Source organism: Amblyomma americanum, chromosome 2 (assembly GCF_052857255.1).
Source record: "Amblyomma americanum isolate KBUSLIRL-KWMA chromosome 2, ASM5285725v1, whole genome shotgun sequence".
Taxonomy (NCBI): domain Eukaryota; kingdom Metazoa; phylum Arthropoda; class Arachnida; order Ixodida; family Ixodidae; genus Amblyomma; species Amblyomma americanum.
In genome coordinates, this window is record NC_135498.1 from 85603541 (window position 1) to 85675629 (window position 72089).

The 72089-nt window shown below is 45.1% G+C and overlaps 1 protein-coding gene and 2 long non-coding RNA genes across 4 annotated transcripts; 1 reads left to right on the forward strand and 2 right to left on the reverse strand.

The window, feature by feature from the left end:
• Positions 1–7799: 7799 nt before the first annotated feature.
• On the reverse strand, positions 7800–20820 carry LOC144118758 (uncharacterized). The gene is made up of 3 exons (XR_013312131.1): positions 20024–20820; positions 17034–17111; positions 7800–7914 (listed from the first exon to the last, which is right to left on the reverse strand). It is a non-coding gene; the product is annotated as an uncharacterized LOC144118758 (long non-coding RNA).
• Positions 20821–25240: 4420 nt separating this feature from the next.
• LOC144119854 (uncharacterized) lies at positions 25241–49409 on the forward strand. The gene is made up of 3 exons (XM_077652377.1): positions 25241–25382; positions 45205–45449; positions 49392–49409. Exons 1-3 carry the CDS (start codon positions 25241–25243, stop codon positions 49407–49409), a joined length of 405 nt encoding a protein of 134 aa, XP_077508503.1.
• On the reverse strand, positions 26637–40998 carry LOC144118759 (uncharacterized). Of its 2 annotated transcripts, none has more exons than XR_013312133.1 (4): positions 40838–40998; positions 38865–39062; positions 35973–36050; positions 26637–26903 (listed from the first exon to the last, which is right to left on the reverse strand). It is a non-coding gene; the product is annotated as an uncharacterized LOC144118759 (long non-coding RNA). The 2 variants fall into 2 exon arrangements; XR_013312132.1 differs by lacking the exon at positions 40838–40998 and adding an exon at positions 39802–40547 and having other exon boundaries at positions 26640–26903.
• Positions 49410–72089: the final 22680 nt, after the last annotated feature.

Genomic DNA, 72089 nt, shown 5'->3' on the forward strand with positions numbered 1-72089 from the left:
GTATCGCCAATAGGCTCTACCTTCAGGGCACAAAAAAGAACATGGGCTCCATGGCAGATCAGGGAGATAAGACAATTGTGTGCATTTTCCCACTGATCACTGGAACCAGATACTGGAGGTATTGAAGAAAGCTCACCCTTCCTATGTTCCGGCAAGTGTAGGAACTTTTACGCCATTTTTGAGACCACTACCTTTATCCCAACAGTCTTTTTGTGCTCTTATACAATGGAAAGGGCTTGCCCATGTTGGAAACCAGTGAGGTGGAGGAGATTTCCACTACCCTCGAAGGTGCGATAAGAAATTCTGTTAGAATGAAGTGGCACAATAATTCTGGAGCTTCGGAGCCATTCGCATATCCATCATAATGGTGCCCAGTGGCCACGGGGAAAAAATAGATGTAGACACGTTTTTTATGTATGCTGGCCAGAGTTTCGGAATTTTATTTTTGTCAGATTGGCAGAAAATGGTATTCTTTTGTTTGTAACCCCTTTTCGTGTGTCTTATGCGTAACTAATAAAAAGTATATTTCGAGAACAATACCTTTGGTAAAGAAGAACGCTCTGCCAATGCCACGGTATATTACGACGCGCTAGCCGCAGCAGACATTTTTGTCTATATATAGCTTAGATAGATGCTATTGCCTTAAGATGGCTTACTAGCTACAAGGCAGCTCATAGTTGAACTTTTTCTGTCGATACATGGCAGAACTAAGTACCACAAAAAGGGAGTAACTGATATTTCCCCTCCTGGTGAAGAAATTCCATCCGCGACACAAAAGTATTCCTTCTTCCGCGTACAAAAAGTACATCGAACTTTCAGTGGATATGAGGCAAAATCTGGGAAACCGAAGCACAATAGAATGAAACCCTCTAAAGCCATTAAGGGCACAGGGTAAGTTAAAATTAGAAAAAAATCGTTTTTTTTTCTTTTGGAATTTTAGAAGTTCAATTCTTTCTACACATGTTCCATGATCGCACTTTCCTCAGAAAGCCATATTTACGGCTGAAAAACGCTTTTTCCGAAAACAATAGTGAGCGGCCACGCCCCCTTTCAGGATTAACGTCAATTTTTTCAACCAAAAAGTCCACCACCTGATTTCAAAACTTGTCTAAAATCAGCTACATATAAAAAATTGTCTGGCAACTATTGTACAGCTCCTCTTCTTTAGCCAAGACAATCCTGAGACGCTTTGCACGTTTTTTCCACGTTTCTGCAACCTTCATGCAGCTGCGTCCGAGTGCTCTCTCTTTCGATCAGTATTGTAAATTGTGCCGGTGTTGGTTGCTGCTGATAAGTTCAGATGCCCAGGGCAAAGAAGGCCTTCGTCAGGCGTGAATTTCACGGCAACCGCTACGCTCATCGTGAAAAAGCAAAAGGATGTCCACGACCGAATGAGATCCCGAACGCCGAACGCGCCAGCTCCTCGACATCGAAGCTTTCAAGATTTTCTCTGTGCTTCCAGGAAGAGGATGTGCTACAGAGCAGCAGCCAGTATGCCTTAATGGACATGGACGGCATTTGTGCCGCAATTACACAGATTTGTGTGTGCAGAGAGTGCGGTGGAAGTGTTGAGCTCATCGAAATTGTGACTAAACGGGTAGGTGTTGCAAGCGTTTACAGTTTGAACTGTGAAGTGTGTAGTGCCGCACAACGATTTGAGACGTCGAAGAAAACTACTTCTGGCCTCTATGAAGCCAACCTCAGGTTAGTGTATGCCTTGAGGTCCATTGGTAAGGGAATGGCTGCAGGAAATATACTCTGTGCTATGCTAAACCTTCCTAAGCCGCCGACTAAGTTTGCGAAATACAATCAAGAGCTTCTAGGTCACATCGAAGCTGCTGCTCAGGAGTCGATGAAAAGGGCAGCTGACGAAGCTGTGCAGCTGAATGAGGGGGATAAAGACATCGCAGTTGCTCTTGATGGAAGCTGGCAGAAGCGAGGCCATACTTCCAATAACGGCATAGTCGCTGCGACCAGTGTAGACTCTGGGAAAGTGCTGGATGTGGAGGTTTTGTCTAAACGTTGTCCAAAGTGCAGCATCAAGGGTACAAACAGTGACCCCCTTCATAGAGAGGTGTGCCAAACCAACTACCAAGGCACCAGCGGTGGAATGGAAGTCGCAGGAGCACTGAAAATTTTCGGCAGGAGTGAGGAGCTTCACGGCGTTCGATACGTCAAATACCTTGGGGATGGTGACAGCAAGGCTTTTATGGCTGTGAAGGCACAAATGCCATATGGTGATTCCGTTGAAATATCCAAGGTTGAGTGCATAGGGCACGTGCAAAAAAGGATGGGCACAAGGTTACGTAGGCTAAAAAAGGAAACAAAGCAGGAAAACTCTCTGATGGAAAGAGCCTCTCGGGCCGAGGCCGACTGACTGATGCAGTAATAGACAAGCTCCAGACGTACTATGGTTTGGCCATCAGAAGAAATGTAGGAAACCTGGATGAAATGCGAAAGGCCATTTGGGCAACCTTCTTCCACTTATCGGCCACAGACGATGACCCATGCCATGGACATTGCCCAAAGGGACCTGATACGTGGTGTGCCTTCAACAGAAGTCAGTCAGAGGGCAAGCCATTTTTCCACAAGGAGAGTTTGCCTGCATCTGTCTTGGAGGCTATCAAACCCGTTTATAGGGAGCTATCGAAGGCTGAGTTCCTAAAGAAGTGCCTGCATGGGCGAACTCAAAATGCAAATGAGTCGTTCAACCATGTTGTTTGGGAACGCGCGCCAAAGAATGTGTTTGTTAGGTTTCGGACCCTACGGATGGCAACACTGGATGCTGTTCTTTCATTTAATGATTGTAGCATCGCACGGGCCAACGTTTTGAAGGCGTGTGGATTGAACCCAGGGAGCAACACCATCAAGTGGCTGAGGGAAGCTGACCATAAGCGCATGTACTTTGCGGACCGAGCAACACGACAGCTTACAAAAGAGGCCCGACAGTCAAAACGACAAGCCGAAAAGCGAAAAAATGACGGCGACAGTGACTACAAAGCAGGGGACTATTAAACCAATTACTATGGAGGCGTTTCTGCGAATAAAAAATGGTTTTTCACATCTTTTTTATCTTTACGCTCTATTATCTCAAAACAGTGTTTTTTCTTACAAAGGTACCATTATTTCCAATTACTTTCAAGACAGACGGCTGATTTTTTTTTGCAATCATCTACATAAGTGTTTCCAACTACTGAACTAGAATTAAGCAATTTCACTGAGCAGTTATTCTGTTATGAATGTTGAAATGCGCAAAGAAAGGCCAGATTTGTGTACTACCGGAAAAAATTTTATTAAAAATCGAATTTTCAACACATTTCAAATATTCTAGTTCAGTAAAAAGAGCAGAAACTTTGGCAAACAATCATATATGTATTATTAGGCTACTGTTATTAGTTAGTGAGAAACATGTACCTCAACATGGCCTAAAATGCATGGGAAGTATAGGGCTTACCCTGTGCCCTTAAGCAAAGAAGGAGTGGGGGTCAGACAACAAGCCGTTTTCCAGTAGGGCACCATTCTGGCTACGGCCCGCACTATAGCCTGGCAAAGTGAGTTTTCCGGTTTGGGTCCCCTAAGGTCCTTGGCATCTTTTCGGCATAAATTGATGTGCAATCCATTATAGAGTGGGTGATGCAGGCTGTAGTTAGGAGCAGTGCTAGTTCGGCCCCGCCACAGCAAATGAGTGTGAGTCATCTTTAGACACACCTTGGGCACACCTTGCGTGTTCCGCTAGCTATTCTGTATTCCATGTCTTCAGCCGTCCCCTGAAGCAGTGTTGCCAGATAGGGCTATTTGTAGCCAAATTGGGCTACTGAAAATTTTTTTTGGCTCCTTTCAAACGATTAGGCTTTGTGGCTATTTCCGGGCTTTCATGCTCCCAGAAAATCTACATCTATACATGACAACTATAAAATTGGGAAACGCTTGAGCTCCGCCTTAAGAGTGAAAAGCGATAGCTTTCCGTCGTGGTCGAGCACCCGCTGATTTAGATGGGAAATGCATGCATGCATGCATGCATCCATGCATCCATGGATGGATGGATCGATGGATCGATGGATGGATGGATGGATGGATGGACGGACGGACGGACGGACGGATGGATGGATGGATGGATGGATGGATGGACGGACGGATGGATGGATGGACGGACGGACGGATGGATGGATGGATGGACTAATGAATGGATTGAATGGATGGATGGATGGACGGACGAATGGATGGACGCATGGATGGACGAATGGATGGATGGATGGCGGTCAGAGGCCCTCCAGAAGCAGCTAGTGGCAAAGCAGGAATTAACGTTACAAGACGCTGAAACAATGGCCCTTGCAGCTGAGGCTGCGGATAGTGGCGTAAAACGCATGATTAGACCGGCGACGACACCCGTGTTAAATGTACAGGCGCATCAGAAGGAAACTGCTGGACGAGAGGAGGGCTGCCACACATCAAGAATGCTCAAGGTGCGGTAGTACGAAACATAATGACGTATGTTGCTCCTGGTCTAACGCTCGTTGTTATCGCTGTGGACAACGGGGTCACCTCGCAAGGAAATGTAGAAGCCGCGGAGCTCGAGAACGAGGCACGGCGAGGACGGCGCAATCTAACGCCCTCTTGGGGACGGAAACCTCAGCAGACCAGGAACACGAAGCCGCCAACATTTGAACTTTGGTATCACAACAAACAGGCTGTCTGGAACCGCCGATCCGCCGAACATTTGCTTGGGACGGCGTGCAGCTAAGCATGGAAGTCGATACCTGGTCGCCCGTTTCTCTCAATCCGCGTCAACTGTACGATAAGCATCGCGGGCAATGGCCGAAGCTAAAACCGTCCAGCCTGAATTTATCCTCCTACACAGGACGCCTTCCAGTATTTGGGCAGCTTGAGCTCCAGGTTTGTCATAAAGGGGCGACAGTAAAATGTGCACTGACCGTGTTGGGCTGTGCGGGACCAAGCCTCTGCGGTCGCGATTTAATCAAGCAGCCGAACAGCGCAGCTGTTCCGGTGGTCCGTTTTGTCAAGGACTCAGCGTCAAGAAGCAAGCGAATCCAGCGTGAACAGCATATTCCATGACTACCACGACGTGTCCTCTGAGGAACTGGGACAAATCAAGGGTCCTCCAGCCAGCCTGCACATGAAGGAAGGCGCCGTACCCAAGTTCTGTAAGGTCAGACCCATTCCATACGCGCTACGCGAGCGTCACTTGAACTGGACCGTTTAGTATCTCTGGGCGTACTGTCACCGGTGGCACACTCTGAATGGGCAACGCCCATAGTCACAGTGCTTAAGACGGCGCAGTAAGGATCTGCGGTGATTTCAAGGCCACAGTAAATTCAGTGTGTGCAACTGAGCAATACCCATTGTCAATCACTGAGGATATGTTTGCCCAACTACACGATGGGGACTATTTCAGCACTCTGGATTTACGGGATGCCTACAGCCAAGTGGCGCTAGATGATGACGCTAAGAAACTTTGTGTCATTATTACGCCAAAAGGGCTATTTTGCTACAACCGGCTTCCTTTCGGGATAGCCTCTGCGCCCGCGATATTCCAAAGAAAAATGGATGAGGTTTTGGCTGGCCTTCCAGGAGCGCAGGCTTATCTGGACGATGTGCTCATTTCCGAAAGAGCGAGTGACGACGGTGAGGCTGAAAAACGTCTTGGAGCGCTTCCGAAAGCGTGGGGTAAAGCTAAGGTTCGATTAGTGCAAGTTGCGCAGCCCAGAAGTAACTTATCTAGGACATCGCATCGATCGCGATGGGCTTCATCCGACAGAGAAAAACCTTGACGCTATCATGCCGGCGCCCAGCCCATGTAATGTCGGCGAGCCACGCTCGTTTTTGGGTATGGTTACTTTTTACACGAGGTTTCTGCCGAACATGTTAACGACACTTACTCCTTTGAATCAACTGCTTGAAAAGAATGCACGCTGGCAATGGAAACAGCCTCAAGAGCTCGCATTTGATCGTGTCAAGCAAAACCTTAAAACAGCCAAGGTTCCCGTACATTTCGAGCCTTCGAAGGAATTTAAACTTGAATGTGACGCGTCTCCGTACGGTGTGGGAGCTGTTTTGTTTCACAAGACTGGTAACAATCACAGGCCCACCGGGTTCCGCTTGCGAACATTAACGCAGGCGGAGCACAAATATTCACAGCTCGAGCGAGAGGCACTGGCACTGGTATTCGGCGTCACGAAATTCCGTGACTACCTTCTAGGTCGGACATTTACCCTGGTGACTGACCATCAGCCATTGCTGGGCCTGCTGAGATCAGACAAGCATACGCCCACAATGGCCGCCGCACGGATACAACGTTGGGCGCTCCACATGGGCGCCTACCGGTACCGGCTACAGTACGCACCAGGACTGATGCTGAACGCTGACGCCCTATGCCGACTTTCGCAGCGTTCTCCGGAAGCTGACGACGACGGTGAGCCGCCCGAATATGTGCTGTCGCTGAACTAGCTGAATTATGGCGTTGTGACATCGCGTGAGCTGAAGGCATTAACGTCTTCTGACGCTGTCCTGGTCGAGGGTCAAACGGTGCATACTACATGGGTGGCCCAGGAACGCAAACGGAATGACCCGGGCCATACTGCCGTTTTTTGACCGTAAGCTCGAACTATCGATAGCACATGAACTAGTGTACTGGGTAATAGGGTCATAATACCGACCGAAGCTAGAGAGCGAGCGCTGAATCTTCTACATGAAACGCACCAGGGTTCACCGGCAATGAAATCTGTCGCACGTTCTTTGTTCTGGTGGCCAGGCCTCGACAGAAATATCGAAGAGCTGTCAGCTCAGTGCCAGAACTGTGTGCAAAAGCTGCCGATGCCAGCCGCGGCCACCTCCGTTAATTGGCCTGAAACAGGCGAATCGTGGTCCCGTATTCACATTGACTACGCGGGTCCGATCTGCAGAAAAATGATACTCGTAGTAGTCGACGCACATACCAAATGGCTCGAAGCAATACCTTTTGTCGCATGCTTCAATGCAGACTACCATTAACTGTCTGCGTGACATTTTCAGCAGGTTTGGAATACCCCGCACGATCATTTCTGACAACGGAACCCATGGCCTATGGGAAAAATACACTCTACAGGGCATGTTGGAACCCGACACCCGACATGATGGTGGATTATGGTGATGGGCAATGGTGTGTACCCACCATATTGTTGGGTAGTGAGTGCCCAGCATAGTGCTGGGTACTGTTGGGTGTAGGGTAATACACTGTTGACTGCCCAGCATAGTGTCGGGTGCTCGTGTGTGGCGGGTAACATGGCGGGCACAGTTGGATGGCCAGCATAGTACCAGGTACTGGTAGGTGCAAGGCATTATGGCGGTCATTGCTGAGTGCCTAGCATAGTACAATGTAGTATGCCGTGCATTGCTCAGGTGCAGCTATTATGGCAGGCATAAACAGAATATTGAGTGATGGCCATAACGAGCAAGCTGGGTAGCAGCATGACTGGCGTACGCATGGTACTACTGCTTTATACTGTGGCTCGGCATGCTCGACATCAGAAATTTGATGAAACAGCATGTGGAATGGGACTGAATAAAATATTACAGGTACCGGATATAATTATAATGAGAGACGCTGTCTAAACTCTATATGATGCATTACACCAAGATTAAGGAGCACATTCACTGCATGATGAGCAATAAACTGATGCACTGCAACCTGCAGAGCATAAATTATGGTGATGTAAAGGGAAAAATACGGCTGTCTCCTTGGCCTGTTTGCAAAAAGAGAAAAACAACCTGCTACCATCACAGGTTTATTTGTATGCATAGCTTGTACGGCACAGCCACTGGCTTACATAGAGCTGCTCAACGATACTTGTGCACTCATGCACAGCAATGCTCCTGGGACAGCATGGTGTGGAAAGGTCATCGATGTCTTGCCCAAGTCTGTAAAAAAGGAATGAGGATGCTCACCTACAGGAATGGCAGCAATACAAAAGTATTAATTTCTTGCCACATTATGAATCCTTCGAGCTGCAATTCAGTAAACTACCACAAGAAGTCATTCCCTCATACAGCCTCTGCAGTTAAGATGGGCATGTACTAATTAAGGATGCACTGAGGACTCCATCTAATTTTTTTTCCATGCAAAAACTCAGTCACGGACTTTGTGGCGCTTTCTGTCTACATTAATCGCATTTATTGCAGACAACCGAATTTAGAAATGGGACATTTTTCCCACTACTCAGTTTCCAGTTTTCATTTGTGAGGTCAAGACCAAAAAAGACTCCGTGATGACTGTTTTGAAGTGAATGGTGGTGCAGCGTACCTTCAAGCATATGCTCACAATAACTGCCATGAGAGCACCAGTTTGCTTGTGAAAACGACCACTGGTAGTGGTACCTGCATTTTATTACACACTGGCTTCAAAACCACTTTTCAGTGAAAGTAGGTTCTTTCAAATTAGAATGCAGGAATTTATCAATACAGGCCATCATCATCATCATCAGCCTGACTATGCCCACTGCTAGGCAAAGGCCTCCCCCATGTCCCTCCAATTAACCCTGTCCTTTGCCAGCTGCACCCACAGTATGCCTGCAAACTTCTTAATTTCATCCTTCCACCTAACTTTCGGCCGCCCCCTGCTTCACTTGCCTGCTCTTCGAATCCGCTCTGTTGCCCTACCAACATTTATTTATTGATTTCTTTATGTTACCCTTAAATGCCCTCTACAGGAGCAGCTAGGATACCTTTTAATATTGCATTAAACAGGAAAGATTAATAAACAGAATAAGCATAGCCAAAGGCAAGCAGGCCGCTACTCAGCCATTTGTACCTAGCACAAAAATATGAATATATGAATACTCTTCTCATCCAACCATTCGTAGTTCATCGAAATACAAAAATATGATTTCAATTCAGTTTTCAAATGGAACACTTGTCACAAAAAAATTTCCCTGCAAAGAGGTAGATATTCAAACAATAAACAGGATAGCAAACTGAAAATATGTGGTTACCTTTAAAATCCTTCAGACCCGAGAAAAGAACCTTTTGGCTGCAGTGCATACTTAAGTCTGACTAAGCGTAACTCTAGTACTGTACACAGAATATAAAAAATCTGATCAGGAAATCATTTATTTCTGCTTTAATTACTATGTAAGTATTCTACTTACGCACTATAAAAAGCATTCAACCATTAGCTCCTTAGCTTGAGCAAAGGTATACCCCAGTTAAGACGGTGAAATGAACTAGTTGGTAAGAATTCATATTCAAGTAATACAGCGCAAAAAAGACTAACACCGAGAGAATGTAAACCCAGTCCTGACTCGCAGTTTAATACACAACAGAAAATTATTTAAAACCTCAAGATATGCAGTGTGGGAAGGTGCGCAATCCAAAAAGGCCACAACAGGACACATGTTCGGCGTCACTGCTGTGCCAAAAATGTAGATTCCTTATATTTGTGAATGTAGAGACTGTTGATGCAATCACCTCCATTTCTCCTGATATGAAAGCCTCCTGACACTTCCCACATTAACTGATCCCAGTGAAGGAATATGAAGGAATAAAAATCTTAGTCCTATGCAACAAAATTTTTCTTTCATCCTTTCAACTGCGCCGTTGACACGAGGCGCAGTGCGCTGAAAGATATGAGCCTGTCAGCGTAACTAGATAAAAAATTCTCTTCCTGCTGCCCGCTGACACCACGGCGTCTGACTGATATAATATTGAAGACAAAACATTAGCACCTATAGCACCAACAATGGCAGGTAGCCTGTCTTGTGCCTGACACCAAACTCAAGCGGTATGCAATCCTTCTTGGTGCGAGAAACCACACATACTTTTACCTCTAACTCACATTGCCAAGGCCTTGAGATAGATTAATAAGGTAGTATCCTGAGCTGGTGTTTCCACTTGGCCTTGTATCCAACCTGCCCACACATATACAACCAGATCTTGTGAATAGCTGGTTATTGCTAAGTTTTTAGACTGAATGGCAATACCATATGATGGTGGCAAAATCTACTGAACATAGACTTGAAGTACAAGACATCTCCTCACCAACTTCGAATATGTCAACAAGAAACTCAGGATAGGCACTTTTGTCCTTGATTAGTAAGCCTAGCAAACACGCCATGCTTTCCCCTCCATAAGAGAGCATCAAGGAACTGCAGTCTCTTCGTCTGGCACTTTAACACTGAACTCCAATCCCATGCTTTCCTTTTTGAAGGCCTTACAAACATGAAGTAGTTGTAACTAAACACTTGTAAGGCAAGGCCTTGCGAACTGCGCTAAATGTTTTGGTGCACACACACAAAGAAAATATTACTCAGGATAGGAGCCACACCTAAGCCTGCCCAAACTTCTTTCTTCCACACATAAAGGCCCTTCTGTTCCCTCACAAACATAGAATCAAGGTGAAATTGCAAAACCTTGGAGACTGCATCAACAAAAATACCACAGTTGTGGTCAGAAGAGCTTTTGCACAAAGAAAAAGAAAGAAATGAGCTTGCATGCGTTCAAGAGTGGTTCCTCTTGCTTGCATGCGTTCAAGAGTGGTTTCCCTTGCTTGTGTAGACCAAAACATTGAGCGCAGTTATAAAGGCTTCGCCTTGCAGGTGTTTAAGTACAGACACTTACTTCATATTTGGAAGTTCTGCCAGCCAGCCTAGAGCCATAGTTGCAATGCAGCGGGTTATCAAAGAGCAAGGCTGGGGATTAGATTTCAGTGCTGAAGCACCACATGAAGGGATTCTGTAGTTCCTTGATGTATGGCCTTTGTCAAAAATCACAGCTTAGGGAGTTTGCTTCCAAGCTGCATAACGAGGGCCCTTGTAGCAACTTGGGAAGCCCTAGATTTCAGTGGTGTGAGGATGAGAGCTCCTCTTACCTTCATGAGGTTTAGAAACCTGGTGATAGGTAACGAGACACACATCATGGCCGAGAAGCAAACTTCTTGGGCTCAAAATTTTTGACAAAGGGTGCATGTATGCAGGTGAGACCAAAACACATTTGCTGGGTGTATCACCCGAGGTCAAACAAAAAGCAAACTTGTTTTGAGCTTCACGGCAGCATATTCAAAGGAGGTAAAGAGGGGTATTGTAGTCTCATGTTTGAAGTCAGGGCCCATGAGGCCTTGCCAATATCAGACTGCCTTTAGCTTTGGCCTTCAGCATTTTTGGTCTCTTTATGATGAAGCTGGCAAGCTCACACCTGTTACCGCATTGTGCCACGTTTGGACAGCAGAGGGAAAAGGATGAAAGCAAAAAAACACAGTAAGCCTTTGTTCCATAGTGCTAAGATTATAATCTGTCATCTGGACCAGTAACGTGGGAAGTGTGGACAATGTTTCATATAAGCAGAGGTGGAGATGACTGCATCAGCTTTGCCTCTGTGTACTTGTATGATAAAGGAATCTGCATGTCTGACTTGGTAATGTCAGTGTACACATGTCCAGCTGTGGTTTTTTGGTTTGTGTGCATGTTTTTTCCACAGTCTGTTTTTTGGCACAATGATTTCTACAAAAAAGCACAATTCTGAAATGTTGTAGGGAGCAGAAAACATCAACTTGACATCATATTTTGCCACCATGTATTCTAGAATCTTGCCAATACTCTCCTAAGGGGCAGAAACATGGAGGGTAACGAAAAGTGTTCAGCGTAAGTTTAGGACATGCAGTGAGCTATGGAAAGAAAAACAATACGTGTAACATTTAAGAGACCTGAAGCAGGCAGAACGGTGAGGGAAAAAATGCGGGTTATTGACATGCTACCGAAATCAAGAGGAAGAAATGGGCTTGGGCAGGGCATGTAATGTGAAATCAAGATAACTGCTTATCCTTAATGTTAACGGAGTGGATTCCAAGGGAAGGCAAGCATAGCAGGGGGTTCCAGAAAGTTAGGTTGGCAGATGAGAATCAGAAGTTTTCTGGGATACAGTGGCCACAGCTAGCAAAGGAAATATATGGGAGAGGCCTTTACCGTGCAGTGGGCATAGTCAGGCTGATTCAAGTTATGAAAGAATTTGCATAATTATGGTTGTATATGCACTTTGATCCAGTTCTCTGTTCAGTTTTTCTCACACTGTTGGTCACACTGTAAAACTGCTTTTACACCGTTTCTACCAATGCTCGCAAAAGAGGCAAAGGGAAGAATCCTGTTTTCTGTCTCGACTTGTATTTTACTCAGCTCTGCCTTTAGAGGGTATGAGCTTACGACACGGTCGTTTAACTGGACAAGACTGCGAAAAATAAATCGCCATGACTTCTTTCAATATTCTAGAAATATGAGCTCAACATATGCTCCTGTTTAAAGGAGCACTAAAGAGGATTCTGAGCTCACCTTTTTATGATGGGAACTCGGTCTACAGGCTGCAAGCTTTCTTAGAGATTTTGAATTGCCCTGTGGAGCTGATTTTCATATTACATCGGATGAAACGTCCTGTTTCCCACCTTTTTTGTTTCTTTAATTGACCAAGAGCAGGAGTCAGCCAATTTGAGGAGTGCCTTACAGTCAGTCACATGGTGGCTTGCCACTTGCCATCGGCGGTGTGATACGTATTAATACGGGGAATGATTTGTAAAAACAGACAGTCCACAGAGATTTTTATTTCTGTGGGCCTAATTGGCAGCTATGCTGTCTGCAACTGAAACTATTCCTAGAAACCTGAAAGCAAAGCAAAAGCAAGAGCCGCCTGTGACTGGCTGAAGGCACTCCCCGCGCTAGTTGACTCCTCCTAGTCACAGAGGTCAGTTAAAAAAAATGGTGGGAGCAAGGACATCTAATCCAATTTAACAGAGAAATTGGCTGCACAAGACAATAATTTGAAGTTTCCAAGAATGCTTGGACATGTAGATAGAGTTTTCATGGTAAAAATATGAGCACATAATCCTCTTTACTACACCTTTAAAGAACTGCATTGCATCTGAACATTTCAGACACTTTCCTTGCTGCACTTCCAAAGCACAGTGAACGTGAATAAATACTGAGACTTCAGGAACAATCAAGCAAAGTTGGCATCATTTAATTTAACAAACCATAAAACCAGTAAAAGATCATTTACATATCTCACCATTGTTAAAATCTGGACATCACATAAGGCAATTGCTAGCTCTTTTGTGAATGTTGCTATAGTCTGATACATACCAAGAGAGAAGCAGCAGATACCATTCAAAGGAGGCCCTCCAGCCGATGACGTCGAACGATTTTCCTTACACCATGGTTAATTTGCTTTCGTCTGGTTCCCCGTATGACGCCACCCTAGCAGGACTGAGGGGATTAAACACATTCTGAGAATAAGTCCTCGCCATTGTCTGGATGCAATCATTTGAGGGGCATTTGCCGCTTTGTTTTTGAATTTTACCTAACTATAAAAATTTCACGAAAGTTGTTACACCCGACCAAAAATCAAAACGTCAACCTTGCACAACAACAGGCTTTGAAATCTCTCCATTTTTTCACATTCACTATGCACCACTTTGGAAATTCCACAAGACGAGTGTCTCAGGGGTTTAAATTCAAGCTAGTCACTTGAATGGGTCATGTTACACCGATATGCCTAGAATAGCGACAGAAAGAGTGCATATTTATTTTCCGCATCCTTAACCTGTTGCACAGGTAAAGAACCTTCCTCCTGTAATTCTGCTGTAGTCAGCACCTAACAACTTTAGACAGAGCCAAGTAACAAAAAAGTCGAGAGCCTTCAAAAAGCAGGCTTCCCTTACTGCCTTTGCAGGCAGTGGCAAAAACAGAGCTGAAGCAGTAGTAGAAAGTTCCCAACAATGTGAAAGATGCTGAACACATAACTAGATCAAGTATGTGGCACTACCAAAAATAGTACACAAAATTTCTCTTAGCCTCCAAAAAAGTGGTGGCAAAATATGTTGAGCTAGTGTTTTCTTCAGCACCCCCTCCACCCATATACTTATTAAAGGTCAAGTTAAATGTTTTTAATTCTATCACTCCTCTTGCATTTTAGTTGAGGTTGCGATTACTTAAGGTGGAGATGCACATTTGTCATTGCTTGCCAATTGACAGACTTAAGTGTTTAACCATCTTCGAATTCCTTAAAACCATCACAGTTTATTACATTACTAAGGCAAATCTTATCCCAGCTTGTTTTTACGAAAAATAATTTCCATGCCAAAGCTGCCGTCTCAAGTTTCGAAACACGTGTAACAATAAATAAATAATAAACTCGAAAAAAGGTACAAAACTGCGATTTTTCAATTTTTGATGTAATTTTATGTTCTCAGAGTAATCATTACAACTATTTTCTGAGTTGCCTGGCAGACAAAGAAGCCAAAAAAATGTTTCAGTGATTAGAAACCGTAAGCAGTCAGAAAAAAATTTCCTAATTTAAGTAAAGTAGCTTTTTGTGCCATATGAAGCTGTGAATTCATTGTGAGGTGATACTAGTAAAAATATGAAAGGTAGTTAGCAGCACATTACCATTGAATGCAATTTATTCTGGAGAGTGATTGAAGTAATTTTTGTATTAGGCGAGAAAACACTGTTGAAAGCTGAGCACCGATGCCAAACCCCAACGTTGCTCTGTGCCTGCTCTTTACTGCAGTGCTCACTAGAGCCGGTTGCAAACCAAATATAAGCAGTGCTGCAAGGTGCTCCAAATGGATGTTCCTATGTTTGTGGGTTGAAAGGCCTGGTGGCATGTTCATCCATGTTTTAACACTTGAAACAATTGGGTCACTGATTACAATGTAATTTCAGCATGAGCAGTTGAAGCACCACTGGCTGTTTCACACGTAGAGAGAAACGGAGTGTGATACCGCCACGCTTTGAGAACCGCTGCTGCCAAGAGCCGGCTAGAATGGACGCATATTTATTGTGCATGTACCTTTGCCATCAATTCTCCCCAGCTGTTGGCAGCTGTGCTTTGCGAAGCACAGCAGCCATCCACTCCCAGTTTTCCCTTAAGTGGGAAAGAGCCTGCACATGAAGACGATGTGACGAAACACTACTGTTCTTTCCAAGGTGCTCTTTTAAACCACTTAGTGAGTTCAATTTGTTTTGAATCAATTCAAGGAAGCAGAAGACAGCACCATCATTTCATAGTGCTTCTTGCTTCTGCGCAATGAGGAGCGTGGCTGCAGTGGTCTTTGGTCCGCATCTCCAGTTACCACGAGGGTTGATTTGATGCTTCTGCTAAGTGGCCATTTAATTTTTATTTTTTGTAACCGTGCCCTTGAGTAGACCTCTGTACTCTAGAAGCTGAAAGCATTCAGGCCCAGCACACCACCTGCAGCACTGCTTAAACCTACACTTGCAGCTGGCTCCAGCATGCACTGTACTGGGGAGCAGGCAGGGAGCAATACCACAGTAGGGCATTGATGCTTTTTAGAACAAAAATTACTCGAATTAAACTTGTGATAATAAATGCGACTGAATAGTATTGTGTAGCTTACTACCTTTCTTATGCTTACCAGGACCACATCATTTTGCAACTGACAGCTGAATATGCCGCAGAAAGCAACTTTTTTCCAATTTAGAATTTTTTCTGGCACGACTTAGGTTTTCTCATCGCTGAAACGTTTTATAGGCTGCTTTGCCATTCATACAACTTCTGTGAGACCATAAAATTTGGTAAGTAATTTAAAAAACGGATAGCTTTCCACCTTTTCCGTTTAAAAATAACGAAACATGAAACAAATTAATTTCAAATTTTTGTAAGTGATAGCATATAGTCTAGTCTAAAAAAATTGATAGTCATGCGTTCTTTATTAAGCCAAATGAAAAGTGATAGTGCATGCATGTGGTACTTCAGATATCTTTAGTGCATTCACCTTTCCACTGTGCAGAAAACATATAAGATCATGCACCTGCATAGTGCTTCACATGTTTATTATGTGCATGAGTGCATATCTGTGCAAGCATATACTAAAAATAAAAAAAACACTTTGCAATTTCATAATGCCCGCTGCCAGCCCAAAGTAGCTGATTCGATGGCTGAATTGAGAAAGAAGCTGCTTCCCCAGCTGCATAGCAAGCATACACACCATGATGTAGTTCTGAGCTTTGCGGTTCTGATTTTGCTGTGTACAATGGCTGCACACAGCCAGAGTGCACAGAATGCCCAGCGAAAGCTTCAGCGCTGATGTTTGCAGCTAACCTTTCTTTCAGTTATCGCTTTTGCGCTGTTTTAACTACGAGACCCTTCGCACTGTCGGCTATGCTCGCCATGCTGCCTTCTTCGCATTTCGATGGTAATGGCCCCATATGGCAATATAGCGTTCCTCCAGAAAGCTTACGAGTACGCCACTCGCTATCACGGCTCAAATCTACAATGGGCGTTACGTGTTTCTCCCTTTTCTTACACGTATATCTATGAGTGTTGTTTTCTGGTTAAAAGTACATAAGTGCTTTCATGTGATCCTACCTTACCAGTCTAGCCTGACTTAGTACTTCCCTTTAGTGCCCCTTTAAGATGGGGCCACAGCACAATTTTTTGGCAAAAACAAGCTTCGATAATGATTCTTCTAGTAAAAGAATAAACTATATGCATTTCTAAATAAAAGAATAAACTATATGCATTTTTTTAAAGGAAATCGAAGATGCTGGAACAAAATCTGGGTAAGATGGCTTGGAATGACCCAATTTCAAGTTTATAAACTAAAATACACCATCACAAACTTATTCAGTTTTGTCACATGTCAGCTGCACAAAAAACATGCACAGACGTCTCATCAACCGGTGTCTGCTGAAATTGCTATTTTTGTGTTGTGTACCCAGATATCTCATCCAATCCACTAGATACATCATGATACTTATGTGAGCACACTTATCAGTTGTGTTATAGGCAGCACCTTTCCCACAGAATGATGTATGAAGTCTTCAGCATACTTTTCTGTGAATACATCACAGTGAAGGGATAAGGAAAGGCAGCTGCTCTACAACACAATAATGCATAAATGATCATGAACCACAGGTCTTTTCTTCTCCAACTGCACCAATAACCCAAAGTGTCATTAAAAACTAGGTGCTCTTTGAATGACACGAGAAAGTTTTACTGGCTGAAATGAAACAGTTATGGTATTAGTGTGGCCACACCTGGATGTGCAGGTAAAGCAGTCAGACCCCATGACACGGCACAGCTGTGCAACAAGCCGGCAGTGATATCCTTGCTCTCTGCAGGAAGAAAATGAGAAAAGAACATCATCATAAAAATCAGAAGCATTCAAAGCAAATAAAAAAACTATAGACAATATACCACATGCAAAATGGTTTTGGGGTGGTTGGTTCAGCATATTCCGAAACAGCGCTTGAAGAGACAGACAGAAGGATGAGAAGCACTACACACATTGCACTGAATTAACAGAATTTTATTCATTAAGCATTACAATATACACAGTGCAGAAAAAAGAGCCAACAATCAGTCCCGTCACAAGCTCCATCATTATTCTCATCTTTCCCCTTCCAGAAATACCCTTTGTTTCACTAGAAGCGATAGCAATGCACTGCTCACACATGTCTCTTTATAATCAAAGATTTTATGCAATACACTGATAGCTGACTGAAACCGAGATGAAAAAGCACAGGAAATTATTGAGCGTAAAACAATGTTTGATTGTAAAGACACATGCATAAGTAGCACCTCCCTATCACTACTAGCAGAAGAGGCATTTTTGGAAGAGGGAAGATGAGGGTAACGATGGAACGTGACAGGACTGATTGTTGACTGTTTTATCTGCATTGAACATATACAAAATGCTTCATGAATAAAATTTAGTTGCCAGTTCAACATAGCGTGTGCGTCATCATTCAGTCCACATCTTCCAGCATTGCTCAGAATAATATATACCAAAGCTGAAGTACATCCAGCACACGAGGTTTTCCTCTTGGGTTGGCCCATACAAAAACTGCAACTTTTTTTTGCTTTTCATTGAAACATTCAACACACTGACCGCTCTCGCTACGCCAGGTAGCCTGCAGACTGTCTTTAGCCATTTATAAGGTGCAAGCTGCACGCATGTCTCACTATGGCCGGTATCGAGGGGAACGTGTGCTCTATTTCTTATGGCCTGTGCAAAGGGGTCTGCTTCTGCCTCTTGGCACATCGTGGTGGGGTCGCCACTGCCCCACCGCTGCATTCGCCATTCACGCGGGAGAAGGTGCGTTCGCTCCCAGTTTGGTCCACGTCATTCGTAAACATCAGGCCCATATGTTTCATCCTTTGCACTGTATGCAAATACTGTGAATCAGACCCCTTTCCTTTGTTTTGCCATGTGAGAAATCTGAAACGAATTAATGTTTGTGCATGCTTGCCTTCAGTCCGACTGTGCATGATAGCGTGTATTCTTCAAGCACAAATGTCAACCGTTCTACACTTTATATTGCACCAAAAGTCAAGACTCTCAGCCTATGTAGTTCATCTTCTGGCAGGTCTGCATCAGTGTGCAGAATGATGTGCCTTGTGGAGCATTAGCATGACAATTTTCAAAGTGTAAAGAATTATGCAGCATTAATATAGCTCCTGAAATTTCAAGCACAGCTGCTTTAGCTTTGCAAAACAGTGGCATTAGCAAGAATTTATGCTGCACCCAAGCAAAGTGCATCATATAATTCGTGAATGGAATGGGCACTGAAAAACCCCAAGACTGGCAACAGGAGCACAGTGCGATGACAGCACGTTGCACACACTTAACGTCCAAGAGGCATAGATCTGCTCCTCTTGGAAAGGCATTTTGAAGTTTGCCGGTGTCTCATGACTGTCCATTCCCCCAGATGACAATGCATAAATTAGTTGTTGAAAATATCTGCCAGCACGAGCTAACTGCCAGCAAGTCAAAGTTCGGAACTGCGCTTTGAATAAAATAAGCCTTCGCTAGCAAACAGACTTATCTAAGAGGCAATGACAGTCAGTGTGACACAGTGTATTCTGCATTTGTACAGCCTCCTCATTGCTTTTGATAAACCTCTCAAGAACATGAACTTTCCTCATATCATTAAGGAAACGAAGATACACCCAAAAAGATTATTCTTCTCAACCTAGCGTAGGTAAATTAAAGCACTGTGCAATGTTTTATGCTAGTTGCCTTAGCTTAAGGTGTAAGGAGCTGAAAATTAAGGTTTGTGATACTGACATGTTAATACGTTTCTGAATTTAAAAAAAATAGAGGGCAGTGAACATTCAACCGCACGCACGGCTGGCCATAATCTCAGCCCTTCTTTTATAAATATGTTTAAATGAAATATTTTATTGGTAGCGTCTTCAAGGTATGCTGCAAGTTAAATGTATACGTCGACAGCAAAATAGGGCGCTCTTTATTATTGCTTAAACAATTCATCGGACATCATTTCTGAAATTGCAATACTCAGTACATGTCACTATCTGTGCCAGCACACACAACTTGTACTGTTGCTTTCTGGTGATGTTAGGCAGACAAGAATGCCTACAAGCAAACTTACGCTTAACCCAAAAACTGCTCACTGGGAAAACTGATGTCCTCATACATCTAGCAGTTCGGCGGCAGCAATAATAACACCAACACTACAATTTTTCCCGACACTTGCTAACACATTAGTCATTAGTATTCCTTTGAGGTATCGATACAAGTCCCTCGTTTAAGGAAGTTGGGAGGTATATGGGGGTAAAATAATCCAGAACACGTGAAAAGTGATAGAGTAATTAAGTATTATATATATTGCCCCGCAATATTTATTTGACAGTCAAATGTTAGTGCATGTGAGTCTGACTACGCTCTACAAGTATCGTCTCAAGCCAGCAGCCAATAATGGTGGTACAGGATTTACCACTCGCACGTTGCGGACACTTTTGCCCTCGATGGTACATTTTTATGAGGTGAGCTCAAAGCTCACTGAGTTTTCCTTCTCTTCCCCTTAATATTAAGCATCATTTAATCATGGACCATGAGACATGCAAGAAAATCATCAGAGTACTTCCTTCTGGATGAGGAATGAGTGATTCCTGCTTTTAAATATTTTCACCAAGCACATTTTGTGATGAATCTGTGCACATGTGGGCTGTACTGAAGACGTACAGGCCCAGCATGGTTTTTTAATTTCGGTGTTGCACTCACCATAAACCAGTGGCTGACAGCGCGAACCAAGTGAATGCCACCCACCACCGCAGGTGCAGGCAGGGAGCAAGCGTTTGGGTCTTCACGCCTCTAGCAACAGCAGACGGAGTAACTTCTGGAGGAAAACTCCCATTGCTTCTGCGGTGATTGTTAAGGCCGCAGGAAAGAGTGAAGTGGTCCCCTTGACACAAGCTTGGCCTGATATGCATACAAATGGCAAAAGTGCATTCCGAATGGTTCTGAAAATCCAATGACATCTTTTTCAAGCCATTTTGACCACACGTTTTGTAGAATAGTGAACACATTTGCACCAATGACTTCGTTTCTTTAAAAAGACCTCAAATGCAATGCCTATGTTTTATCTACATATAAGAACACTTGTAGTATATTTGAAGATTGCTTCGAGGCAGTTTACTGATGGAAAAGGCTGAAATGGTCAACAATTTTTCCAAATTTATTTCCCTACCAGTGCGGGCCACATCAAACTGAACACCTGTAACCCTTATTGCCGTACTTCATGTCTACCCCTCATGTAATAATACCCTGTAATAGGGCCTTTAAGTATGAATATATAAATAAACAAGTAAATACCCATGCTTGTAAATACACGCAGAACACCAGGGGGACCATTACCAAAAGAGAAAAACATTCTGGGTGGTTTGTTTTATTGTTAGGTAGTAATGAGCACGTAAAATATGCTATGTAATGTATCATATTCGTTTGCCGGCACTTGAAGCAAAAGGAACGCGAATCCCCGAATCCTACAAAGGGTTCAACATTTTTCACATACTGTAATGGCTGAAATGCAATTCATTTAAACCAGCATGATGATCCAATGACTACTGAAATACAAAAGCTTATTTAAATGCTGTCCTGAAACAAGCCATAAAATAACACTGTCGGAATTCAAGCGCTCCTTTTCATTCCATCGAACTCACAAAGTTTACTTTTACGAGGAGGCAAGATCCGTGCTGTAGGCTCCAAAGTGGATGCAGACGAGCCACATGCAACGAGCCATGATCCACCTGCGAACACTCGTTACTAGAGAGCATAGTGATATAAGAAATGAAAGAATGTGTCAAAACATTGATTCCCCTCAGTTATGAATAGAGAAAAAGAGAAAAATAGGATATTTAATGCAATCAGCTCCCCTAAAATTGCAGTCTGTCAACACAAGTACTTCTGTTATGACAACTGCCAAAACCTGTTAAAGCACCAAGTAAACTCCAGAGAAATAAAGGCAGCACACACAAAATGCGAGTATGTGTGAAAGGATTCAGCAGGCATTAATTACGCATTGTAGCACGCAACAGACGTGACGCCCTTTATATTCCAACCAAAATTTACAGGAGCAAAAAGACGCAGAAACACAAAAAGCTTGACAAATGAGTGTTCAATTTTTAACAGTGATTAGCAAATGGTAGACAGACGCGCTGAAGCTTCTCCACATACTAAATGCCTGTAAAGAGAAGCCCATTCCTGTATATTATGGCATTCCTTTTGTGAAAAGAACCACACAGGAGAACTGAATGGACATGCTCCGAATTATAATGCATCTTTTCAGCTAATGATAAGGATTGCAAGCGAATAACTCGCCGAGTTGCACAATCGCAGCATTTGAAAGCTGGCCTGCAAGTACTCTCGTTGCCGCTTACTTTTGCACTGAGAAATTTTACATTGTGATAAATAGGCGCACTAAAGTTTCCGTTCAACGGATTCACTACAGGCACGTAGCATATATTATAATCGGCGACAGCTTTCTGTGGCTGCGAAGGAGAAAATACGAGCGCGAAACGCCGGCTGTCACGCATGCTCTCACGAACCAACGACGCAAACTTGTGAGCCGGCGGTGAGAGCTCGTAGCTTCCGCTGCATAGTCACTCCTTCAGAGGCAACTTCACAGAAAGCTGCGTCCAAGTCTAGACAGATTATTCATACCTTGAAAACTCCGTTCGTGACGAAGTCACCGGCACCGAACCATTGGCGCAAACATCGGCACAAGACCTGCTACACAATGAGCACATTCTATCACATAAGAAGCACATTAACAACGTCCATGCACTGCGATTTCAAAACAGACTGTACACCGACTTCTTTGCGACGACCTAGAACAAAGGGGACAATGACTGGAAGAAGCTTCGTCGGCTGCCACTGACCCTGTTTGCCAGAAACGGCGCGTTTACAGCGGTACGCGAACCTACACTCTTTTGTGGTTACATACGTGCACGAGCCACACTACAATGCAGGACGGTACTGCACAAAACACTGAAAACCCATCCTCGTTACACCCGCGCAAACAACGGCGCACGCCTTAATAGACGGGAAAATAACATCGACGGTATAGTGACGGAGGTGACGAAATCCACTGGCTGGCCTGGCCCTCTGCCGGGCAAAAACGCGATGCTGAGTTTCAGTTTCGGTGTTTTGCGACACGACTGGTATTTCTTCACGACGGGCACAGGGAAAGTTTACTCACAAACATTTGCTGGTATTCTACCACTTTGGAGGGCGCAAAATTGCCAGAAGCTACTAATATCGCGAGGAAGAGCTAACGATGAAACGATATTTTTATACTTGGATGGCGGTTCAGAATTAATGCTTGAGGAAACAGTGTCTTGATAGATCCGCAACACGCATTGACGCGGTACAAATTCTGTCCACTATTTCGCTTGCCTGCGGATGTCTCCGTCTTCTCTCTCTCTTTTTTGGGGGGAGGGGTCTGCGATGCATCTATTGGGATGTTTAGTGCATTACACAGTTTCTTAGCGGCAGTCCCTACGTTATAAAGACGAGCCGTCGTTCGAAATTGTTTTCGTCAGCCGCAAGTAGAGATAGTGTAGAAGTCAGCGTCGAAGTGGTAGTATAAAGACCGCAATTCCTCGTATGCAGTCAACTCGCGCGTGCTACGCAGATATCCAGCTCGCGCGCAGCAGCTTCAGATTTGATGGCCTTGCCAAATACACGATCGCTAGCTGCCCTGGCTCAATGTGTGCCGGCTTACCTGCCAGTCGGAATTTAACACGACAAACCACCGCTATGGGTTCCCGCATGCCCAGTATCGTTTGTTCTGTGCCCACCTAACCTCCCAACAATTTCTGCTCCCAGCATCAAATGTGTTCACATGGCCACCATCGTGTCCGACATGCCCAGTTAGCTTCACAACAATTGCCCGGCATTGCCAGCACGTTCCAGTATGAAAGTCTTTCTTCCCGGCATGCCCGGTACTTTCGCGATCATGTCCATTATGAATGCCAGCATAAATCATGCTGGTTTTTCCGGATACTGGCGTAATACGCATGATTAGACCGGCGACGACACCCGTCTTAAAAGTACAGGCGCATCAGAAGGAAACTCTGCTGGACGAGAGGAGGGCTGCCGCACATCAAGAATGCTCAAGGTGCTGTAGTACGAAACATAATGACGAATGTTGCTCCTGGTCTAACGCTCGTTGTTATCGCTGTGGACAACGGGGTCACCTCGCAAGGAAATGTAGAAGCCGCGGAGCTCGAGAACAAGGCACGGCGAGGACGGCGCAATCTAACGCCCTCTTGGGGCGGAAACCTCAGCAGACCAGGAACACGAAGCCGCCCACATTTGGACTTTGGTATCACAACGAACAGGCTGTCTGGAACCGCCGATCCGCCGAACATTTGCTTGGGACGGCGTGCAGCTGAGCATGGAAGTCGATACCGGGTCGCCCGTTTGTGTCATTCCGCGTCAACTGTACGATAAGCATCGCGGGCAATGGCCGAAGCTAAAACCGTCCAGCCTGAATTTATCCTCCTACACAGGACGCCTTCCAGTATTTGGGCAGCTTGAGCTCCAGGTTTGTCATAAAGGGGCGACAGTAAAGTGTGCACTGACCGTGTTGGGCTGTGCGGGACGAAGCCTCTGCGGTCGCGATTTAATCAAGCAGCCGAACAGCGCAGCTGTTCCGGTGGTCCGTTTTGTCAAGGACTCAGCGTCAAGAAGCAAGCGAATCCAGCGTGAACAGCATATTCCATGACTACCACGACGTGTCCTCCGAGGAACTGGGACTAATCAAGGGTCCTCCAGCCAGCCTGCACATGAACGAAGGCACCGTATCCAAGTTTAGTAAGGCCAGACCCATTCTATACGCGCTATGCGAGCGAGTGTCACTTGAACTGGACCGTTTAGTATCTCTGGGCGTACTGTCGCCGGTGGCACACTCTGAATGGGCAACGCCCATAGTAACAGTGCTTAAGACGGCGCAGTAAGGATCTGCGGCGATTTCAAGGCCACAGTAAATTCAGCGTGTGCAACTGAGCAATACCCATTGTCAATCACTGAGGATATGTTTGCCCAACTACACGATGGGGACTATTTCGGCACTCTGGATTTACGGGATGCATACAGCCAAGTGGCGCTAGATGACGCTAAGAAACTTTGTGTCATTATTACGCCAAAAGGGCTATTTTGCTACAACAGGCTTCCTTTCGGGATAGCCTCTGCGCCCGCGATATTCCAAAGAAAAATGGATGAGGTTTTGGCTGGCCTTCCAGGAGCGCAGGCTTATCTGGACGATATGCTCATTTCCGAAAGAGCGAGTGACGACGGTGAGGTTGAAAAACGTCTTGGAGCGCTTCCGAGAGCGTGGGGTAAAGCTAATGTTCGATAAGTGCAAGTTGCGCAGCCCAGCAGTAACTTATCTAGGACATCGCATCGATCGCGATGGGCTTCATCCGACAGAGAAAAACCTTGACGCTACCATGCCGGCACCCAGCCCATGTAATGTCGGCGAGCTACGTTCGTTTTTGGGTATTGTTACTTTTTACGCGAGGTTTCTGCCGAATATGTCCACCACACTTGCTCCATTGCATCAACTTCTTGAAAAGAATGCACGCTGGCAATGGAAACAGCCTCAAGAGCTCGCATTTGACCGTGTCAAGCAAAACCTTAAAACAGCCAAGGTTCTCGTAAATTTTGACCCTTCGAAGGAATTTAAACTTGAATGTGACGCGTCCGTACGGTGTGGGAACTGTTTTGTTTCACAACACTGGTAACGATCACAGGCCCATCGGGTTCCGCTCGCGAACATTAACGCAGGCGGAGCGCAAATATTCACAGCTCGAGCGAGAGGCACTGGTATTCGGAGTCACGAAATTCCGTGATTACCTTCTAGGTCGGGAAATTACCCTGGTGACTGACCATCAGCCATTGCTGGGCCTGCTGAGATCAGACAAGCAGACGCCCACAATGGCCGCCGCACGGATACAACGTTGGGCGCTCCACCTGGGGGCCTACCGGTACCGGCTACAGTACGCACCAGGACGACTGATGCTGAACGCTGACGCCCTAAGCCGACTTCCGCAGCGTTCTCCGGAAGCTGACGACGACGGTGAGCCGCCTGAATATGTGCTGTCGCTGAACTAGCTGAATTATGGCACTGTGACATCGCGTGAGCTGAAGGCATTAACGTCTTCTGACCCTGTCCTGGTCGAGGGTCAAACGGTACATACTACATGGGTGGCCCAGGAACGCAAACAGAATAACCCGGCCGTACTGCCGTTTTTTGACCGTAAGCTCGAAATATCGATAGCACATGAACTGGTGTACTGGGGTAATAGGGTCATAATACCGACCGAAGCTAGAGAGCGAGTGCTGAATCTTCTACATGAAACGCACCAGGGTTCACCGGCAATGAAATCTGTCGCACGTTCTTTGTTCTGGTGGCCAGGCCTCGACAGAAATAATGAAGAGCTGTCTGCTCAGTGCCAGAACTGTGTGCAAAATCTGCCGATGCCAGCCGCGGCCACCTCCGTTAACTGGCTTGAAACAGGCGAAACGTGGTCCCGTATTCACATTGACTACGCGGGTCCGATCTGCAGAAAAATGATACTCGTACTAGTCGACGCACATACCAAATGGCTCGAAGCAATACCTTTTGTCACACGCTTCAACGCAGACTACCATTAACTGTCTGCGTGACATTTTCAGCAGGTTTGGAATACCCCGCACGATCATTTCTGACAACGGAACCCATGGCCTATGGGAAAAATACACTCTACTGGGCATGGTGGAACCCGGCACCCGACATAATGGTGGATTATGGTGATGGGCAATGGTGTGTACCCAACATATTGTTGGGTAGTGAGTGCCCAACATATTGCTGGGTGTTGGTTATCATATTGGGTGCCCAGCATAGTGATGGGTACTGCTGGGTGTAGGGTAATACACTGTTGACTGCCCAGCATAGTGGCGGGTGGTCGTGTGTGGCGGGTAACATGGTGGGCACTTTGGATGGACAGCATAGTACCAGGTACTGGTTGGTGCAAGGCATTATGGCGGTCATTGCTGAGTGCCTAGCATAGTACAATGTAGAATGCCGTGCATTGCTCAGGTGCAGCTATTATGGCAGGCAGAAACAGAATATTGAGTGATGGCCATAACGAGCAAGCTGGGTAGCAGCATGAGTGGCGTACGCATGGTACTACTGCTTTATACTGTGGCTCGGTATGCTCGACATCAGAAATTTGATGAAACAGCATGTGGAATGGGACTCAATAAAATATTACAGGTACCGGATATAATTATAATGAGAGACGCTGTCTAAACTCTATATGATGCATTACACTAAGATTAAGGAGCACATTCACTGCATGATAAACAATAAACTGATGCGCTGCAACCTGCAGAGCATAAATTATGGTGATGTAAAAGGAAAAATACAGCTGTCTCCTTGGCCTGTTTGCAAACAGAGAAGAACAACCTGCTACGATCACAGGTTTATTTGTATGCAGAGCTTGTACGGCACAGCCACTGGCTTACATAGTGCTGCTCAACGATATTTGTGCACTCATGCACAGCAACGCTCCTGGGACAGCATGGTGTGGAAAGGTCATCGATGTCTTGCCCAAGTCTGTAAAAAAGGAATGAGGATGATCACCTACAGGAATGGCAGCAGTACAAAAGTATTAATTTCTTGCCATGTTACGAATCCTTCGGGCTGCAATTCAGTAAACTACCACAAGAAGTCATTCCCTCATACAGCCTCTGCAGTTAAGATGGGCATGTACTAATTAAGGAGGCACTGTGGACTCCATCTAATTTTATTTCCATGCAAAAACTGAGTCACGGACTTTGTGGCACTTTCTGTCTACATTAATCGCATTGATTGCAGACAACCGAATTTAGAAATGGGACAATTTTCCCACTACTCAGTTTCCAGATTCCATTTGTGAGGTCAAGACCAAAAAAGACTCTGTGATGACTGTTTTGAAGTGAATGGTGGTGCAGCGTACCTTCAAGCATATGCTCACAATAACTGCCATGAGACCACCAGTTTGCTTGTGAAAACGACCACTGGTAGTGGTACCTGCACTTTATTACACACTGGCTTCAATACCTCTTTTCAGTGAAAGTAGGTTCTTTCAAATTAGAATGCAGGAATTTATCAATACAGAACATCATCATCATCAGCCTGACTACGCCCACTGCTAGGCAAAGGCCTCCCCCATGTCCCTCCAATTAACCCTGTCCTTTGCCAGCTGCACCCACCATATGCCTGCAAGCTTCTTAATTTCATCCCTCCACCTAACTTTCGGCTGCCCCCTGCTACACTTGCCTGCTCTTCAAATCTGCTCTGTTGAACCAACCAACATTTACTGATTTCTTTGTTACCCCTAAATGCCCTCTACAGGAGCAGCTGGGATACCTTTTAATATTACATTAAACAGATGAAAGATTAATAAACAAAATTAGCATAGCCAAAGGCAAGCAGGCCGCTACTCATAGCTATTTGTACCTAGCACAAAAATATGAATATATGAGCTCTTCTCATCCAACCATTCATAGTTCATCGAAATACAAAAATATGATTTCAATTCAGTTTTCAAATGGAACACTTGTCACAAAAAAAATTTCCCTGCAAAAAGTAAATATTCAAACAATAAACAGGATAGCAAACTGAAAATATGTGGTTACCTTTAAAATCCTTCAGACCCGAGAAAAGAATCTTTTGGCTGCAGTGCATACTTAAGTCTGACTAAGCGTAACTAGTACTGTACACAGAATATAAAAAATCTGATCAGGAAATCATTTATTTCTGCTTTAATTACTATGTACGTATTCTACTTATGCACTATAGAAAGCATTCAATCATTAGCTCCTTAGCCTAAGCAAAGGTATACACCAGTTAAGACGGTGAAATGAACTAGTTGGTAAGAATTCATACTCAAGTAATACAATGCAAAAAAATACTAACACCAAGAGAACGCAAACCCAGTCCTGACTCGCAGTTTAATACACAACAGAAACTTATTTACAACCTCAAGATATGCAGTGTGGGAAGGTGCGCAATCCAAAAAGGCCGCAACAGGACACCTGCCGCGCCAAAAATGCAGATTTCTTATATTAGTGAATGTAGAGACTGTTGATGCAATCACCTCTATTTCTCCTGATATGAAAGCCTTCTGACACTTCCCACATTAACTGATCCCAGTGAAAGAATATGAAAGAATAAAAATCTTAGTCCTATGCAACAAAATTTTTCTTTCATCCTTTCAACTGTGCCGTTCACACGAGGCACAGTGCGCTGAAAGGTATGAGCTTGTCTGCGTAACTAGATAAAAAATTCGCTTCCTGCTGCCCGCTGACACCACGGCGTCTGACTGATATAATATTGAAGACAAAACATTAGCACCTATGGCACCAACAATGGCAGGTAGCCTGTCTTGTGCCTGACACCAAACTCAAGCGGTATGCAATCTTCCTTGGTGCGAGAAACCACACATACTTTTACCTCTAACTCACATTGCCAAGGCCTTGAGATAGCTTATTAAGGTAGCATGACAGCAACCTTGTGCCCTACCGGCCTATCCTGAGCTGGTGTTTTCACTTGGCCTTGTATCAAACCTGCCCACACATATACAACCAGATCTTGTGAATAGCTGGTTATTGCTAATTTTTTAGACTGAATGGCAATACCATATGATGGTGGCAAAATCTACTGAGCGTTGACTTGAAGTACAAGACATCTCTTCACCAACTTCGAATATGTCAACAAGAAACTCAGGATAGGCACTTTTGTCCTTGGGTAGTAAGCCTAGCAAACACGCCATGCTTTCCCCTCCATAAGAGCATCAAGGAACTGCAGTCTCTTCGTCTGGCACTCCAATCCCATGCTTTCCTTTTTGAAGGCCTTACAAACATGAAGTAGTTGTAACTAAACACTTGTAAGGCAAGGCCTTGCAAACTGCGCTAAATGTTTTGGTCCACACACACAAAGAAAATATTACTCAGGATAGGAGCCACACCTAAGCCTGCCCAAACTTCTTTCTTGCACACATAAAGTCCCTTCTGTTCTCTCACAAACATAGAATCAAGGTGAAATTGCAAAATCTTGGAGACTGCATCAACAAAAATACCACAGTTGTGGTCAGAAGATCTTTTGCACAAAGAAAAAGAAAGAAATGAGCTTGCATGCGTTCAAGAGTGGTTCCTATCGTGAGTGATATTTCCCTTGCTTGTGTAGACCAAAACATTGAGCGCAGTTTTAAAGGCTTCGCCTTGCAGGTGTTTAGGTACAGGCACTTACTTCGTGTTAGGAAGTTCTGCCAGCCAGCCTAGAGCCATAGTTGCAATGCTGCGGGTTATCAATGAGCAAGGCTGGGGATTAGATTTCAGTGCTCAAGCACCACATGAAGGAATTTTGTAGTTCCTTGATGTATGGCCTTTGTCAAAAATCACAGCCTAGGGAGTTTGCTTCCAAGCTGCATAACGAGGGCCCTTGTAGCAACCTGGGAAGCCCTAGATTTCAGTAGTGTGAGGATGAGAGCTCCTCTTACCTTCATGAGGTTTAGAAACCTGGTGATAGGTAACGAGACACTCACCATGGCCGAGAAGCAAACTTCTTGGGCTCAAAATTTTTGACAAAGGGTGCATGTATGCAGGTGAGACCAAAACACATTTGCTGGGTGTATCACCCGAGGTCAAACAAAAAGCAAACTTGTTTTGAGCTTCACGGCAGCATATTCAAAGGAGGTAAAGAGGGGTATTGTAGTCTCATGTTTGAAGTCAGTGCCCGTGAGGCCTTGCCAATATCAGACTGCCTCTAGCTTTGGCCTTCAGCATTTTTGGTCTCTTTATGATGAAGCTGGCAAGCCCACACCTGTTACCGCGTTGTGCCACGTTTGGACAGCAGAGGGAAAAGGATGAAAAAAACACCATAAGCCTTTGTTCCATAGTGCTAAGATTTTAATCTGTCATCTGGACCAGTAACGTGGGAAGTGTGGACAATGTTTCATATAAGCAGAGGTGGAGATGACTGCATCAGCTTTGCCTCTGTGTACTTGTATGATAAAGGAATCTGCATGTCTGACTTGGAAATGTCAGTGTACACATGCCCAGCTGTGGCCTTTCGGTTTGCGTGCATGTTTTTTCCACAGCCTGTTTTTTGGCACAATGATTTCTACAAAAAACCACAATTCTGAAATGTTGCAGGGAGCAGAAAACATCAACTTGACATTATATTTTGCCACCATGTATTCTAGAATCTTGCCAATACTCTCCTAAGGGGCAGAAACATGGAGGGTAACGAAAAGTATTCAGCGTAAGTTTAGGACAATGCAGTGAGCTATGGAAAGAAAAACGATAGGTGTAACATTTAAGAGACCTGAAGCAGGCAGAACGGTGAGGGAATAAATGCGGGTTATTGACATGCTACCGAAATCAAGAGGAAGAAATGGGCTTGGGCAGGGCATGTAATGAGAAATAGATAACTGCTTATCCTTAATGTTAACGGAGTGGATTCCAAGGGAAGGCAAGCATAGCAGGGGGTTCCAGAAAGTTAGGTGGGCAGATGAGAATAAGAAGTTTTCAGGAATACGGTGGCCACAGATAGCAAAAGAAAAAAATGGGAGAGGTCTGTACCCTGCAGTGGGCATAGTCAGGCTGATTGAAGTTATGAGAGAATTTGCATAATTATGGTTGTAGTATGCACTTTGATCCAGTTATCTGTTCAGTTTTTCTCACACTGTTGGTCACACTGTAAAACTGCTTTTACACCGTTTCTACCACTGCTCGCAAAAGTGGCAAAGGGAAGAATCCTGTTTTCTGTCTCGACTTGTATTTTACTCAGCTCTGCCTTTAGAGGGTATGAGCTTACGACACGGTCGTTTAACTAGATAAGACTGCGAAAAATAAATCGCCATGACTTCTTTCAATATTCTAGAAATATGAGCTCAACATATGCTCCTGTTTAAAGGAGCACTAAAGAGGATTCTGAGCTCACCTTTTTATGATGGGAACTCGGTCTACACGCTGCAAGCTTTCTTAGAGATTTTGAATTGTCCTGTGGAGCTGATTTTCATATTACATCGGATGAAACGTCCTGTTTCCCACCTTTTTTGTTTCTTTAATTGACCAAGAGCAGGAGTCAGCCAATTTGAGGAGTGCCTTACAGTCAGTCACATGGTGGCTTGCCACTTGCCATCGGCGGTGTGATACGTATTAATACGGGGAATGATTTGTAAAAACAGACAGTCCACAGAGATTTTTATTTCTGTGGGCCTAATTGGCAGCTATGCTGTCTGCAACTGAAACTATTCGTAGAAACCTGAAAGCAAAGCAAAAGCAAGAGCCGCCTGTGACTGGCTGAAGGCACTCCCCGCGCTAGTTGACTCCTCCTAGTCACAGAGGTCAGTTAAAAAAAATGGTGGGAGCAAGGACATCTAATCCAATTTAACAGAGAAATTGGCTGCACAAGACAATAATTTGAAGTTTCCAAGAATGCTTGGACATGTAGATAGAGTTTTCATGGTAAAAATATGAGCACATAATCCTCTTTACTACACCTTTAAAGAACTGCATTGCATCTGAACATTTCAGACACTTTCCTTGCTGCACTTCCAAAGAACAGTGAACGTGAATAAATATTGAGACTTCGGGAACAATCAAGCAAAGTTGGCATCATTTAATTTAACAAACCATAAAACCAGTAAAAGATCATTTACATATCTCACCATTGTTAAAATCTGGACATCACATAAGGCAATTGCTAGCTCTTTTGTGAATGTTGCTATAGTCGGATACATACCAAGAGAGAAGCAGCAGATACCATTCAAAGGAGGCCCTTCAGCCGATCACGTCGAACGATTTTCCTTATGCCATGGTTAATTTGCTTTCTTCTGGCTCCCCCTACGACACCACCCTAGCAGGACTGAGGAGATTAAGCACATTTTGAGAATAAGTCCTCGCCATTGGCTGGGTGCAATCATTTGAGGGGGATTTGCCGCTTTGTTTTTGAATTTCACCTTACTATATAAAAATTTCACGAAATTTGTTACACCCGACCAAAAATCAAAACGTCAATCTTGCACAAAAACAGGCTTTGAAGTCTCACCATTTTTTCACATTCACTATGCACCACTTTGGAAATTCCACAAGACGAGTGTCTCAGGGGTTTAGATTCAAGCTAGTCACTTGAATGCATCATGTTACACCGATACGCCTAGAATAGCGACAGAAAGGGCGCATATTTATTTTCCGCATCCTTAACCTGTTGCACGGGTAAAGAACCTTCCTCCTGTAATTCTGCTGTCGTCAGCACCTAACAACTTCAGACAGAGCCGAGTAACAAAAAAGTCGAGAGCCTTCAAAAAGCAGGCTTCCCTTACCGCCTTTGCAGGCAGTGGCAAAAACAGAGCTGAAGCAGTGGTAGAAAGTTCCCAACAATGTGAAAGACGCTGAACACATAACTAGATCAAGTATGTGGCACTACCAAAAATAGTACACAAAATTTCTCTTAGCCTCCAAAAAAGTGGTGGCAAAATATGTTGAGCTAGTGTTTTCTTCAGCACCCCCTCCACCCATATACTTATTAAAGGTCAAGTTAAATGTTTTTAATTCTATCACTCCTCTTGCATTTTAGTTGAGGTTGTGATTACTTAAGGTGGAGATGCACATTTGTCATTGCTTGCCAATTGACAGACTTAAGTGTTCAACCATCTTCGAATTCCTTAAAACCATCACAGTTTATTACATTACTAAGGCAAATCTTATCCCAGCTTGTTTTTACGAAAAATAATTTCCATGCCAAAGCCGTCGTCTCAAGTTTCGAAACACGTGTAACAATATATAAATAATAAACTCGAAAAAAGGTACAAAACTGTGCTTTTTCAATTTTTGATGTAATTTTATGTTCTCACAGTAATCATTAAGACTATTTTCTGAGTTGCCTGGCGGGCAAAGAAGCCAAAAAAATGTTTCAGCGATTAGAAACTATAAGCAGTCAGAAAAAATTTCTTAATTCAATTAAAGTAGCTTTTGTGCCATATTAAGCTGTGAATTCATTGTGAGGTGATAATAGTAAAAATATGAAAGGTAGTAAGCTGCACATTACCATTGAATGCAATTTATTCTGGAGAGTGATTGAAGTAATTTTTGTATTAGGCGAGAAAACACTGTTGAAAGCTGAGCACCGATGCCAAAACTCAACGTTGCTCTGTGCCTGCTCTTTACTGCAGTGCTCACTAGAGCCGGTTGCAAACCAAATATAAGCAGTGCTGCAAGGTGCTCCAAATGGATGTTCCTATGTTTGTGGGTTGAAAGGCCTGGTGGCATGTTCATCCATGTTTTAACACTTGAAACAATTGGGTCACTGATTACAATGTAATTCTAGTATGAACAGTTGAAGCACCACTGGCTGTTTCACACGGAGAGAGAAACTGGGAGTGCAACACCGTCACGCTTTGAGAACCGCTGCTGCCAAGAGCCGGCTAGAACGGGCACATATTTATTGTGCATGTACCTTTGCCATCAATTCTCCCCAGCTGTCGGCAGCTGTGCTTTGCGAAGCACAGCAGCCATCCACTCCCAGTTTTCCCTTAAGTGGGAAAGAGCCTGCACATGAAGACGATGTGACGAAACACTACTGTTCTTTCCAAGGTGCTCTTTTAAACCACTTAGTCAGTTCAATTTGTTTTTCTTGAATGACTTCAAGGAAGCAGAAGACAGCACCATCATTTCATAGTGCTTCTTGCTTCTGTGCAATGAGGAGCGTGGCTGCAGTGGTCTTTGGTCCGCATCTCCAGTTACCACGAGGGTTGACTTGATGCTTCTGCTAAGTGGCCATTTAATTTTTATTTTTTGTAACCGTGCCCTTGAGTAGACCTCTGTACTCTAGAAGCTGAAAGCATTCAAGCCCAGCACACCACCTGCAGCACTGCTTAAACCTACACTTGCAGCTGGCTCCAGCACGCACTGTACTGAGGAGCAGGCAGGGAGCAATACCACAGTAGGGCATTGATGCTTTTTAGAAAAATTACTCGAATTAAACTTGTGATAATAAATGCGACTGAATAGTATTGTGTAGCTTACTGCCTTTCTTATGCTTACCAGGACCACATCACTATGCAACTGACAGCTGAATATGCCGCAGAAAGCAACTTTTTTCCAATTTAGAATTTTTTCTGGCACGACTTAGGTTTTCTCATCACTGAAACATTTTATAGGCTGCTTTGCCATTCATACAACTTCTGTGAGACCATAAAATTTGGTAAATAGTTTCAAAAACGGATAGCTTTCCACCTTTTTCAGTTTAAAAATAACGAAACATGAAACAAATTAATTTCAAATTTTTGTAAGTGAAAGCATAATGTCTAGTCTAAAAAAATTGATAGTCATGCGTTCTTTATTAAGCCAATTGAAAAGTGATAGTGCATGCATGTGGTACTTCAGATATCTTTAGTGCATTCACCTTTCCACTGTGCAGAAAACATATAAGATCATGCCCCTGCATAGTGCTTCACGTTTATGATGTGCATGAGTGCATGTCTGTGCGAGCACATACTAAAAATAAAAAAAACAATTTACAATTTCATAATGCCTGCTGCCAGCCCAAAGTAGCTGATTCGATGGTTGAATTGAGAAAGAAGCTGCTTCACCAGCTGCATAGCAAGCATACAAATCATGAATGTAGTTCTGAGCTTTGCGGTTCTGATCTTGCTGTGTACAATGGCTGTACACAGCCAGAGTGCACAGAATGCCCAGCGAAAGCTTCAGCGCTGATGTTTGCAGCTAACCTTTCTTTCAGTTATCGCTTTTGCGCTGTTTTAACTACGAGACCCTTTGCACTGTCGGCTATGCTCGCCATGCTGCCTTCTTCGCATTTCGATGGTAATGGCCCCATATGGCAATATAGCGTTCCTCCAGAGAGCTTACGAGTAGGCCACTCACTACCACGGCTCAAATCTACAATGGGTGTTACGTGTTTCTCGCTTTTCTTACACGTATATGTATAAGTGTTGTTTTCTGGTTAAAAAGACAAGTGTTTTCATGTGATCCTACCTTACCAGTCAAGCCTGACTTAGTACTTCCCTTTAGTGCCCCTTTAAGATGGGGCTACAGCACAAATTTTTTTGGCAAAAACAAGCTTGGATAATGATTCTTCTAGTAAAAGAATAAACTACATGCATTTTTTAAAGAAAATCGAAGATGCTCGAACAAAATCTGGGTAAGATGGCTTGGAATGACCCAATTTCAAGTTTATAAACTAAAATACACCATCACAAAGTTATTCAGTCTTGTCACATGTCAGCTGCACAAAAAACACGCACTGACGTCTCATCAACCGGTGTCTGCTGAAATTGCTATTTTTGTGTTGTGTACCCAGATATCTCATCCAATCCACTAGATACATCATGATACTTATGTGAGCACACTTATCAGTTGTGTTATAGGCAGCACCTTTCCCACAGAATGATGTATGAAGTCTTCAGCATACTTTTCTGTGAATACATCACAGTGAAGGGATAAGGAAAGGCAGCTGCTCTACAACACAATAATGCATAAACGATCATTGACCACAGGTCTTTTCTCCTCCAACTGCACCAATAACCCAGTGTCATTAAAAACTTTAGGTGCTCTTTGAATGACACAAGAAAGTTTTACTGGCTGAAATGAAACAGTTATGGTATTAGTGTGGCCACACCTGGATGTGCAGGTAAAGCAGTCAGACCCCATGACACGGCACAGCTGTGCAACAAGCAGGCAGTGATATTCTTGCTCTCTGCAGTAATAAAATGAGAAAAGAACATCATCATAAAAATCAGAAGCATTCAAAGCAAACAAAAAAACTATAGACAATATACCACATGCAAAACGGTTTTGGGGCGGTTGGTTCAGCATTTTCCGAAACAGCGCTCGAAGAGACAGACAGAAGGATGAGAAGCACTACACACATTGCACTGAATTAACAGAATTTTATTCATTAAGCATTACAATATACACAGTGCAGAAAAAAGAGCCAACAATCAGTCCCATCACAAGCTCCATCGTTATTCTCATCTTTCCCTTTCCAGAAATACCCTTTGTTTCACTAGAAGCGATAGCAATGCACTTCTCACGCATGTCTTTTTATAATCAAAGATTATATGCAATACACTGATAGTTGACTGAAACAGAGATAAAAAAGCACAGGAAATAATTGAGCGTAAAACAATGTTTGATTATAAAGACACATGCATAAGTAGCACCTCCCTATCACTACTAGCAGAAGAGGCATTTTTGGAAGAGGGAAGATGAGGGTAACGATGGAACGTGACAGGACTGATTGTTGACTGTTTTATCTGCATTGAACATATACAAAATGCTTCATGAATAAAATTTAGTTGCCAGTTCAACATAGCATGTGCGTCATCATTCTGTCCACACCTTCCAGCATTGCTCAGAATAATATATACCAAAGCTGAAGTGCATCCAGCACACGAGGTTTTCCTCTTGGGTTGGCCCATACAAAAACTGCAGCTTATAAGGTGCAAGCTGCACGCATGTCTCACCATGGCCGGTCTCGAGGGGAACGTGTGCTCTATTTCTTACGGCCTGTGCAAAGGGGTCTGTTTCTGCCTCTTGGCACATCGCGGTGGGGTCGCCACTGCCCCACCGCTGCATCCGCCATTCACGCGGGAGAAGGTGCGTTCGCTCCCAGTTTGGTCCACGTCATTCGTAACCATCACGCCCGTATGTTTCATCCTTTGCACTGTATGCAAATACTGTGAATCAGACCCCTTTCCTTTGTTTTGCCATGTGAGAAATCTGAAACGAATTAATGTTTGTGCATGCTTGCCTTCAGTTCGACTGTGCATGATAGCATGTATTCTTCAAGCACAAATGTCAACCGTTCTACACTTTACATTTCAACAAAAGTCAAGACTCTCAGCCTTTGTAGTTCATCTTCTGGCAGGTCTGCATCAGTGTGCAGAATGATGTGCCTTGTGGAGCATTAGCATGACAATTTTCAAAGTGTAAAGAATTATGCAGCATTAATATAGCTCCTGAAATTTCAAGCACAGCTGCTTTAGCTTTGCAAAACAGTGGCATTAGCAAGAATGTATGCTGCACCCGAGCAAAGTGCATCATATAATTCGTGAATGGAATGGGCACTGAAAAACCCCAAGACTGGCCACAGGAGCACAGTGCGATGACAGCACATTGCACACACTTAACGTCCAAGAGGCATAGATCTGCTCCTCTTGGAAAGGCATTTTGAAGTTTGCCGGTGTCTCATGACTGTCCATTCCCCCAGATGACAATGCATAAATTAGTTGTTGAAAATAACTGCCAGCAAGTCAAAGTTCGGAACTGCGCTTTGAATAAAATCAGCCTTCGCTAGCAGACTTATCTCAGAGGCAATGACAGTCAGTGTGATGCAGTGTATTCTGCATTTGTACAGCCTCCTCACTGCTTTTGATAAACCTCCCAAGAACATGAACTTTCCTCATATCAATAAGGAAACGAAGTTACACCCAAAAAGATTAATCTTCTCAACCTAGCGTAGGTAAATTAAAGCACTGTGCAATGTTTTATGCTAGTTGGCTTAGCTTAAGGTGTAAGGAGCTGAAAATTAAGGTTTGTGATACTGACATGTTAATAAGTTCCTGAATTTAAAAAAAAATAGAGGGCAGTGAACATTCAACCGCACGCACAGCTGGCCATAATCTCAGCCCTTCTTTTATAAAAATGTTTAAATGAAATATTTTATTGGTAGCTTCTTCAGGGTATGCTGCAAGTTAAATGTATACGTCGACAGCAAAAAAGGGTGCTCTTTATTATTGCTTAAACAATTCATCGGACATCATTTCGAAAATTGCAATACTCAGTACACGTCACTATCTGTGCCAGCACACACAACTTGTACTGTTGCTTTCTGGTGATGTTAGGCAGACAAGAATGCCTACAAGCAAACTTGCGCTTAACCCAAAAACTGCTCACTGGGAAAACTCATGTCGTCAAACATCTAGCAGTTCGGCGGCAGCAATAATAACACCAACATCACAGTTTTTCCTGATACTTGCTAACACATTAGTCATAAGTATTCCTTCGAGATATCGATACAAGTCTCTCGTTTAAGGAAGTTGGGAGGTATATGGGGGGTAAAATAATTCAGAACATGTGAAAAGTGATAGCGTAATTAGGTATTATATATATTGCCCCGCAATATTTATTTGACAGTCAAATGTTAGTGTATGTGAGTCTGACTACGCTCTACAAGTATCATCTCAAGCCAACAGCCAATAATGGCGGTTCAGGATTTACCACTCACACGTTGCGGACACTTTTGCCCTCGATGGTACATTTTTATGAGGTGAGCTCAAAGCTCACTGAGTTTTCCTTCTCTTCCCCTTAATATTAAGCATCATTTAATCATGGACCATGAGACGTGCAAGAAAATCATCAGAGTACTTCCTTCTGGATGAGAACTGAGTGATTCCTGCTTTTAAATATTTTCACCAAGCACATTTTGTGATGAATCTGTGCACATGTGGGCTGCACTGAAGACGTACAGGCTCAGCATGGTTTTTTTTAATTTCGGTGTTGCACTCACCATAAACCAGTGGCCGACAGCGCGAACCAAGTGAATACCACCCACCACCGCAGGTGCAGGTAGGGAGCAAGTGTTCAGGTCTTCACGCCTCTAGCAACAGCAGACGGAGTAACTTCTAGAGAAAAACTCCCATTGCGTCTGCGGTGATTGTAAAGGCCGCAGGAAAGAGTGAAGTGGTCCCCTTGACACCAGCTTGGCCTGATATGCATACAAATGGCAAAAGTGCATTCAGAATGGTTCTGAAAATCCAATGACATCATCTTCAAGCCGTTTTGACCACTTGTTTTGTAGAATGGTGAACACATTTGCACCAATGACTTCGTTTCTTTAAAAAGACCTCAAATGCGATGCCTATGTTTTATCTACCTATAAGAACACTTGTAATATATTTGAAGATTGCTTCGAGGCAGTTTACTGATGGAAAAGGCTGAAATGGTCAATTTTTCCAAATTTATTTCCCCACCAGTGCGGGCCACATCAAACTGAACACCTGTAACCCTTATTGCCGTACTTCATGTCTACCCCTCATGTAATAATACCCTGTAATAGGGCCTTTGAGTATGAATATATAAATAAACAAGTAAATACCCATGCTTGTAAATACACGCAGAACACCAGGGGGACCATTACCAAAAGAGAAAAACATTCTGGGTGGTTTGTTTCATTGTTAGGTAGTAATGAGCATGTAAAACTTGTTTTGTAATGTATCATATTTGTTTGCCGGCACTTGAAGCAAAAGGAACGCGAATCCCCGAATCCTACAAAGGGTTCAACATTTTTCACATACTGTAATGGCTGAAATGCAACTCGTTTAAACCAGCATGATTATACAATGTGTACTGAAATGCAAAAGCTTATTTAAATGCTGTCCTGAAACAAGCCATAAAATAACACTTTGTCGGAATTCACGCGCTCCTTTTCATTCCATACAACTCACAAAGTTTACTTTTACGAGGAGGCAAGATCCGTGCTGTAGGCTCCAAAGTGGATGCAGACGAGCCACATGCAACGAGCCATGATCCACCTGCGAACACTCGTTACTAGAGAGCATAGTGATATAAGAAATGAAAGAATGTGTCAAAACATTGATTCCCCTCAGTTATGAATAGAGAAAAAGAGAAAACTAGGATATTTAACGCAATCAGCTCCCCTAAAATTGCAGTCTGTCAACACAAGTACTTCTGTTATGACAACTGCCAAAACCAGTTAAAGCACCAAGTAAACTCCAGAAAAATAAAGGCAGCACATACAAAATGCGAGTATGTGTGAAAGGATTCAGCAGGCATTAATTACGCATTGTAGCACGCAACAGACGTGACGCCCTTTATATTCCAACCAAAATTTACAGGAGCAAAAAGACGCAGAAACACAAAAAGCTTGACAAATGAGTGTTCAATTTTTAACAGTGATTAGCAAATGGTAGACAGACGCGCTGAAGCTTCTCCACATACTAAATGCCTGTAAAGAGAAGCCCATTCCTGTATATTATGGCATTCCTTTTGTGAAAAGAACCACACAGGAGAACTGAATGGACATGCTCCGAATTATAATGCATCTTTTCAGCTAATGATAAGGATTGCAAGCGAATAACTCGCCGAGTTGCACAATCGCAGCATTTGAAAGCTGGCCTGCAAGTACTCTCGTTGCCGCTTACTTTTGCACTGAGAAATTTTACATTGTGATAAATAGGCGCACTAAAGTTTCCGTTCAACGGATTCACTACAGGCACGTAGCATATATTATAATCGGCGACAGCTTTCTGTGGCTGCGAAGCAGAAAATACGAGCGCGAAACGCCGGCTCTCACCAATACCACCTAGAGTCTAGGTGGTATTGCTCTCACGCACGCGCTCACGAACCAACGACGCAAGCTTGTGAGCCGGCGGTGAGAGCTCGTAGCTTCCGCTGCATAGTCACTCCTTCAGAGGCAACTTCACAGAAAGCTGCGTCCGAGTCTAGACAGAATATTCTTACCTTGAAAACTCCGTTCGTGGCGAAGTCACCGGCACCGAACCATTGGCGCAGACATCGGCACAAGACCTGCTACACAATGAGCACATTCTATCACATAAGAAGCACATTAACAACGTCGATGCACTGCGATTTCAAAACAGACTGTACACCGACTTCTTTGCGATGACCTAGAACAAAAAGGCACTGACTGGAAGAAGCTTCGTCGGCTGCCACTGACCCTGTTTGCCACGTACGGCGCGTTTATAGCGGTACGCGAACCTACACTCTTTTGTGGTTACATACGTGCACGAGCCACACTACAATGCAGGACGGTACTGCACAAAACACTGAAAACCCCATCCTCGTTACACCCGCGCAAACAACGGCGCACGCCTTAATAGACGGGAAAATAACATCGACGGTATAGTGACGGAGGTGACGAAATCCACTTGCTGGCCTGGCCCTCTGCCGGGCAAAAACGCGATGCTGAGTTTCAGTTTCGGTGTTTTGCGAAACGACTGGTATTTCTTCACGGCGGGCACAGGGAAAGTTTACACACAAACACTTGCTGGTATTCTACCGCTTTGGAGGGCGCAAAATTGCCAGCAGCTACTAATATCGCGAGGAAGAGCAAACGATGCAACGATATTTTTATACTTGGATGGCGGTTCAGAATTAATGCTTGAGGAAACAGTGTCTTGATAGATCCGCAACACGAATTCACGCGGTACGAATTCTGTCCACTATTTCGCTTGCCCTGCGGCTGTCTCCGTCTCCTCTCTCTCTTTTTTGGGGGGGAGGGATCTGCGATGCATCTATTGGGATGTTCAGTGCATTCCACAGTTTCTTAGCGGCAGTCCCTACGTTATAAAGACGTGCCGTCGTCGAAATTGCTTTCGTCAGCCGCAAGTAGAGATAGTGTAGAAGTCAGCGTCGAAGTGGTAGTATAAAGACCGCAATTCCTCGTATGCAGTCAACTCGCGCGTGCTATGCAGATATCCAGCTCGCGCGCAGCAGCTTCAGATTTGATGGCCTTGCCAAATACACGATCGCTAGCTGCCCTGGCTCAATGTGTGCCGGCTTACCTGCAGGTCGGAATTTAACACGACAAACCACCGCTATGGGTTCCCGCATGCCCAATATCGTTTGATCTGTGCCCACCTAACCTCCCAACATTTTCTACTCCCACATTCAAATGTGTTCACATGGCCACCATCGTGTCCGACATCCCCAGTTAGCTTCCCAACAAATGTCCGGCATTTCCAGCACGTTCCAGTATGAAAGTCTTTCTTCCCGGCATGCCCGGTACTTTCGCGACCATGTCCATTATGAATGCCAGCATAAATCATGCTGGTTTTTCCGGATAGTGGCGTAAAACGCATGATTAGACCGGCGACGACACCCGTCTTAAAAGTACAGGCGCATCAGAAGGAAACTCTGCTGGACGAGAGGAGGGCTGCCGCACATCAAGAATGCTCAAGGTAGGGTAGTACGAAACATAATAACGCATGTTGCTCCTGGTCTAACGCTCGTTGTTATCGCTGTGGACAACATGGTCACCTCGCAAGGAAATGTAGAAGCCGCGGAGCTCGAGAACAAGGCACGGCGAGGACGGCGCAATCTAACGCCCTCTTGGGGACGGAAACCTCAGCTGACCAGGAACACGAAGCCGCCCACATTTGGGCTTTGGTATCAACAAACAGGCTGTCTGGAACCGCCGCTCCGCCGAACATTTGCTTGGGACGGCGTGCAGCTGAGCATGGAAGTCGATACCTGGTCGCCCGTTTGTGTCATTCCGCGTCAACTGTACGATAAGCATCGCGGGCAATGGCCGAAGCTAAAACCGTCCAGCCTGAATTTATCCTCCTACACAGGACGCCTTCCAGTATTTGGGCAGCTTGAGCTCCAGGTTTGTCATAAAGGGGCGGCAATAAAGTGTGCACTGACCGTGTTGGGCTGTGCGGAACCAAGCCTCTGCGGTCGCGATTTAATCGAGCAGCCGAACAGCGCAGCTGTTCCGGTGATACGTTTTGTCAAGGACTCAGCGTCAAGAAGCAAGCGAATCCAGTGTGAACAGCATATTCCATGACTACCACGACGTGTCCTCCGAGGAACTGGGACTAATCAAGGGTCCTCCAGCCAGCCTGCACATGAACGAAGGCGCCGTACCCAAGTTCTGTAAGGCCAGACCCATTCCATACGCGCTACGCGAGCGAGTGTCACTTGAACTGTACCTTTTAGTATCTCTGGGCGTACTGTCGCCGGTGGCACACTCTGAATGGGCAACGCCCATAGTCACAGTTTCCTAAGAAAGACGGCGCAGTAAGGATCTGCGGCGATTTCAAGGCCACAGTAAATTAAGCGTGTGCAACTGAGCAATACCCATTGTCAATCACTGAGGATATGTTTGCCCAACTACACGATGGGGACTATTTCAGCACTCTGGATTTACGGGATGCATACAGCCAAGTGGCGCTAGATGATGACGCTAAGAAACTTTGTGTCATTATTACGCCAAAAGGGCTATTTTGCTACAACCGGCTTCCTTTCGGGATAGCCTCTGCGCCCGCGATATTCCAAAGAAAAATGGATGAGGTTTTGGCTGGCCTTCCAGGAGCGCAGGCTTATCTGGACGATGTGCTCATTTCCGAAAGAGCGAGTGACGACGGTGAGGCTGAAAAACGTCTTGGAGCGCTTCCGAAAGCGTGGGGTAAAGCTAAGGTTCGATTAGTGCAAGTTGCGCAGCCCAGAAGTAACTTATCTAGGACATCGCATCGATCGCGATGGGCTTCATCCGACAGAGAAAAACCTTGACGCTATCATGCCGGCGCCCAGCCCATGTAATGTCGGCGAGCCACGTTCGTTTTTGGGTATGGTTACTTTTTACACGAGGTTTCTGCCGAACATGTTAACGACACTTACTCCTTTGAATCAACTGCTTGAAAAGAATGCACGCTGGCAATGGAAACAGCCTCAAGAGCTTGCATTTGATCGTGTCAAGCAAAACCTTAAAACAGCCAAGGTTCCCGTACATTTCGACCCTTCGAAGGAATTTAAACTTGAATGTCACGCGTCTCCGTACGGTGTGGGAGCTGTTTTGTTTCACAAGACTGGTAACAATCACAGGCCCACCGGGTTCCGCTTGCGAACATTAACGCAGGCGGAGCGCAAATATTCACAGCTCGAGCGAGAGGCACTGGCACTGGTATTCGGCGTCACGAAATTCCGTGACTACCTTCTAGGTCGGACATTTACCCTGGTGACTGACCATCAGCCATTGCTGGGCCTGCTGAGATCAGACAAGCAGACGCCCACACGCCCACAATGGCCGCCGCACGGATACAACGTTGGGCGCTCCACCTGGGGGCCTACCGGTACCGGCTACAGTACGCACCAGGACGACTGATTCTGAACGCTGACGCCCTGAGCCGACTTCCTTAGCGTTCCCCGGGAGCTGAAGACGACGGTGAGCCGCCCGAATATGTGCTGTCGCTGAACTAGCTGAATTATGGCGCTGTGACATCGCGTTAGCTGAAGGCATTAACGTCTTCTGACACTGTCCTGGTCGAGGTCAAACGGTACATTCTACATGGGTGGCCCAGGAACGCAAACGGAATGACCCTTGCCGTACTGCCGTTTTTTGACCGTAAGCTCGAACTATCGATAGCACATGAACTGGTGTACTGGGGTAATAGGGTCATAATACCGACCGAAGCTAGAGAGCGAGTGCTGAATATTCTACATGAAACGCACAAGGGTTCACCGGCAATGAAATCTGTCGCACGTTCTTTGTTCTGGTGGCCAGGCCTCGACAGAAATATTGAAGAGCTGTCTGCTCAGTGCCAGATCTGTGCGCAAATTCTGCCGATGCCAGCCGCGGCCACCTCCGTTAACTGGCCTAAAACAGGCGAAACGTGGTCCCGTATTCACATTGACTACGCGGGTCCGATCTGCAGAAAAATGATACTCGTAGTAGTCGACGCACATACCAAATGGCTCGAAACAATACCTTTTGTCGTACGCTTCAACGCAGACTACCATTAACTGTCTGCGTGACATTTTCAGCATGTTTGGAATACCCCGCACGATCGTTTCTGACAACGGAACCCAGTTTACCAGTCAAGACTTCGCGTCGTTCTTGGCAAACAACATTTTGCACCTTCGGTGTGCTCCATACCATCCCCAGTCTAATGGTGTGGCGGAAAGGGCAGTGCGAACTATAAAAGATGGCCTTCTAAAAAAGAAGGAAGGAAACCCTGGAAGAAAACCTGGTACGGTTGCTTTTTAGCTATCGGAGGACTCCGCGAAAATCGGGTAAATCAAATCCCCAGCAGAGCTGCTTTTGGGCTATGAAACACGCTCACGCTTGGACACATGCTTTCCTCCAGCACTTCCAGGACCAAAAGAGAACAACGATGACTGGCTGCCACTACTTGGAAGTGAGGTGTATGCCCGCAATTACGGTGCGGGGAGCAAGTGGACGCCCGGCCATGTGAAGACGACGTCTGGAGCGAGAATAGTGACAGTGGAAACATCAGACGGAGTCGTCCAGCGGCACGTAGACCAGGTCCGCCCGCGACGAGAAGCACCAGGGGATAACCCGGCAGAAACTACAACCATCAATAATTACGGAGTGCGAAGCAGAAGTAGGCGGTAGGACAGTTCGAAAGGATACCGGGAAGCTATCTCAGGTAACGAAAGATCTGATTAAGAAGCGCCAAAACATGAGGGAATCTAACCCTACCGAAAGAATAGAACTAACGGAGCTATCAAAGTTGATAAATAAGCTCAAGGTAGCCGACATAAGGAAGTTTAATGTGGAGATAACCGAGCATGCTATAAAATGAAGGTAGCCTAAAAACAGTGAAGAGGAAACTAGGCATAGGTAAAAACCAGATGTATGCATTAAGGGACAAACAGGGCAATGTCGTTAGCAATATGGATAAGATAGTTAACGTAGCCGAAGAATTCTACACAGACCTGTACAGTAGCCAATGTAATGAGAGCGTTAATGAGAAAGACAGCAGTGCACAGCAATGCGTCATCCCGCCAGTAACGAGAGATGAAGTAAACAAAGCCTTAGAAGCAATGAAAAGGGGAAAAGCAGCTGGGGAGGATCAGGTAACAGCAGATCTGTTGAAGGATGGAGGGGACATCGTGCTAGAAAAACTAGCCACCCTGTATACGCAATGCCTTATGACCTCGACTGTACCAGGAGCTTGGAAGAATGCAAACATTATCTTAATTCATAAGAAGGGAGACGCCAAGGACTTGAAAAATTACAGGCCGATCAGCTTACTATCCGCTGCCTACAAAGTATTTACAAAGGTAATCGCTAATAGAGTCAGGGCAACGTTAGACTTTAATCAACCAAATAATCAGGCATGCTTTCGTAAAGGATATTCCACAATAGATCATATTCACACTATCAATCAGGTGATAGAGAAATGCGCAGAATATAACCAACCTCTATATATAGCTTTCATTGATTACGAGAAAGCAATCGACTCAGTGGAAACCTCAGCAGTCATACAGGCATTGCGTAATCAGGGGGTATAAGAGCCTTATGTCAAAATACTGGAAAATATATATAGCAACTGCACAGCTACTATAGTCCTCCATAAAGTCAGCAATAAAATTCCAATAAGAAAGGGCGTCAGGCAAGGAGACACGATCCCGCCAATGCTGTTCACCGCATGTTCACAGGAGGTATTTCGAGGCCTGAATTGGGAACAGTTGGGAATAAGAATAAATGGAGAATACCTAAATAATCTGCGATTTGCTGATGACATTGCTTTGCTCAGTCACTGAGGAGGTGAACTGCAAATCATGATCAATGAGTTAGACAGGCAGAGCAGATCGATGGGTCTAAAAATTAACATGCAGAAAACCAAGGTAGTGTTCAACAGCCTAGCAAGGGAAGAACAGTTCACAATTGGCAGCGAGAGCCTAGAAATTGTGACGGAATACGTCTACTTAGGGCAGGTAGTGACAGCTGATCCGGATCACGAGAGGGAGATAACTAGAAGGATAAGAATGGTTTGGTTTGGTTTATGGGGGTTTAACGTCCCAAAGCGACTCGGGCTATGAGGGACGCCGTAGTGAAGGGCTCCGGAAATTTCGACCACCTGGGGTTCTTTAACGTGCACTGAGAAGGATAAGAATGGGGTGGAGCGCATACGGCAAACTCTCGCAGATCATGAGTGGCAGTTTACCAATTTCCCTCAAGAGGGAAGTATACAACAGCATAATCTTACCGGTACTCACCTACGGGGCAGAAACGTGGAGGCTAACGAAAAGAGTTCAGCTTAAGTTAAGGACAACGCAGCGAGCCATGCAAAGAAAAATGATAGGGGTAACGCTAAGAGATCGGAAGCGGGCAGAGTGGGTGAGGAAACAAACACTGGTTAATGACATCCTAGTAGAAATCAAGAGAAAGAAATGGGCTTGGGCCGGGCATGTAATGCGAAGGCAAGATACCCGCTGGTCCTTAAGGGTAACGGAGTGGATTCTAAGAGAAAGTAAGCAGAGCAGGGGGCGGCAGAAGGTTAGGTGGGCGGATGAGATTAAGAAGTTTGCAGGCACAGGGTGGATGCAGCTGGCAAAGGATAGGGTTAATTGGAGAGACATGGGAGAGGCCTTTGCCCTGCAGTGGGTGTAGTAAGGCTGATGATGATGATGAACTACAACCAACACACATTGCAGTGAGCCAGACCAAGCAAAACAACTACAACGTACAGAAACGGAGAAACCGGATGACGGCATGACTGCTCGGCGCACCCCAAATGGCACCGGTTCCCCATATATTCCGGTGGCCCCGTTTAATACAGGTGTCGCGCAACAAACTCTGAGACGCTCAACGAGAGAACGCAAGCCAGTACAACGCTTTCACTTCTGAGGGGAAGGAATGTTGCAACATGATGTGTTTTCGAAGTGCGCGTGCGCGCACCTTTTATCGCCTAATCTGGCGATCCTTCAGAGCTTCGGACTATCACGACTAACACGTGCTCCTTCCTATCTTCATGCCACTAGGCTACTTACAAATACGCCCTACACCTATGAATAAACATTCATTTTTGGTTCTACTGACTGCGCTGCTGCTTCCCTGGTGCGGCGTTACTGCGAGCACGCTAAGGCTATGCTACGCAAACCTTGCTTGCACATCTGGTCTCACGCACAGGACCGCATTACCGAAAATCAGGATAGAAACCAAGACCCCTTTCCAGATCCCTCTTACCACTTCATACCTATTTAATTCCACAGTGCCCTATTTTTCATGACAGCTGCGTTCCAACTAGCTTTATTCTTTACATATTTTTCATGCTCTGTCAGATACTCAGCACCATTATTTATCCACACCCCAAGATACTTGTACTCATCAACTACTTCTAGAGTGAACTTCTGTATTCTATGCTCGCCGACCTCTCCATATAATATGATAACTGCAGATTTTTACTTACTAAACTTGAAACCAAATCCATCTCCCTCTGTACCGCATATGTCTATCAACTTTTGTGAATCTTCCTTGTTGTCAGCCATTAGAACTATATCATTGACGTATATTTGTCCCGGTAATGACTGTTTATTCAATTCTCCTTGCTTGAAAAAAGAAAGGTTAAAGCCTAGTCCGCTCCTCTCTAGCTTGGTCTCCAACCCTTGCAGGTACAACATGAACAACATAGAAGACAGAGGACATCCATGCCTAAGCCCCCGCTGTATCTCTACAGGCTCTGATACATTGTTTCTCATGTTATAAGCACTTTCGTATCTTTATATATATCTTTTAAAAGATTAATTACTCCATCTTCCACATCCAATGTGTCCCGTATGTCCCACAGATACTCTTGAATAACGTTGTCGTAGGCTCCCTTAATATCCAGAAATGCTAGCCATAGGGGACTGTGTTCCTTTTCAGCAATCTCTATACACTGCGTCAATGAAAACAGATTGTCCTCCAACCTCCTTTGTTTCCGGAACCCATTTTGTAGCTCCCCTGGCACCTCCTTCTCCTCCACACAAGCCTGCAATCTGTCCCTTATAATCTGAATCAGAGAGAGAGACTTTTTAATGAAGAAACAGAGAATTTAGCCGGCGTTTCAATATCGCTGGCATACTACTCTGCGTAGGGAGGGGAATTTGGGAGATAAAGACTGAAGGAGAGCAGCGTGGAAGAGGTGGAAAAAAAAATCACCACCCTGTACACCACAGATGTCACTGTTATTGCACGATAGTTACTTACGTCAGCTTTGTCGCTCTTTCCCTTATATATCACGTTCATTCTAGTTAATCGCCATTCATCGGGGACTTTCCCATCCAATATAATGACATGCACTACCTGTATTATTGTTTTCTTGAATTTTGGTCCTAGCTTCATTATTAACATAATCGGAATACCATCTGGTCCTGTTGACGTGCCACTAGGAACATTCTTCCCTGCCCTTTCTCACTGTCTTTGGTCAAGTGAAGCTATTGCAGTAACCGGTCTATCCTCCATCGATAAATTATGTGCAACATTTCTTCTTTAAATTTTTGTCATCCTTGTTCCTATGCGTTTTATCGCTTCATCCCCTTCTAGTGGAATACCCTGATCTGAAACAATAAACCTTTGTTCTAGCCTAGTCTTATTACTCATTGCATTTAGATGCTTCCAGAATTTTTTGGGCTGCTTTTCTATTTTTTATTTACTTTTGACATCCATTGGGTACACTTTCTTCTAATTTTCTCATTAACCAAATAGGATGCTTCCCTTCTACACTTAATGAAGGTATCCTATTTTCTGTCTACTTCAACTTTTGGTTCCCCCCCATTCTTGAAATATCTGTGTTTCCTGGACGCTTCCTGACCTTTCTCTATCGCCCTCTTGACCTCCTCATCCTACCAACTTTTTGGTTTGCGTCTTTTCCCTTTTAGCTTCACTCGCACCTTAGCTAGCTCAAGATCCAGTAATCGAGTTAATTTGGTATAAATCCATTCTGTTTCACTATCCTCAAAAATTGCTTTCTCAATTTGTTTCGCTGCTTCTTCCAATTGCTTTTTTGAGTAAAAATTCTCCTCTGAATGTTCATCTGGCTTCAGTCCTACTTTGGTTTCTCTTCTGAAACTCAACTTGATACGCTTGTGGTCACTACCTAGACTTCTGCAACCATGTTATTCTTTGCTCATTACCCCTAATCTATTATACAACATCTGTGACATTAGTGCATAATCTATTGTCGAGTGCAGACTCCCTGCCTCCCATGTTATGAGCCCTTCACTCTTCTCGGTACAGTTGCATAAAACTAAATCATGCCTGTCATACATGTCCTGCCGCATGCTTCATGTCGAATCTGTGTACCCATCCAGGTCTTCTATATGTGCTTTCGTGTCGCCTAATATGATTATTTCACCCTGTCCTCCTAGCTCATCAATGGCGCTTCCAATACATCCTAACAATTTCCTGTTTTCCTCTTTGGCGTTATCTCCTGTCCAAAAGTACACAAAGCCAAGGAGAATTTGCTACCCTGACACTTTTCCTTTAAGCCATAAATGTTGCTTGCATCCCAGTTTAACCGTTTGAAAATTCTTACTTTTTTGAATGAATGCCCGAATTCCACCCCCCTTTCTGCTGCCCTCTGGTCGATTGCAATATTCCCATGCGTAGTCTGGGTTACAGGGTAGTTGCTCAATGTCTCTAAGATGCGTTTCCACTACACCATATACCATTAATTCCTTCTGCCTAAACTGTTCTTCTATTTCCTCCCATTTGTATATTCCTGCCTCCTTTCATGTTAATGAAACAAATATCTGAATTAACTTAGTCCTGGCGCTTTTGTCTATTTCTTCTCAAATGGTTCCATTGTCCCTTTCATCTTGGTTCTTCCTTTTCTACACTGGCTCTCTGAGAGCTCTGGGTCCCCCTAAAAACGCTGTTGCCTGGCGACCTATCCTACTACCCACCCTCTCGCCAGTGGCACCACCGTTGTGAATGCCATCCTGTGCAAAAGGGTTGGGCCTGGCCTCGTACACTTCCCTGTTAACTTTCATTGCCCTGTATCGTATTCGTCGACTCATTAATCTAATTACACGGATAGCCTCAACGATCCCCTTTTCCGTATCGCTAGCCTGCCTCTGGACCTCTGGGATTGTGCATATGGTCGCATGCACACTACCAGAGGCCTCTCTAAGCCTACGCATCCCCACTTCTAACTGCTTCTCGAGATTCTGGCTGCTCCCCTTCAGCACATCGTTGAGACCAGCATGGATAACGACAAGGTGTTCGCCATCCATGCTGCCCCCACCACCTCCTGGGTTTGGCCATTCCATCTACCATGCACTTCCCTGACTGGGCCTCCACCTGCACCCGCCTGTCCGCCTTCACTGCCGTCAAAACGCCTCCCTCAACCCTCGCTACGTTCGAGTCACCGACTACCAGAATCCTGCTCCGCTCTAACCGTTCGGTTCCTGACTGCGACTGATGCCCTCCGGATCTCACTACCTGCCTCTCCCGCCGCCGTACGCTACTGTCGCGAGTTTTTGCATCTCTCTCTTCCCCACTCACACCCTGCTGCGCTACTGCACTGTAGGATCGACAACCCTCATTCCCCACCTGACAATGCTCCGAACCGGGGTGCCCTGCCGGCCGCGACCTGAGCGCTTCTACCTGCTCTTCTGGTTGGGCCCGCTTTTCCCGCTCCTCCCTCAGCTCGCCTACAGTTCGCTCCAACTGGTCGGCATTAGCCTCCTCCCACTTAAGCGACTCGGCGACTTGAGTTTCTAACTTAATCTGTTTCCCTCATTCCACCTTCAGGTCCACTTCGAGTTCCTTAGTCGTAGCTGCCCATTCCCCTTTCAACATCTGAGTGGTCTCCTCAAAACGCTTACATATCTTGCACGCGATGCTAGCCCCATCTGCCTCAGCTAAGCTCCTGAACTTGGTCTCGTCTAAATAGCACCAACGGTCGAACTCCCGGCACTGCACTAACTCCACGTCCCCGTCCACCTTGCCTTTCTAGCTTGCCGACCCATCGTCCTGCCGTCCACACAACGTAAAAGCCCGCCAAAATTCCTACACAGAAACCTTCGGCACTAAGCAACGTAAAAGCCCGCCAAAATTCCTATACAAAACCTTCGGCACTTGCAACGTAAAAGCCCGCCAAGATTCGTACAGAAAAAACCTCCGGCACTGCGCAACGTAAGAGCCCGCTAAAATTCCTACACAAAAATTTTGCGCACTACGCAACGTAAAAGCCCGCCAAAATTCCTACGCAAAAAAAACCTTCGGCACTGCGCTACTTGAAAGCCCGCCAAAATTCCTGCAGAAAAAACCTTCGGCACTACGCAACGTAAAAGCCTGCCAAAATTCCTACACAACAACCTTTTCACAAACACATCAGCTAGCCTTCCTATCCTTAACTCGGTTTAAAACTACCGCCCTACAGCATGTACAAACGCGAAAACCAAAAAGCACTTAGCTTCAGACGTAGTCGCTGGAGCTCCGAAAAAAAGCGTCCTCCTCCGATGGCGTCACGCGCCAAAAAAAGGCGCAGATACCCGCGCCATCTGCCTGGCCAGCGCCATGCATCGCGAAGGGGAAGTGGGGGGGGGGGGTGTTCAGCAGGTGCCCACTGGATGGTTCTACGACTGCACGCCAAGCTCGGATACTGGAAACGCATGGTACTCGCTTAATTCTGGCATCTGCAATTTTACATGCTCATAATTACTCATTGAAAAACAAACATTTTGACAGGTTTGCTTGCCTAGTTGGGTTTGAAGACTTTTAATAAACTCTGCACATCGTGTTCGCACCCATGCTCGGAACAGAAGAGGGGAGACCGCAAGGTGCGAAGCGTAAAATGTTCTGCATTGCTGGCCACCAGGCGAGACTGCAACCCCAACAACACTTTACGAACGGGGTATGATGGCTGCTGCATAAATTTTGAGCCAAGCATATTCTTCTTAGAAAAATTGAAGAGCGCAGTCAGGTACGATAAGTGATGTTATTGAAGGATATCAGCGGACGAATATGTGATATGCTTCACTTTCTGCTGTGTCACCGGATCTGTTTGGTTTATCTGTTTTTGGAGTTTAAATTGCAAATAAAAAAATGTTCGTGTCACTTTGCAATAGCTGATGTGACGGTAATTTTTTAACAACAACGTTGGCTATTTTTTGTCTCCTTATTGTCTTGGCCTTGATGCAGGGTTGGCTATTTTTGGGCAACAACTTTTGTATATTTGGCTATGCCACTGCGCTCTATCTGGCAACACTACACTGAAACGAATACAATCCCGGGAACCGGGTATGAGTGTGGAGGCCGCTTGGACACCACGGACTGAGTGGAAATCTTTTTGTGCTCTCATTTACTGCGCTATCAATGTTTATTTTGCTTTGTCTGTGCTTTTTTTTTACCTTAATTTTCTTTCAAGCATCCGGTGAATGCTTTTTTGATAGAGAAGTTTTTGTCCACGCTCAAAACCGTTGGAGCGCGGTGTATCACTCTGCTACACGAGATTAAGGATCGTTGTATCGAAGGATGGCAGCTACCTGCTACTATTTCTATATTATTCTGGGTTGTAGCAGTTGGTATTAGCGCCTTATCTCGAAAGTTTCTCTTCTTCGATGACCGCCAAGCCCGTTTATTCCTATCGCCGACTCCGAACTCTTCAGTTCATTTATTTTCGCTAGTCAGCCAAATACCGAGTTTCTTTCAGTTCCACGTTAATCTGCTGGTCTGTTTTTCATGCCACTTTAACAACCTCGTAGCAATATTTAACTAAACTGAAGCCGAAGTATTTACTTTCAAGTCTCCGTTACTGCTAATAATTTCAACACTAAACAAGTCAAAGTTGGATAAAAGAGGTGCCGATTGCAGAAGCACTGGGATCTTCCTTTTGCTACTCATGGTGACTTTGAACGCAAATTTCGCCACTGCACAATCAAATTTCTGCTGTTTTGACACAGTTGCCATTACTGCTTTATTTCTCGAAAATAATAAAAATTGCTATCTACATAGAAGAAATATGCGTGCTGATCCTGGTTTCCGCGACAGCCACGTGTACTCTTTTCTACCTAAAAACAGCAGTACACCTCAAAGGAGACCATCCAAACAATGTCTTCGACCCTTTGGCATGACGTCAAGGGTTTGAAGGCAAAAATTCAAAACCTGCTCTGGTTTGCGGTAATGTCTCATTATGCACATTGCTGCGCAATGTTATTTCTGTATCACTTAGGATTTATATAGCGCCCCTTCGGAGGGCTTTTCTGATTGAAATATGCGACTTTTGGCAGCGTGGTGCAGGAGGCACGACAATGTTTGGCGCATACCGAGGCAGCTCTAATTCTGAGAAGAAAGACGGCTGGGGAACGCTTGAGATTTGGGAAACTTTTTCACAAGTAAACCTAGATGATTTTGCCAGACAGGCCATGCCCCTTTGACATCGCATTGTTTATAGCACGGAGATGTCAATTTTATAGCAGGGGCTGAGAATCCTACAAGCTTCCTTCATGCCGAGAGAGTGCAGCCACGCCTTACCAGCGTACAGTTGCCAGCACCTGCCCTGATTACAACGTGAACATTTTGGCAGAGATATGCCTGGTCGGGAGGAGAATTAGAGAGAAAATATTGTCCCTACACCAAATATTTGATCAGGGAACTGACATTTCGATAGCGGTCCGAGCCTTCTGGGTTCACTAGTCTGGGGCCAAAGGCGCGCTTTATATATCACCTGCGAGCCAACGTCCGAGGTTCGTCGCTCTACAAATCAAGAATGCAGTTACGAATGTCCCAGTTGGCTTCTACTGGTTCTCACGACGTTGTAGCGCAGAAAAGGCATAGCACGAAAAGCTGGAAGACGACCCTTTCTCTCTCTGCTGAGGTCCCTGGCAAGTATCTCAAAGTGAATCAAGGTGACTCGGCAAGTCTGTCATATAAAGGGGGTTTACCTCTACCTCATGACAATCGGTCTATACAAATAGCCCTCTTTACACGAACCCGATAGTATTGGGTCGAGTCCTAGGTCGAGCTGAGCGAGGTCAACCCACTTGAGGACGGCATGAACTTTATTTTAGGGGGTCGAGACCTGTTAGAGTGCCTCGATGCGCGCGCCATCGGGGCAAGGGGCCCATTGAGGCACCCCAATATCAGCGACCGAAGGATTGAGCAGCGCATTGAGTGCGAGAAGTGGCAGCCTTCGAGGATGAGGGCCGCCAATGCGATTCGAAGTAGTCACAGCGGAAGCGAAAAAGAAGCTCGCATTTATCCTCTCACCTACCAGAGTCTTCGACTCGGCAGCGTTTATAGCACATCGGTGCGAGGTGGAGTTGAGCCAGCCTACTCGTTGGGGAGTGGGTTGAAAACGGCCCTGTTGGGTTCATGTAAACGGTGCAGTTGGCTGCAGGGCCCCGTTTGAGTTGTATTTGCCACTGTATTCTTCACGTGCTGTCACCTGAGTCATTGCTCCCCTGTGTTGTGGAAGAAACAGTGCTGTTCTCCTGCGTCATCTTGAATAGGAACCCATTATTCTTTGAGTCACCTGTGCTTTGATGCAAACAATACCTCATCATGTGGCGGCCAGGGGACGGGGGTGCTGGGGGGACCCTTTGGGTGTGGCCTTGGGTACCATTTCCTTTTTGTTGGCTGTGGAGAACCTTGACAACCAGATGAAATCGCACCGCAAGGTCAAGCAAAAGAAAAGCAGAAATACTTAAAAAATGCAGCCTAAGCAACTAAAAAGCAAAGAAAGCAGTCAAGTCTGTCAAAGTTCTGAGAAAAACCTGCGCCCAAGAACTTAAAAAAAAGGATGACGGTAGAGTATAGTAGCGACATAATATTCTGACGGCAGCTTGAGCCCCGAAGCATGCTTTATTTGGCGTGAATTGTCGTTGCATACGAGTGATGTACAACTTTCAGAGCCTGTAAAATGCAAATCCTAGTTTCGATGTTGACGAAAATTGGGTTTTACAATCAAGAAAGGAAATGGCAGTGGTTTAGCCCTGGTTAAACTTAGAATCACGCGATAGCTACATCTGGCCGATTGGAATTCGATCAGGCGAGTTGCAAAGTGGATCTTTCGCCGCTCAGTTTCGCTGGGCGTTCCGCCTTCATCTTTGTCCCATGTGATACGGCGCACGCGGACCGCTGTGTCAGCTATTGCCCACCGCGCCGCAGGCAGCAGCAGCTGCTCCGCACCACGCGAGCGACCCACTTGACCAACTGCCGAACCACGTGATCACCCCCGTGACCAACGGCGTCGCCACGGAGCTCAAGTGGTGCCACGCTGAAGGGCCGATGACGAAGCGTAGAGTAGCTATTGCTGCAAGAGGGGAGGAAAGGTCGCAGACAATATTTCGATATTTAGTTAAGTTGTTTTGCGAGATGAAATGAAAGAACGACATATATGAAACCATAAATATTCTTCCCAGTTACCTCTGATCTGTAAAAAATATGACTCAAAAAATAAATCTGCCCGCAACAATAACTCTATTCACTAAAGAAGAAAAGGCTGCCACAAAGCGCATCAAAATCGAACTGTATTTACACACCCTATAGCATCTGAAAGTTTCGATGTCATTCCTGCATATAGTTTCAGCTGTGAACTCTCTTAACAATCGTAGGTGCATGTCTGAAGCTTACATACAAAACCCATGGCGCATCCACAGGCCCAAACCGGCCACCTGGTCCTAGCTAACGCTCGTGGTTATGCTGTATGCGTCGTAAGAGATATCGCGCAACTACACTGCTGCTCCATTTATATTTCACCTCTCAAAGCTTAAGCGTAGTGTTTAATACAAGAAAAACTATATTTTACCCTGCAAGCCTCTTAACTGAACATTTGGGGAATCATTGAAACGTGTTTTGCCCATGCGATACCAACACGGTACGCACTATATCAAGAAATAAGTCCTTGTTCTTTCGTGCAATGAGGAGGTCTACACTTTCATCGGCGTCAACACTCCTATACAACATAAGAACGCTGTGGCTTATGTCTGTGAAAGGACCACCTTCCAGCCAATGGCGACCGCCGTTTCTCATGACCCTGCAGCATGAAAATGCACGGAGTGGCGCCACAGTCAAGGAAAGAGTCTAGCCCTTTCCATAGAAAGAAATAATGACCCCCTTTCATAAAAACTCCATCTTTAGTCACACTAGCAGTGTCATGAAAATCGGCCGGCGCCGTTCGGCTGGAAAGAGTCCTTTGACTTGGAAAATCCACTGGGTTCTTGAGCTGTGTCCGACTATAGCAGGCGTGCCTACACTTGTCGGTGGTTCCGTGCTTAAGGTTAAACATCTCTCGAATAGAAAACCATGAAACACGACAGCTGTTTTAACTTCTTGGTTACTTGGGCTGGAAACATCAGTAGAAATTTATCACACTTCTTATTACCCAACGCAAGAAAACTTTTAAATCAATGTAGTTAGCACGCGTTGTTGCTTTGAAAAGAGTCGCTGGTATTTATATGCTCCTAAAATTCAGCTAATGTTTCTCTCCTATGCTAGTTCTCAGACCGTAGCCTCCAAAATACCACACCAATCCGCATGATATTCGTACTCATCTTTCTTGTACATAAGAAACTAACACCACATGTGCACCGCCAGTTTCGAGCACCACGTAATTCAGTGGGACGTTTTAAACCTACAATTATTAAAGAATTGATATCTCTAGTAATTTTGCACGAAATATATATGGTTGTCATGCCGTACTCTTCAAAATCTCGTCTGTAAAGAACTTCCTGCAATCAAAACAAACCATTCCCACCGTCCGGAGCAAATCGATTAAATGTGGCCAACATTTGAATCCACGCTGAATTTATCGTTGTTCTGCACCACTCTCGTTGTGGTTAAAGCCGTGCAAAATATAAACCCTTGTCCAGATTTTGTGGCCCAGTTGAGCGCGTATAAGTATTCAACTCTTCAAGCGAACAGAATTTCGATCTTCATGACTCGCAGGTTTCCTACCGCATATATAGAAACATTCTGCAGGGGTCGCGAAAGAACAACGCAGAGAAAGACAGCGGCCTTCAAAAAAGCGTCCGAAAAGAGAGCAGCGAGAAAACAGCGCAAGGAAAACAACAGCATCGGGAAAAATACCAAAGGTAAAATTTGCGCTCTGGTGGGTGCATCGCTATGTCATGAAATGCACACGCAGATAGTAACAACTAATCAACTGAAGGCTGGTTTTGATGTCGGTGTAAATGTGTTATATAAATTGAGAAAACTCGTCGCTGGTGCATTTCCATTGCTCCAATTACTGTTCGGAGGATCCAGTTGTAGACGACGCTAATAGGTATTTTGCTCGTGGCGTCATGGGTTCTATCTTTAGCTGCAGTAGTCACCCAAGAAAAAGAAAACCAGGGCCTTCTGTATAAGTTTTCAACAGGCCCCAATGAGCAGTTGCCTGTTGCTACAAAATAAGAGCACCTTATCCAAAAAAATGAAAAGAAAACAAGGATTTGCAATTGCCAACTAACAGCTGGTATGTATGGGTGGTTCGACACTTCTTTTTTGGCCAAAAGTCGATTTAAACTACTTTGCGTATACTTTACGCCTTACCTTAGCTTGTTGCAAAATCATATGACAAGAAAATCACCATACTTAGCAATACGCTTAATTAAACTCTTTTTAGTCCCCTAATTCCTCTTCCCTAGTGCTGGGTAGCCAACCGGAACGCCTTTCTGGTTAACATCCCTGCCTTTCCCTCCTCATCTTTATCTATCCATCTAAACTGCGAGCGTTAACCAAAACATTGTGTGTGATCCGTATATAAGGCTTTTACTTTATCCGCACTGTCTGCTGTGGTGGCCTGGTTACATCCGCGCTTAGTTCCAAATCCAACGGTGGTAGTTCTAATCTAATCCTGGTATTTTCTTCTGTGTTGATTTCTATTTCCTTTCTTGTGGTATCGCTTGTAATCTTTATTGAAAAGGCTGCTCCCGGGGACAAATTGTTGCACCCCTTTCTTAGGGGACCAACAGTTGCACCATTTGCAGTTGATCCCGAAAAGGACATGGTTGTGGCAAATCAGTTCGTCCCAAAGAGACTAACCGCACACCTCCTTTTAGCCCTTTTTGGCTTAGAGTGAAGGACCGCCTTCTAAACCAATGTCGTCGGTCTATTCTTATGACTCTGCCAATGTGACAAAGCAGGGGGTTGTGGATGAAAGTGGATAATGCATTTCCTCAATGGTGAGGGAGAGACCTCTCTCTCCATTGTGGCGCCGATCCCTGCATTGTCACTCTGGCAGAGTCGTGTTAGTTTTGTTTCCTTAGTTTTTTTGTTTGCTTTTCTCCGTTCTCTACGCCTAGAGTAAGCTCCACGCAAAGCTGGCGGTTCACCACTGATTTCACCAAATTGTATTTCCTTAGGAAATACATGGGAAGTCTCAGCAGCTATAGCGTATTAAATATGGTTCTATATTAATGCGGTTTGTGGCAGGGTCTTCTTTATTGAATAGAGGAAATGTTGCGGAGGGATTTTTGCTTTACTATTTTTTTACAAATCAGACGTAAATATGCAGAAAAACAGCGGCTTTAGATAAGTCGTTTTTTTTGTCCTCTCGTAAAAAAAAAACTGAACTAAATATCAAATTTTTATCCGAAACATTTTCTTCCTGTTTCTTAAGTTATTGTTAAAACGCAATTTTCATCCATATGGAAACTAGTATTTACGCTTTACAGGCTCTTTATGTTGTGGATATATTTCCTGCGGGGGTTTGAAATTCGTGCCAAATTGAATGTCACATGGCTACGTCTGGCGCCAAATTGTTTTGTATTTACTACACCCTACCATTAACCTTTTACTTGTCTATGTTCGTGCTCGCAGAATTCTCTCACAACTTCGGCGAACTTGGCTTGTTTCTTTCCTTTTTCCTTGATAGGGATGTCTTTCGAAATGATTTTTGCTTTTCTTTTCTTGCTCCACGGTGTGGAGTGATTTCACTGGATTCTGTAGCATCTGCATAGCGCAGAAAAAGAAATATCACACCCAAAAAGGCAGGTCCAGCCCGAAAGCTCCTCCAACCCTCTTCTCTTGTGGCCGCCACACAATATGGCATTGTTTGTGATTAAAACTATATGTGGCTCACAGGAATGTGCGTCCCCTTTCAGAACGTGTTGGTAAAACGGCATGTTCATTCCCCAATGCAGAGGTGCAATGACTCAAGTGACAGCAGTTCAAGAAGAGAGCGGCAAATACACATCAAAGAAGGCATTCAGCCAGTAGCAGCGTTTACATGAACCCGACAGGGCAGGGCTTACTCGAGTTTTCGGGTCTAAAACCAAATCCTGGGTTCAAGTTAACGCGCACCTAGTCGTTTCGAGAGTCGACGGGTCGGATCCAATCAACTCAACCGCATGCAGTAGGTCACTCAACCCGACTCTGCCGCGATGTGCTATAAACGCTGTCGAGTCGAAGAGTCGGGTACGTGAGAGGGTAGATGCGAACTTGTTTTTCGCTTGACTCGTTCAGTTCCTGAAACATCAGTGACGTGCTTAAGCTCTGAAGGCTGCCACTGCTCGCACTCAACGCACTGCTCGACGCTTTTTTCGCGTCAGTTGAACGGGTCATAAGGTTCCTCAGAGGGCCCGCTCTTCACCAGCGCGCGCATCGAGGCATGCCAACCGGTCTCGACTCGCTAAAATCGAGTTCATGTAGCTAAAAACGTACTCATCGAGTGGGCTACCTTGTTCAGCCCGCTCCGAAGCTATCGGGTTTGTGTAATCAGGGCTAACGGTGTAGACCGATTCTCATGAGGTAAAGGTTAACCACCTTTCAAAGATGCCCTTTCCAGTTACCTTGAGATAGTTGCCGGTAGAAAGGATCCTCTTCTTGCTTTTTCCTGCTAAGCCTCTGCTGCAATACAACGTCCTGAGAATCGGCCTAAGACTACTGGGGCATTCGCCTCTGCTTTCTTGATTTGTATGGCGACGAACCTAGCACAATGGAATGAAAGTGATTTAAAAAGCGCGCCTCTGGCTCCAAAGTAGTGAACCCAGAATTTGCCGCATCGGCATCGAATTGTCCGTTCTGTAATCAAAACTTCTGCGAGTGTCATTTCTTTCTCTCTGATTCTCCTCCCGACCACACATAAATTTGCCAAAATGTTCACGTTGTAATTATTGCAGGTGCTGCCGACTGTACGCGTGTTGAGTGTGTGCACCCTCTCTGCAAAAAGGTTTTTGCAGGTTTCTGAGCGTCTACTCCGGAATAGGCATCTCCGTGGTGTAAACAATGTTATATGAAAGGGTACGACCTGGCTGGAAAAATCATTCAGTTTTGCATGTCTCAAACGTTCCCCAACCGCCTCTCTTCTCACAATTAAAACCGCGTCGGTATGCGTCACAGCTAGTCGCACGTCCCGCATGACGTTGCAAAAAGTCGCAAATTTCAATTAGAAAAGCACTGCAAAGGGGCGCTATGTAAATACAAAGCGATACGAAAAAAAAGCGTCGCGAAGCAGGGCGCATAATGTTCAAACCGGTGACGTCGTGCCAACTGGTCCATGAAACATAGAAGATGAAGATAAAATTAACGGGATCATGCCGTTATTAAATGAGTGACGGATTTCGAAGGAGCCACAGTAAATACCATGTGAAGGACTGTGTAGAGCCAAGCGGCACAACAAAGTACCGTTGAGAGAAAATTTGCATTTTCAGGACTGTTTACAATGGACAACAGCACGAAAGGCGGCCAAGAGCGGACATTGACTATGTCCGAGACATCCCATAGAAAGCTGCATTCCTTCAAAACGCCCGTCTAGCTGAGCATTATCTGACGGAAATTATCGCGTTGCCGCCTTTTTTTTCGAAATAATTCAGATGGAAACGAGCACAAATCCACGCAAACAGGCCATCAAATTTTGACGGTACCATATCTGCTGCAAGCTATCTTCTTTAGCGGTAAAGAGTTGAAGATGTCGTCTCAGAAAAAAAAAACAGCATCGCCTTTCTCCACAGAAGGCTGCTGTAGATGTAAGGGAATCTGGTGCCATTTGTTGCATGGAGGTTTTACGCCTTGCGAAACAGCACGCTTTGCCTCGAGAGACTGCAACATTTCCCATAATCAGCGAGAAGTTTTCAGCTGATATTACGTGGGAAGCAGCGTCAGCAGAAACCTGTAATAAATTGAGACTGTGTTGCCTACATTTTCTTTTTTTTTTCCTTTACATTGCAAAGTATTCATGAAAAGAAACAATACATTAGCTTTAGAACGAGCATTTTTATTGAAAACGACACAAAAAAGGGACGTACAAATGAAACATCAGATCTGTTGTGAGCTTAATTGATAGCTCCTTAACAAGTGCGCATAGAAAAATAACGATACCGTGAAAAAATTGAGGAGCGAGTAACAGAAATTAAAGCCTGTCCGTTCGGACATTTGTCATGCAACATGGCTTGAATTGAAATGCTCGTAATGCGCAGACCCCCGTTGACTAGCGCTAAGATACAAGCATGGGGTTTTCGTTCGTCTAGGCCTCCAGGTTCTCCTCCGGAAACAACAGATTCAGATCCGGAACTTGGTTGCCATCCGGCAAATCGAAGATGTCGTCGAACAGCCAGCCAAAGTCCATGGGCTCCTCTTCGTCGGGGCGTTGTTGCTTCTCTTTCTCTCCGTTCGGCGGGTTAACCCTGGTCAGCTTTATTTTGAGAGGATCTGCGCCTTCTTTGCATTTCCACATTTCCGATGGGCCGGCCTCCTCTCCGCTTCCGGATGTCTTGTTTAGCTTGAGCTTCTTGGAAGGCCGAGGCTCATCTACAAAGATGAATAAACAGGTTAGAACCAAATGAAGTTTGACTGCAGAATGGAGCCAAGCGACAATACGTGTTCATAAAACTAAAAAAAGAAGAGACAATCTATAGAACCAGCTCCTCTTTTCTGCGTCCCTCGATTGGTCTATAATGACAACATCTATATTACGCAACATATTGGCAGGGAGTTCTGCTGACGATACCAGTGATTATAAATGGGTTGCAGAAGTGAGGTTAGAATGCAGATAAAGCCTTTCAGCATGTCGCAATGCAAATACGATATCCGCAGAAGGCGTCCTCAAAACGAACCGCTCTGTTCAGTTTAGCTGGCAGAAGCGCAGTGTTCCGCCTGTGGCAAGTGGTTCCGCCATAGGCACAACAATCAGTCGTCGATCGCTTTGAACTGACGCCCACAAGATACAGACGCAGCAACGCAAGATTATGAGAATTAATAGTTTGGCGCATGCGGATTTCGATTAAGCCAAGCTTATCTATGCGGCAAAAAAAATAAATTAGTTGTGGCATTTGTGACTTCAGCTACTTGAAAATTAACATAGAGAGTCCGCCGGACAAGTCGGTGAGAATGGTCACAACCCTGCTGCCGAAGTCAGCTCGAGAAAACAAACACAGGTCAGCAACTCCACCATGTCAGTGACAAAATTATGTTAACCATAAAATCTATATTTGAATGAGTATTTTGTTTGAAAAATTTTTTTACCTAATTTGCACTCTATTTTAGCTGCGTCTTTAGTTCCTCGCAACCAAAAATCAAGCGCTCATGGAAACTAGCGCTGCCTTAGTCGGATGGCAACATTAAGTTTTGAACACGCACGGAGAGCACAGCGACTGCCGAGCTGAACTGCAAGCCATGTATGCACACTAAGAACTCAGCTATAAATATTGATTTCCCGGAAAACAATCTGCAAGCAGCAAAAGAGGTTCGTAAGTGTTTTTGTGTAAATATTACGAAAACACTGGTGCCAATAGCCACCCGTTGAGTGATGCATTACCTGCGACTCTTAAAAAGCATCAACAGAATATTACTTGACACTTTGGTCTCTGAACCAACCTTAGACGAAATATTAATAAATGTTACATATATGATATCAGTCTCCCTACACTACGTTGTTCTGGGCGAAGTAGTTGCCGACAACCAAGTGCTTAGAAAACTTTTACTTACTTTTAAATTCCTTTCGCAGTCCATTTTTAATCTTGCGTTTCTTGTTGGGCTTGGTGCGGGTTCCGGATCTCTTGAGGGTGCCTTTGGGACCGGCGTTTTCTTTGCCATCTGTGTCGTCTTCTGAGTCGCTAGAGGTGAGCCCCCACAGCTTTTGAAGGCGAAGCAAGGGCGACATTTTCTCCATGCCCCCCTCCAAAATACGCTTTGCGCTCATTCCCGTAATCAAAGGCAGCGAAATGCTCTCGGAAACATCACAACACAACCTTTAGCAACAGCTATGCTGCTCGCTCGCCTTCAACACCCCAAGTGACACATTACAGTTCTGGAGCTTTTCTCATGTTTGGGAAAGGGTTGCTGTTGACGAGAGTAAGTCGCGGCTCCACCAATGGGCTTTACCTTCTGTGTACAAAGGCGCACTTCTGGTCGCAGGTCAGGGAGATAAGAATACAAATGTTCCCAGTTTCCCATAAACCACTGGAACCAGATATCATATGTATTAAGGACAGCTCACCGTTCCTACTTTTCAAGGAGGTGTATGTGTGTTGACCTCATTTTTGAGACCAGCTTCTTTTTCACAAAAGCCTTTTTGTGTTCCTTTACAATGGAACAGGATTTTCGGGTTTAGAAACCAGCGAGGAGAAGGACATTTCCACTGCCTTCGATGGTGCGATAAGAGGTGTTCTAGGAAGCAAGCAGCTGAATAGTTCTGGCGCTTCGGAGACAAACGCACCAGCATAGTAATGGTGCCGCAGCGGCCATAGGGAAAACTTTCGGCAGACACGTTTTCGATGTCTGCTGGCCAGAGTTCCGAATTTTGTTTTTTTGTTACTGTCGGAGAGTGGTAATCCGGTCTTTGTAACTCTGCCTTGTCTCCCTTATGCCTAACTAATAAAAACTACCGTGCAAGAACAATTACTGTCGGTATCAAGAATAAACTACCGATGCCGAGTAAACGTACGGCGCGCTAAATGCCGCAGGCAGTATTTCTCAGTAAACTAGGCCTAAAAAGATGCGATGGCTTTATTGAGCTTAACATCATGTATATATGAGATCTGCAGAAATTTCTGCTGTGCGACACGCAACAAGTGGCTGTCTGGTGTTATCTCAGGCTTGTTATGCTGTATACGTATTAAGCGATCTGTAAAAACCACACTGCAGCTGAATTTATATTTGATTTGAAAAAAAAAGGTATTGTTTAACGTCAGAAAGCGCTAAATTTGACCCTTGCATGATGATTCTTCTGTGCACAAACGGTGAATTGTTAGAGCAACTTTTTGCATGCAGTCCCAACGCTATATCAAGAAACAAACCTTGTTTCCTGACGCTATAAGCACGTGTTTACAGATTTATCTTCGAGAAAAGTAGGATACATTTTAAGAGCTTATAGTTTGCGCTATCCAAGGACCCCCTTCGAGACATTGGCGTCGGCTTACAGGCATGACAATGCAGTGTGACAATGCAGGCAGCAGCACCACTATGAAGAAAGGAGGGTAGTCCTGACAACTAGAGGGAATTGAATACCTGAGGTCATCTACGGCTCCTAGCTTTGTCACACTAATACGGTCGGGAGACTCGGCCGACCCCACAGGTTCGAACGCGGTCCTCCGACATGAAAAAACTGGCGTTACCTTCAGTTCTGTAGAACTATAGCAGGGGTACCTTGTCAGGTTGTGGGTTCCTGTTTTAGGCTGAATATTTTTTGAAATACGCATCTGTGAGCTGACGCATCTGTTTGGACGTTTGGGTTATTCGAACATGGGGCCATAAGCAGAAATTGTCTTCCTTCTTATTGCCTAAGACAAGTGAACGTTGTAATCAGTGTATTTGTCATGCGTAATTGCACTGAAAGGAGCTGAAGTATTTGTATGCACTTAACTTTTTGATAATGTCTCTAGCTCACGCTTTTTTCAGATGTTAGCGTCCAAAATCCCACATTAATCGGCATAGCATTCATATCCAACTTTCTCGGGAGATCTGCAAGTATAGTCGGATACATCTACAGAACGCAGCGCCTTTTCCCAGTTAAAGGACCCCCTTCCAACCAATGGCGCCGGCCGATTCTCATGACCGTGCAAGTATGACAAAGCAGGAAGTGGTAGATGAAAGGGGATAATCCTTTTCCTCTATGGTGGGGGAGAGGTCCTTCTCTCCAATGTGTCACCTACCCCTACAGTGCAACGCTAGCAGGGTCATGAGAATAGGCCCGACGCCAATGGCTCGAAAGGGGGTCCTCTGACGGCGAAAAGCTGCAGCGTTCTTAAGTTGTATCCGTCTATAGCTGCACATGTGCACCGAGTAAATAAGGGTGCTATTTTAAAGCGGCAATTTTTAAAAAGCTATCTTCGCGGCTATTTTGCACAAACTGCAAATGTGCGCGGTTTGGCTTCCTTCCCTTATCATGCACTTTGAGAACTGCTTTTCATGGACACCTTTCCCTGCTGTCTAGATTTAAAGGTACCGTACGTGACAGCATGCCGGGCAAAGAAAGAAGCTCGTGAGATTTAGGCAAACAAACGACTGATAGAGCGCCTTTTACTGGTCTGTCCGCCTTCACAACTAGCATTTTTCGTTTCGTTAAAAAAAAATGCTGGGAAATGATGTTGCATACTTTGTCATAGATTCCTTGAAGCGCTCATATATTGTTAACAAATGCTGATTGCGTGGGTGCTCGGCGAAACTTAGGATGCGTTTCGGAAAATTGTTTTTACGAGTGGCGCACGGAAACACCCATTGTCACAGCAGTCTATCAAATGTACAGGGCGGAATGCCCTGCTGCGTTTTCCCCGTTTCTAATGTCTCGAGCCGTAATGCCCCTGACACGAGTGGCCAGATTAAAATCTCCTCTTCGGAATGCCCCGAGCAGATTTGTGGTGACCCTCGGTAGGGGCGTAGGGAGGGTGAGAAGGCTGGTCCTATATTGCGCAATTAACTGCAGAGATTTTATTTTCTGAAAAAATTGGCTTGGAATAGTTTTCGTATAAAAACTGGTTCTCACATCTAGTGATTGCGTCGCTTTCGCCAAGTTTGTTGGGTGCCCTGCTCTGCAAATTGCTTTCTTTTTCTTTAACTGCGCCTACTGTGCGCCCCTCGCAAAGGTGGCCTGCTGCCTCCATAAGACCGACTCACTCCAGACACCCTTTGATCTCGGCCCAGAGGTCGCCTAGTCTAAATGTTAGTGGTTTGTTGAAAGAACACAATTTAGTGAAGGAAAAGTTGTTGCTGGTCTGGCTGCACTAACGCAATATCAGGCTTTAGCTTGACCGCGGTAGGTGGAAAGAGGGGGGCATGTCTTTTCCGCTTATTGCCGCTCGTCCGACCTTCATCTTTGCTTTAAACGAATTAGGTATATCGACTGCCATTCACCATGCAACTTAACCGTCACTGCTGGCTAAGAGTGAACTGGGCAGATTGGTAATGGTAGGTCATGTGGACCCCGATACGCGGCCCAATGATTCGTCGCGTGAATCGGCGTTTGGACGTGCCTTTCACGTGGTGTGTCCGCGGCAGGCTTTGTAGAAAGGACGGCACTCATCGCGTCTACCTCTCTTCGGTATCGGTCATCCCGCTCTGGCCTTATAAGAGAGACCTCTGTGACTATGAGCACTATATCCGCTGTTTTTGTTTCTGCACCCTACCCAACTAGACATACTTGCCGTTGATCATTCAATCACAGCAATCCCTGCTTTTTGTACTTGTTGAAATTATTCTTACATAATGGACTCCACCTGCTGCTATCATTTGTCAGGGGAAAACTTTAGGCAGACACGTTTTTGATGTCGGCTGGAGTGTCGGAGAATTGTAATCCGGTCTTTGTACCTCTGCCTTGTCTCCCTTATGCGTAACTAATATAAACGATCCTGTAAGAACAACAACTGTCGGTATGAAGAATAAGCTACCGATGCCCAGTAAACGTACGCCGCGTTAAATGCCGCAGGCAGTATTTCTGAGTAAACTAGTCCTCAAATGATGCGATGGCTTTATCGAACTTAACTTCATGTATGTATGTGAGCTGCAGAAAGGGCTGCTGTGCGAAACGCAACAAGTGGCTGTCTGGTGTTATCTGACGCTTGTGATGGTGCATACGTCTTAAAAAATCTGGCACAACCGCACTGCAGCTCAATATATATTTCAACTGAAAAAAAAAAGACAAAGCATTGTTTATTGCCCGAAATGGCTGCATTTGACCCTTGCATGATTTTTTTTCTGTGCACAAGCTGTGAATTGTTAGAGCGACTTTTTGCCACGCTGTACCAATGCTATATCAAGAAATAACCCTTTTTTCCTAGCGGGATAAGCAGGTGTGCAAACTTTTTTCTTCGAGGATAGTAGGATACAACTTAAGAGCTTAGTGTATTTGCGCTATCCAAGGACCCCCTTCGAGACACTGGCGTCAGCCTATTGTCAAGACATCGCAGTGTGGCAATGCAGGGAGCAGAACCACAATAAAGAAAGGAGGGTAGTCCGGAGAATTTGAGGGAATTGATTATCCGAATTCATCTACCACTCCTTGCTTTGTCACACAAGCACTGTCGGCGAAATCGGCGGAGCCCACCGGTTCGAACGTGGTACTCTAATCCGCTTATCGCTTCTCAGCCGACCTTCACCTTTGCGTTAAACGAATTAGGTATGTCGACTGCCATTCGCCATGCAACTTAACCGACATTGCTGGCCCAGAGTGCAATAGGTGGATCGTAAGTGCGAGGTGTTGTGGCGCCCAATATGCAGGCCAATGATTCGTCGCGTGAATCGGCGTTTGGACATGCTGTTCACGTAGTGTGTCCGCGGGTGGCTTTGTGGGAAGGACGGCACTCATAGCGTCTACCTCTCTTCGGTATCGGTCATCCCGCTCTGACCTTATGTGTGAGAGCTCTGTGACTATGAGCACTATATCCGCCGTTTTCGTTTCTGCACCCTACCCATCTAGACCTACTTTCCCTTGCCCCCTCAATCGCACCTCCCCCTCCTTTCCCCCTTGTTGAAGTTATCTTTACATCATCAACTCCACCTGCTGCTATAATTTGTCAGGAGTGCCGGGGTACCACATCCCCCCCCCCCCTTTTCTTAAGTGCTTTCTCTGAGGTCTACCCAATGTTTTGCTTTTCTTTAATTTCGTATTTTTCTTCGTCTTCTCGTCTGAACGCCCCTCCCCGCAGCATTTCGTTCCGCTATCCTGGGTAATTCTCTTATCAGAATTTAGTGGGCAACACAGCCACCTGTAGCCGCTGGACACACAAGCACAAGTTCGCGATCTGTCCATGCTTGGCGGCCCTGGATGCCATTCAGCCGAGCAGTCCTTTTGTTACAGTTTTGCCATTTAATCGGTTCAACCACTTTAACGCACAATATGCCCGACAAAATTCACCCTAACACCCTAATACCCTTTGCAAGACACGCCTCCTCCCCTCGCCGGGCCTTCCTCCACGGACTGAAGACTAATTTAAACCCAGCCGTTGATGAGCGCTTTGACCAGACGAAGACAGGTCCTCTTGTCGAAGAGTTAGCAAGCACCCTCAAACTTTCCCCTCCCTTGTTAAATTTGTGATTATCAAGCACAGTCTGCCCACGCTCTCTCTACCATAGTTTCATATAGAGGTTTGCTAAACAGCACACATGCCTCCACGCAACTGGCGGAAGCAGTTTAGAGCATGGGCAAGTATACTTTCCAAAAATTCGTGGCATTACACCCCTCAAGGAATCATCGGGATGAATAATTAAAGTTAAAGATACAGTGCGGAAAATACATTACCACCTGTGGCTGCTAGATGACTACGCTCACAAACTATCTGTATAATTGTATAAATAAAGCCTGCATGCTTACCTGAAACACACTCTAGCCGCTCTTTTGTTTCGACTGTCCGCGCCATGCGGGAAACGGCTTGAATAAAAAACAAATTAATACAAAATATTGGAACGGGATTTACGGTGAAGGCAGAATAAGGAGAGCTAGCGAAAAATATTGCTTCGAGTTCCCAGAATCAACGAAACATTCTCGCGCTGGTCGTGCTGCTGCAGCCGCTGCCGATCTTCCTCGTAACAATCCTCCCCGGTTGAATGCGCAACTCCGTCCCTCCCCCCAGCCCTCCACTTTCATTCGTGCATGCTCGGAACCCGCTTGCACGTTCTCGCTTTTCATTCATTTTGCCTAATTCCTCTGTGCGAGTTTTTCAGAAAAATTCTGCCAGTCATACCAAGCCGCAGTATTTGAAGCCCACGCTCGATATCTTTCCACGCTCTACGCCCTCGGATTTCATTATGCTGAGCTGGCCTATCTCCCATCATGGTTTTTAAGGTCAACATGCTGATCATACTTAGCATCAATACTGCCTGCACAACATTCACCGCTCCAAATTCACACCCTCCTTCTCCCATGGAGCAAATACTATACTAAAAGCCCGCCAACGATGAACGCTTTGCCAGACAAAGACAAGTTCTCTTCTGGAAACGTTGGCAAGCACCCTTCAGGCGTTACACTCCCTTCATTACTTTGTGATTTCCTACGTACTACAAGTCTCATGCATGCGCAATTTCACAAAGTTTGCATAAGTAATATATATCCTCGGCAGAATAAAACACTGCAGGTTACAGGAACCAGAAACATGTTATCGTTTCTCAGTAATTTAGTGCGTCGGCCATCACGTTTGTTCGAATCATTCATTTCGCTTACCGGAGCAGTATACGAACAAGGCTTCGAACTGAGACAATATATCGCATCTGGTCCGCAATCACTTCTAAAACAAGCAGTTAGAATTCAACGCAGGGCTAAAACAGAGCATCAACATCCTTGAAAAAAATTCAGAGGACGATTACGATTCTTTATGCTGCGAAATTTGAGCACCGCTGTGTCGGTGTTTCAGAACCTGTAGGGTCATTGTTTTCCATTGCTGGTTCGTCGGCAAGGCTGCCGACGATATTAGTTCGATAATAGTACTGCTTGATGAAGGCGACCATGCGCAATGCTGAGCGCGGGAGAAGATGCATATTAGATATAGCAGTGTTTGTAGAAGACGACGACCATGTGCAAAGAACAACACGAGAGTGGATTGCAGTTTAACACAAAGCGTGGTCGGCTTCGCCGATAGTTGTAGAGCGCTCTCTACAATCTCTTAAGGCTCATTTTATTGCTTTGCTGGGTCGTCGGCACGTCTGGCTACAAGATTATTTTAGTAGAAGAATTTGATCTCAAAGAAGACGATGTGAAACAAAGGAGAATTGTTTTATTTAATAAGGATTCTTTGCAGTATCTCTCAGGTTATTATTCCGACAAATTTCCTTTCCGCCTGGACAGTGCTCGAAAAATTGAGTAATACTACTATGAGCGGTTCCCTTCATTTTTTCTCCGCCATATAACGGAGAAGTAGGCTTTCGCTGGGCCCCTGGTCACTGTGGCATTGCTTGTAATGAGAGGGTTGAGTCTTTAGCAAAGTCTGCCCCTGGTGGACCCACTCTCCAGTTCGTGCGAAATACTGTCTACGTGACTATAGCACGCTTTCAATGATTTCAGCGTCTCCACTACTTGAGCCATGATCCTCTACTTGCGGCGGGGGATTTTCGACCCCTGCCATTATCTCTGAGTTTGCGGATGAGCTAATCAAAACAATCTCTGGTGTCACGACCTTCTTGCGGTGCACTATAGATCGGTTTTTAAATTTCTTGCGAGGCATTGTCCGAGGTTCGCCGCCATACAAATGAAGAAAGCAGTGGAGAATGTCCCAGGTGGCTTCGACCGGTTCAGCAGGAAAAGCAACAAGACGAGCCTGTCTCTCTCTGCTGTGGGCACTGGTAGGTGCCTCAAGGTGACTGGCAAGTGCCTCTTTGAAAAAGAGTTGACCTCTACCTCATGACAATCGGTCTACTGCATTAGCTCTCTTTATACGAACTCGATAGCGTCGTGTCGAGTCGGGGGTTGGACTGAGAAAGGTCAACCCACTAGATGACTGCGTGTTTTCATGAACTCGATTTTCGCGAGTCGAGACCGGTTAGGATGCCTTGACGGTGCACGGGCGGGGAAGGGGCCCATCTAGCATCCCTAAGACCTGTTAAACTGAAGCGACCCGAAGCGTCGAGCACGCATTGAGAGCAAGGGGTGGTAGTCCTCAAGACTGAGGCCCGCCGGCACTGTTTCGGAGGCACGACGGCGCAAGCGAAAAACAAGTTCACATTTGTCCTCTCAACTATCAGTGTCTTCGAACCGACAGCGCTCATAGCACATCGGGAGAGGGTCGAGTTGCGTCAAGCTACTCTTCGCCGAGTTGGCTGAACCCGGCCCTTTCGAGTTCATATAAACGCTGTTATTGGCTGGAGGGCCTGCTTTGAAGTGTATTCGCCACTTTATTGAGGTGCCGTCACCTGAGTAACTGCAAGCCTTCATTGCGC

Bases quoted from the DNA above. Each gene is read 5' to 3' on its own strand.
- LOC144119854 (XM_077652377.1), top strand. From the start codon at position 25,241: ATGGCCGCCGCACGGATACAACGTTGGGCGCTCCACCTGGGGGCCTAC. The intron at 25,383-45,204 runs GTGAGCCGCCTG...GCTTTCCTCCAG, and splicing joins TCCGGAAGCTGACGACGACG to CACTTCCAGGACCAAAAGAG.